Source organism: Chenopodium quinoa, unplaced genomic scaffold (assembly GCF_001683475.1).
Source record: "Chenopodium quinoa cultivar QQ74 unplaced genomic scaffold, ASM168347v1, whole genome shotgun sequence".
Taxonomy (NCBI): domain Eukaryota; kingdom Viridiplantae; phylum Streptophyta; class Magnoliopsida; order Caryophyllales; family Amaranthaceae; genus Chenopodium; species Chenopodium quinoa.
In genome coordinates, this window is record NW_018743373.1 from 1,629,722 (window position 1) to 1,701,810 (window position 72,089).

The 72,089-nt window shown below is 35.7% G+C and overlaps 2 protein-coding genes and 1 pseudogene across 2 annotated transcripts; all 3 read right to left on the bottom strand.

The window, feature by feature from the left end:
- Window positions 1–4,495: 4,495 nt before the first annotated feature.
- On the bottom strand, window positions 4,496–8,940 carry LOC110738178 (annotated as a pseudogene).
- A 12,540-nt stretch (window positions 8,941–21,480) lies between these two features.
- LOC110738141 (brefeldin A-inhibited guanine nucleotide-exchange protein 5-like) lies at window positions 21,481–48,382 on the bottom strand. Its single transcript, XM_021918508.1, has 33 exons — window positions 48,274–48,382; window positions 48,097–48,184; window positions 46,651–46,897; window positions 46,316–46,437; window positions 46,160–46,218; window positions 45,082–45,139; window positions 44,102–44,186; window positions 43,777–44,010; window positions 43,564–43,622; window positions 43,394–43,463; window positions 43,253–43,321; window positions 41,431–41,553; window positions 41,194–41,247; window positions 41,028–41,116; window positions 40,816–40,912; window positions 40,622–40,720; window positions 39,668–39,856; window positions 38,863–38,973; window positions 38,598–38,782; window positions 35,383–36,006; window positions 34,065–34,482; window positions 33,624–33,863; window positions 33,389–33,512; window positions 33,131–33,279; window positions 31,679–32,029; window positions 29,664–29,830; window positions 29,347–29,558; window positions 29,090–29,256; window positions 28,016–28,132; window positions 26,111–26,247; window positions 23,593–23,926; window positions 22,950–23,045; window positions 21,481–22,007 (listed from the first exon to the last, which is right to left on the bottom strand). The coding sequence occupies exons 1-33, from the start codon at window positions 48,380–48,382 to the stop codon at window positions 21,942–21,944; spliced, it is 5,349 nt and encodes a 1,782-aa protein (XP_021774200.1). The 3' UTR covers window positions 21,481–21,941.
- A 7,147-nt stretch (window positions 48,383–55,529) lies between these two features.
- LOC110738179 lies at window positions 55,530–56,765 on the bottom strand. The gene is made up of 2 exons (XM_021918553.1): window positions 56,297–56,765; window positions 55,530–55,888 (listed from the first exon to the last, which is right to left on the bottom strand). Exons 1-2 carry the CDS (start codon window positions 56,763–56,765, stop codon window positions 55,530–55,532), a joined length of 828 nt encoding a protein of 275 aa, XP_021774245.1.
- Window positions 56,766–72,089: the final 15,324 nt, after the last annotated feature.

Here is a 72,089-nt window from a genome sequence, read left to right on the forward strand (position 1 = left end):
ATGTTAATCTTTCAGTTCCTTTAGCTAACTTAATTTTAATTCCGCAAAAAGTTTGGCTAAATTCTCATACTACAATTCAACCCCCCCTTCTTGTAGTATTCTTTAAAACAACACACTCAACTTAATTAAGTTTTAATAATAAACACCAAACATAACTTACTACTTACCTGAATTATAGTAATCTGTTTAGTGACCCGTGATTAGATTTTATCCAGGTCGTTAAACTAACTAATATTGACCCGTATTTCAATTTTTACCCGAATTCAGATTAAAACCTAACCCGACTAACCTGATCTGAAACTTACCCGAAAAATATCATATTTAAATTCTGGCTCATATGGACCTAACAGTTTAGCATGACTCAAGTTTAATTTATAATTAGACCTAGCCCAACTCGACCCGATTTGACCTCACCTTTATCGACCGAGCCTAAGAATGGCCTCACCTTTATGCGGATAGAGTAACTCGAGTTTTGTTAAACTGTATCAAAAACCGAGGGAATGCACAAACACAAATACCACTAAATCACTGAGTAGTAATAGACCACTACCAGGTATGTTAATCTTTCAGTTCCTTTAGCTAACTTAATTTTAATTCCGCAAAAAGTTTGGCTAAATTCTCATACTACAATTCAACCCCCCCTTCTTGTAGTATTCTTTAAAACAACACACTCAACTTAATTAAGTTTTAATAATAAACACCAAACATAACTTACTACTTACCTGAATTATAGTAATCTGTTTAGTGACCCGTGATTAGATTTTATCCAGGTCGTTAAACTAACTAATATTGACCCGTATTTCAATTTTTACCCGAATTCAGATTAAAACCTAACCCGACTAACCTGATCTGAAACTTACCCGAAAAATATCATATTTAAATTCTGGCTCATATGGACCTAACAGTTTAGCATGACTCAAGTTTAATTTATAATTAGACCTAGCCCAACTCGACCCGATTTGACCTCACCTTTATCGACCGAGCCTAAGAATGGCCTCACCTTTATGCGGATAGAGTAACTCGAGTTTTGTTAAACTGTATCAAAAACCGAGGGAATGCACAAACACAAATACCACTAAATCACTGAGTAGTAATAGACCACTACCAGGTATGTTAATCTTTCAGTTCCTTTAGCTAACTTAATTTTAATTCCGCAAAAAGTTTGGCTAAATTCTCATACTACAATTCAACCCCCCCTTCTTGTAGTATTCTTTAAAACAACACACTCAACTTAATTAAGTTTTAATAATAAACACCAAACATAACTTACTACTTACCTGAATTATAGTAATCTGTTTAGTGACCCGTGATTAGATTTTATCCAGGTCGTTAAACTAACTAATATTGACCCGTATTTCAATTTTTACCCGAATTCAGATTAAAACCTAACCCGACTAACCTGATCTGAAACTTACCCGAAAAATATCATATTTAAATTCTGGCTCATATGGACCTAACAGTTTAGCATGACTCAAGTTTAATTTATAATTAGACCTAGCCCAACTCGACCCGATTTGACCTCACCTTTATCGACCGAGCCTAAGAATGGCCTCACCTTTATGCGGATAGAGTAACTCGAGTTTTGTTAAACTGTATCAAAAACCGAGGGAATGCACAAACACAAATACCACTAAATCACTGAGTAGTAATAGACCACTACCAGGTATGTTAATCTTTCAGTTCCTTTAGCTAACTTAATTTTAATTCCGCAAAAAGTTTGGCTAAATTCTCATACTACAATTCAACCCCCCCTTCTTGTAGTATTCTTTAAAACAACACACTCAACTTAATTAAGTTTTAATAATAAACACCAAACATAACTTACTACTTACCTGAATTATAGTAATCTGTTTAGTGACCCGTGATTAGATTTTATCCAGGTCGTTAAACTAACTAATATTGACCCGTATTTCAATTTTTACCCGAATTCAGATTAAAAACCTAACCCGACTAACCTGATCTGAAACTTACCCGAAAAATATCATATTTAAATTCTGGCTCATATGGACCTAACAGTTTAGCATGACTCAAGTTTAATTTATAATTAGACCTAGCCCAACTCGACCCGATTTGACCTCACCTTTATCGACCGAGCCTAAGAATGGCCTCACCTTTATGCGGATAGAGTAACTCGAGTTTTGTTAAACTGTATCAAAAACCGAGGGAATGCACAAACACAAATACCACTAAATCACTGAGTAGTAATAGACCACTACCAGGTATGTTAATCTTTCAGTTCCTTTAGCTAACTTAATTTTAATTCCGCAAAAAGTTTGGCTAAATTCTCATACTACAATTCAACCCCCCCTTCTTGTAGTATTCTTTAAAACAACACACTCAACTTAATTAAGTTTTAATAATAAACACCAAACATAACTTACTACTTACCTGAATTATAGTAATCTGTTTAGTGACCCGTGATTAGATTTTATCCAGGTCGTTAAACTAACTAATATTGACCCGTATTTCAATTTTTACCCGAATTCAGATTAAAACCTAACCCGACTAACCTGATCTGAAACTTACCCGAAAAATATCATATTTAAATTCTGGCTCATATGGACCTAACAGTTTAGCATGACTCAAGTTTAATTTATAATTTGACCTAGCCCAACTCGACCCGATTTGACCTCACCTTTATCGACCGAGCCTAAGAATGGCCTCACCTTTATGCGGATAGAGTAACTCGAGTTTTGTTAAACTGTATCAAAAACCGAGGGAATGCACAAACACAAATACCACTAAATCACTGAGTAGTAATAGACCACTACCAGGTATGTTAATCTTTCAGTTCCTTTAGCTAACTTAATTTTAATTCCGCAAAAAGTTTGGCTAAATTCTCATACTACAATTCAACCCCCCCTTCTTGTAGTATTCTTTAAAACAACACACTCAACTTAATTAAGTTTTAATAATAAACACCAAACATAACTTACTACTTACCTGAATTATAGTAATCTGTTTAGTGACCCGTGATTAGATTTTATCCAGGTCGTTAAACTAACTAATATTGACCCGTATTTCAATTTTTACCCGAATTCAGATTAAAACCTAACCCGACTAACCTGATCTGAAACTTACCCGAAAAATATCATATTTAAATTCTGGCTCATATGGACCTAACAGTTTAGCATGACTCAAGTTTAATTTATAATTAGACCTAGCCCAACTCGACCCGATTTGACCTCACCTTTATCGACCGAGCCTAAGAATGGCCTCACCTTTATGCGGATAGAGTAACTCGAGTTTTGTTAAACTGTATCAAAAACCGAGGGAATGCACAAACACAAATACCACTAAATCACTGAGTAGTAATAGACCACTACCAGGTATGTTAATCTTTCAGTTCCTTTAGCTAACTTAATTTTAATTCCGCAAAAAGTTTGGCTAAATTCTCATACTACAATTCAACCCCCCCTTCTTGTAGTATTCTTTAAAACAACACACTCAACTTAATTAAGTTTTAATAATAAACACCAAACATAACTTACTACTTACCTGAATTATAGTAATCTGTTTAGTGACCCGTGATTAGATTTTATCCAGGTCGTTAAACTAACTAATATTGACCCGTATTTCAATTTTTACCCGAATTCAGATTAAAACCTAACCCGACTAACCTGATCTGAAACTTACCCGAAAAATATCATATTTAAATTCTGGCTCATATGGACCTAACAGTTTAGCATGACTCAAGTTTAATTTATAATTAGACCTAGCCCAACTCGACCCGATTTGACCTCACCTTTATCGACCGAGCCTAAGAATGGCCTCACCTTTATGCGGATAGAGTAACTCGAGTTTTGTTAAACTGTATCAAAAACCGAGGGAATGCACAAACACAAATACCACTAAATCACTGAGTAGTAATAGACCACTACCAGGTATGGGCTCGTTGGGCCTATATCGGGGCAAAAATGTAATTTCACGTATTATTTACCCCATGCTGTAACAATGTAGTCTCTCTCCTCCCAATTACAGTATTCAACACTATTAGAACAGTATACAAATTCAAAATAACAGTATGCAAACCAATAATAACAACATAGAAATTAATAATAACTGAGCACCGACAAACAAGTACCGTCGTCAATTTCGACCAAACTCAGTCATTTTTCAGCGTAGAACTCACCATTTTTAATGGCAAGAGCCATAAGTTTATGTCTCTCGTATTTGGGTTATGTTTTTTGGGTGGTTTTCAGTGATTTTTTCCGGAGGTAATTGCGTGTTTTTGGATTTCGACCAAAGTAGTAGCTACAATTCACCTGATAAAGAAGACGTCAGCTTTTATGGGAGAACTAAACCTCTTGACAGACCGCCTCTTCTTATTACAATTGACAGGATGCGAAGCTAGATATACTCGGATTTTCTGCAATAGAGTTAAGCGGTTTTCCGGCCTTCACAAAACCTTTGGAGCGATTTTAATGTTTTTTAGCGGGTTCTGGCTTTTACCCCCCTACTATCACTTTTACTTATTTTAATTCTTTTATAATGTTTATGGCTTTGTTATTCTTGTATCCAATTTCTTTAACTTTGATCTTGTTGTATACTCATTGACAAGCTTCGAAAATGACGAGGAATGATTTAGTAGCAACCTTGAAGGTCTGTCACATTCCTCGACAACTCCATCGTTTAAGACGATCACTTGATCACTATTGATTACAGAAGTAATCCGATGTGCAACTACAATTAATGTTGAATCAGAGAAGTGTTCTTTCAAGGTTTGCTGGATGAGATTATCAGTTGCAGTATCCACTGAAGCAGTTGCTTCATCAAGCACCAACACTTTGCTTCGCTTAAGGAGTACACGCCCAAGACATATAAGTTGTCTTTGGCCAACACTCCAGTTTTCTCCATTCTCACTTACTGATATCAACATCAACTATAAAATCAATTAAGGAAAAAAAAAATGAAAGAAAAAGCGGTCAAGTTAAGCAATATGTACCAGTTGAATCAAGCTTCGATTCCCTGTTTCTAACTTCATCTCCGAGCTGACACTTATCAAGGGCCTAACACAAAGAAAAATCATGATAGATCAGTGTGCTCATTTTATATGAGCGTGCATATGTAACACAGAAATTAAGTATACCTCCCAGATGTGCTCATCTTTATACTCTTCTAGTGGGTCTAAGTTGCTTCGAAGAGTTCCTTGAAACATAGTAGGGTCTTGGGGGATTATGCTTAATCTAGACCGTAAATCATGCAATCCAATGGACGAAATGTCAATTTCATCAATAACTATCTTCCCAGCCTCAGGTTCTACAATGCGGAAGAGAGCCTGTATCAGGGTTGATTTGCCGCAACCTGTTCTGCCTACGATCCCAGTCGTCTTTCCTCCTTGGAAAGTGCATGTTAGTCCTCGCAGTACAAGTGGCAATTGTGGAGCATAACGAACCTGTTATATATACATATACCGTGCGTGTCAAACTGTCAATGTGAATATATCATCATTTGTCTTTGAGAATACATGAGGGTGAAAAGTACCTGAAGATCTTCAACATGAATCTCTCCACAAGACGGCCAAGATTGGTCAGGCCTATTATTTTGTAAAACGAGAGAGGCCTCACTTGTAATGCTTGTATACTGAAGGATTCTCTCAACTGAAATCATCGAACTCTCCATTGTAGAAAAATTTGAGATTACACGATTTTGTAGCTCATTCAGATTGAGTGCATATGCCACAGCTAAACCAGCAATGACTTGAATCAGAAGAGAAAGGAAAACAGATAGAATCAGTCAGACTTGCATATAGAATATAGAAACACGAATAATGCAAAGAATCAATAAGACTGCATACTTGGATCTATTGATCCCACAGGAATATAGATCAAGAAAATTAGAGTGCAAGCAAAGATAAGCGAAGACAACATGTCTAGGCGGAAGTTAAGCCATTGGGTTGAAGCAGCATTGTAGAAAGTTGGCCTCGCAGAATCATTAATTAGACTTGTGCTCGTTTCACAGAATCTAGACTCTCGACCAAAGCTCCTGATAACAGCAACTCCAGATATACTCTCAGAGAAATGCTGAATAACTGGAGCTTTATTTACTCCAACCAACCGGGATAGTTCTCTTGCTGAAGTTATATAAAATTTCTGAAGAAGAAAATTTAAAAGATAAAATAAGGTGATGAAAGAATGGAGTAGTGATTTAATTGTTTAAGCCATTGTATTCACCTGGTACCACAGAGAGACAGCAATAACTGGTATGAAAATCATGTAAACCTGCCATACAACCAGTGACATTACCCCAATAACCGCCAAAAGTGAGATCAATGAGAACGCAAAGCCACCAACTCTATTTGGGGTACCCGTATCCAAAGAGGCTTGATCTGTTGACACCTGAAACAAGTACTTGTATTACATGACTGAATAAACGATTTTATTTTTGTATAGGTAAATCATGTACTAGTGTATAATTGTCTGCCACAAAATATTACCCCATGGCATGCAAAGACACTTGAAGCCAGGTTTCAATGCAAATATCTCACATTAAACAAGTGGCCCAGGAATAATATTAGAAATCATACCCTGCTTAAAATTCTCCCACTGGGGGTTGCATCAAAAAAAGACATTGGAGCGCGAAATAGTGAGGAATGCATCTTGTAGAAGAGTGAAGATGCCGTCTTGTACCCAGCTAACACATGAAGCCATGATCTCACTAGGATACAAAAAACAACATCCAACCCCCAATGCAACGTACACAATCAGTCTAGTATAGCCATCAGCAACATGTTTGGCATCTTGAGTTGCCCAAGCCATCCAATAATTACTTGAGATTTGGAGAAGCTGGAAAAGAATTTGAGACACTAATATGATGGGAACTAAACCTCCACTGTATGCTGTTGTGATAAACTTCCAGTACAAGTGTGCTTTAACTCTTCCTTTCTCTCTCTCTTCTTCTTGCACGAGTTGTCCTTTTAGTTCTTCATCAGCATCACTATCATCAGTCTCCTCTTTCGGTGCTTTTTCATCAGTGTCATCCTCAATGACACTAGCTATGTTTGACCAAGTCCCTATTGAATCAAGTGTAGTAGATAAGGCTTGTTCATGAGCTGCCACAAGTTCCCTTAGATCTGTGCCTGAATTTAGAATATCCTTGTAAGTTCCAGCTTGCTGTATACTCCCTTCTTTCATGACCTTTTAGACAAGGCATTCATTAGAACATTGGTCAATTGTTAAATTACATACTTGCAATATAAATGTGACATACATTACTGTTTTCGATGTTCAAAACTCACCAGAATCATATCAGCAGCACGTAAGAACTCCACTTGGTGGGTGACATACTTTACTATTTTCGATTCTAAGAGCTCTAGAATGCAGTCCTGTACCAAAGGTGTAATGAAATAACTAACTAAATTAATAAAAGTATACACTACATTTCAGTAACTATCAGAAAACTCTTCAATATTGGTAGTGAGATGCAATCATTATTTAACATTCAAGATATAGACATTCAGACGGGCCAGGCACAGACACATAAATATATTAGTGGCCTCATATCAAAAGACTCATAGTATTACCTTAAAGAGATGAGTTCCAGTGTGAGCATCAACTGCACTGAACGGATCATCTAAAAGATAAATGTCAGCATCATGGTATATTGCTCGTGCAATTTGTATCCTTTGCTTCTGTCCACCACTCAAATTAATACCTCTCTCACCAATGACTGTTTGATCTCCAAAGGGCAAGACCTCGAGATCCTTTCTCAAGGAGCATGCCTTTAGGACCCTGTTGTATTTCTCTACATGCATTTCTTTGCCAAACAAGATATTATCGACTATACTTCCACTTGTATCCAAGCACTTTGAGGAACATAAGCAGTGGACCCCCCTAGGCTTAAGACACCAGAGACCTTTGGCACTTCCCCAAGTATGCATGATAGCAAGGTTGATTTACCAGAACCAACCGTACCACAAATTGCTATCCTCATTCCTTGCTCAACTTTGATGTTGATATCCTTCAATGTAGGATGTGGAGCTAAGTGATCCCAGGTAAAATTTCCTCCACTAATCTCGACAGCTACCTGATTATCAATCCTAGATGCAAGAAGCTTCACCACAGCATCAACACTTAACTCATTAAGGGAGAGGAATGAAGCAATTCTCAATAAAGAAACTCTTGTTTGAGTTATAGTAGAGATTAGGTTTGGTAGCTCTATGATGGCACTTTGAAGCATTTTGAATGTTGCAATAGCAGACAAGACCTTCCCAGATTCTAGAGGGACACCGATGAGCATGCAAGTGCTGAAAGTGATCACAGACACAAATGTTGGGGAAATCCAGAATACAGAAACCGTTAATGCCAAAGAACTAACAGCCTTTTTCAACCATTCATTCTCAACATTTCTCAAGTCATAAATTTTGGATAAGAAATTCATATCCCAAGCTTGAAGCTTCAGAATTCTCATGTTCTTTAGTATCTCAGCTGTAACCTTCATTCTTTGGTCCCTGGATTGCATTAAACTTTTGTAATACTTACTGAACAACTTAGAAACAGGATAGTATGCCAGCATCACAAGCACGGTTGCAACAAATGCCGCAATTGAGGCAAGCCCAAGAGTTGTATACAAGATTGATAAGGCCAATGCAAGTTGCAACATGATCAACAATGGATCGTGTATGTAGGCACCAAAGTGGCCAACTCTTTCTGCATCAACTGACATTATATTAATCATCTCACCAGTTGTGCGGCCTTCTTCATTTGATGTGCAGGAGAGTGTCAAGGCCTTGCTATAGATGCTCTGAATAAGGGCAGCTCTTGTCCTGAGTGTAACTATCGCAACCTTATCTGGACCATCAACTCTATTGTCTGGACCATCTGAAGCTAAAAGGGACTGCTGAAGGCCACCCTCATCGCCAATAGAATTCGAATTCCAGCAAAAGAAAAACAAAAACAAAACTCCTACACATTGTATAGGATATCCAACACTAACACAACAAAGTTAACATATCGGAGTTGTGTTACAAGGCAATAAATAGAAACAACAAGGTTAAACCCCCACCAAATTGTGACAAGTAAGGGAAACTCTAAGATAGTTTTGTTACATTGCAAGTAAATGACCACAAGAAACCAAGCAAGTGCCCTTACCGTGAAGTCGAAAAGGATCAACCTCACCCTAGCAACATGGTCGTGATCAGTATTGAAGTAATAATAATGCAAGCAGAACAACACAATGACTAGGTTGTACCCAAAAAGAGCTACAGAAGACCATAATAAGTAAACTCTCTTGTCCTTGTTCTTGTCTTCCGGGTGACGGTTGATAATGATATGACCACTTTTTACCACGTTGCACACCCATGATACTAGTAGACCAATCAATAAGAATGAATGCGCAAAAATCGAACATTGTCGCTAAAACATGGGACTTTGGAATTGGAACAAATTCATGTCAAACTCCATGTTTAGCTATTAGTCTTACAATTACAAAGGAGTTGAGATGAGAAAGAAATTGAAAATGAACATGGACTTTTCGAACAAAAAGGGAAAACTATATATTCTTAAGTGATTGTTGTTATTTTTCTTCATTATGCATTTAACTCTAATAACAGCGTTATTCATTTGAGTTATACGCATAATCAAGCAATAATAACAACAATCAACTATGATTTACCAAAAACGTTTATAGTAATAAATTAATTACCGTGATTTGATTTTATTGACTTCAAAATTTTAGAAATTTAATTTTGTTTTCTTAACTCTATCTTTTTTACTTTACTGTTAGCATAAGGCTTTTAACTTTTTGGGAAATTCTACCGTATAACCCGCTACTTTTGGAAATTCTACAATGTGTCCATACTTTTTGAGCCTTTAATATAGTAACCTGCAGGTTTATTTAGTAACTATATACTCCCTCCCTCCTCAAGTGATAGTCCCTTATGACCTATTTTTAGTCCTAAATTGATAGTGCCATTTGCTTTTTCAAAGTATTATTAATATCAATTTTTGATCAAAATTGAAAATTCCCTTCAATTGTAATATATTTGTGCAAATTTAACTTTTTCATATAAATTTTGTTTTTCAATGTACTTTTATTACTTTCTCCCTCCATTATTTTACATACCCAATGTAAATTTATCTTTTCAATGTAAGGGTCTGTTTACATTTACTTAATTTCAGTTCAGTTCAGTTCAGCTCCTAATTTCCTTCTCTTATAAAATGTTCAGTTCAGCTCCAATCAGTTCAACTTCTAATTTCCTTCTCTCATAGAATATTCATTTCAGCCCAGTTCAGTTAAGCTCCAATCAGTTCAGTTCAGTTCAGTTCAGTAAATGTAAACAAGTCCTAATTTTATTACATTTATTTAAGTTTCTTAATTCCCGTGATTTTTGCCCATAAGGGACTATCATTTGGGGACGGAGGGAGTAGTAACCTTGCCGTTCATCCCACTGTTAATAAATTCCGTTAGTGTGGCCCACTCTCCAATTTTTAATATTTTTATTGATTTTTACGCGTTGTAAATTGTTGCGTTAAAGTCTAAAGGGTCCAAATTTAGCTTAGATTTGCCAAAAAAAAACAAACATAAATACCTCGTTTTACATATTAAAATGTAAACACGCAAATCGAGATTTTTTTAATACGCAAAACGAGGTATTTACGTTTCATATTTGCCGAATCTAAGCTCAATTTGGACCCTTTAGAACCGAAATAACCCCAAAACCTTTAACGGAACGTTTACCAACTCGCAAATCGATTAAAAAAATATTAAGAATTTGGGACTCACTAACAGAATTTGTTAATGGTGGGATAAGGACAAAGTTATTGTATAGTTACTAAATGAACTTGCGGGTTACTATATAGAAATTTTAAAAAGTAAGGGTACGACGTAGAAATTCTAAAAATAGTGGGTTATATTGTAGAATATCCCTAACTTTTCTTTATTTACAACATAATATTAATATGGCTGTAAATTATGGGCCTTGGACGGGCGTCTCACTATCAATCAATCGATAACTATATACTAAGGGGTCGTTTGGTTCGCGCGGGGGAATCGGAATGGAATGAACAAAGGGAATGTAGGAGAATGGAATGAAACCCTTTCCAAGTACCGTGTTGTTTGGTTTTCAATAAACAAAGGGAATCACCACCACCACCACACATCCCCTTTCTTCACTTTTCCAGCCACCAGGAGCCACCCCACCGCCCAACCACAACGTCGACGGAAATCGGCAGCCCTGGGCGCACCTCCCCCACCCCTCGCAGCCCCTAACCTCCCCGGAAAAAACTTCCACCACCATGAAAAAACCCTAGAAAACACCATCCCTCCCCTTAAAAACGTCGGCCGACCTTCCCCCGCCCTCGAAACCCTAGCCGCTAGGGTTTCGAGGGTGGGGGGAAGGTCGGCCGGCGTTTTTAAGGGGAGGGATGGTGTTTTCTAGGGTTTTTGCGTGGTGGTGGAAGTTTTTCCGGGGAGGGGAGGTTTTTTCGAGGGGAGAGGTGGGGGAGGTGCGCGGGCTCCGGCGAGTTGTGGGGGAAGTGCGGCGAGTCCGGCGGTGGGGACTAGGTCCGTGGCGAGGTGGTTGGGCTAGTTCCGGCAAGTACAATGGTGGTGGGTATGGTGGCTAGGGAAAGGGAATGGGAAAGTCTAGGGGGGTGGGGAATCAATGTAGACTAAAAATGGGTGAACTCAAAAATAAAAATGGGTAAAGGGAATAAAAAAAGTGACAAACAAACAACAACAAAGGGAATGATATCAGTTCATTCCGATTCCCTTTGATTATTAACCCCAACCAAACGGGCCCTAAAAGACACATAAAAAATGATCATGTCATCTTCTGGTGTTTCCTTAGTATTTTTTTAAAAAATTAATAGAGAATATACACAAAATCCTATCAAAAAAAAAACGCAAGATATTAAAATTGTAAAATAATATATTTACCAACTTAGGGCCTGTTCACATTTACTTAATTTCAGTTCAGTTCAGCTCTTAATTTCCCTCTCTCATAAAATATTCATTTCAGCTCAATTCAGTTCAGTTCAGTTCCAATCAATTCAGTTCAGTTCAGTTCAGTTCCATTCAGTCCAGTTCAGCTCCAATCAGTCCAGTTCAGTTTAGCTCAGTTCAGTTCAGCTCAGTTCAGTTCAGTAAATGTGAACAGGCCCTTAGGAATCTAATCATAACTTTTTTTTAAGAGAATATTTAACCATAACTTTATATAAATTCCTATACAAGTAATTACTTTTTAATGTTTTCTTCCACCAAAAAAAAAAAAAAAAAAAAACTTTTTAATGTATAATAAATATTTATAGTAAAAAAAATCATGTATAATATATATATATATAATATATAATATATATATACATATATATATATATATAATATATATACATATATATATATACATATATATATATATATACATATATATATATATATATATATATATACACACACACACACATATATAAATATATATATATATATATATATATATATATATATATATATATATATATATATATATATATATATATATATATATATATATATATATATATAACCTAACAGAGTTGGTAAATGAAAAATCATCAAATGTGAACTAAAGAAAATAAAAATAATTATGCCATCAGGTTCAAAATAGAAGAAAGCTTGAATAAATAATATAAAATAATATTTTAAATTGCTTGATTTGGGATAAAATAAGAAATATATTTTGGACCAAATTATTTTTTATACGTAGTATTTAAATATAGTTTTAAATTAAGACTCCTTAACAAAGAGTGAAAAATCAGTATATGCTAGTGTAGGGAATATTTCAAGCATTATCCCAAACTTGAACCCCACTGTGATCATACACTAAAGTACGGTGGCGTCCAAAGGGAAGGAAGCTAGAGCAAAAGAGTCGCCAACAAGTTTTAGGAACTTGTAAACCGTTCACGAGGTGAAAGTTACACCCCTTAACGATCCAAGAGATCGTTAACTCCATAAGGTCTTGAACCAAATAAGGGCTCGGGGATGAAGGTACAAATCCAACCTAAAAGAGATTGAACCTGCCCTAATAATAGGCCTCTACTTTATTCTGATCGTATTCATGGTGCGCTTTTTAATTAACATGCAATCAATAGGATTAACCCTAAACCTGTTTATCTATGTTGGTTGAATTTAATGCACAAATAAACTATTATTGGCGATCACTTGAAATTATAATCAAATTAACCCTAAACAAGATTATTAATTATCTCATTAAGCGTGATTACAAATACCAATTCCCTTTAAACATGCATAAAAGGCGTGATCAATCAATAAAAATAAATATCATCAAGCAACATAATAATAATAAATAATCATGATCATCATAAAATTATAATCATCATCAAGATAATAATAATCATAAAAATAATCGTCATAATAATAATCGGCATATTAAAATAATTATCATCAAAATAATAATAATAATAATATTCATAATCATTATAAATTATTATAATCATAATCATGTTCATGTTAATATTAAAGCATAAAATCCTAGGCATGATACTAATAAGATTAATAACAAACCCTAGCATGTCACTAAGCAATAAAAATCAAATCTTTAACCCTAACATGATACCAACAATCATAAATATTAGGAAGAACATAGGAAGCATCGTAACAATCATATTTAGTATTAAAATTACCCTAGACATGATACTAGGAATATCATAATAACAATTTAAACATGATCATAACATCAATTAAAAATCATTAAAGTACTTACTTTGATGTCTCGTACCTCTTTCTAATAACAAAATACACACGTTAGTAACTTCAAGGAAAATAATAAACAACAATTAAATTAAATAATTGAAAGAGAGATTTGGGACCAAACCCTCAGAAATTAAACCTTTCACGTCTAGGGCAAAGGCAACTTCGAATATGGCTAGGTGTTTCTAGATCTTGCGAATGCGGAATTTTGTATGTAAAAGCAAGTTTTAGAAGAGAGAGAAAGAGAGATGAATGAATTTAAGAGAATGAGAATTGGTTGTAGGTGGATATAATTTAAAAGCTGGTTGTTGATGACAATTGGTGAATGAAAACGGAGTTTTTAATACGTTATGTATAGAGAAATTAGCCAAAAAGATAAAATATCAAAACAGAGCACTTGGCGCACCTAAAACAGAGCTGGCGCCAACCATGGCTAATTGGCGCCAGACGCCAACATTAGTGCCAGGCGCCAGGCCTAGATCCAGGTGCCAATGCCTAATGTCAGGCGCCAGGCCTGTTTTTGACGCGTTTTCAAAAATCAGATAAGTTTTGTCGTTCAGGAGGATAAAATCGTATATTTTCCTCAAAAATGCTCTTTGATTTTAATTAAAACTCTGAAAAGTCAACAAAAAGTCAATTTATCAATGCTAATTGAATTAGGAATGAAAAGAACTTTCTAGAAGAATGTAGAAGACTAAAACCATTCCCAATTGCATTAGGAATGATAAATCATATTAAGCCCTCCTCTAGATCATTGGGCCGTATATAAGGCTCAAACCGGGCTCAGCTTAGTAAATTGGCCATAACTTCCTCAATATTCATCGGAATTGGGCTTATAATATATCGTTGGAAAGTCTTGGCAAGCCCCATCCAACTACACTATTATTGGACCCATATCATGGACCAAACAAACTGGATTGACTTTTTTCTTAATAAAGTTTTCAAAAACAGAGAGGAGAGAAAATAAATAAAACTATCCGCAACACTAGACTTTCCACACTTTCGCTTCATTCGATTATGATTCGACGTGAAAGGTACTCATCACTGGATTTGGTTTTGGGGAGACACAAATGGGTGTCTACAGCTAGTTATCTTTTTATTTATACTCCTTACACTTTGGCAATAACTCAATTTCCTTATATTTTGAGTCACACTTTGACCAAAATTTCTTATGAATACATAGCTAGAAACATATCTGTTGTGTGGGATATTGATTGACCCTTATGACATATACTATCAGAATATTATACTATCCATTTCTGAAAGTTCGATTCACGTACTATTCATGTAGTTTTAATTAAATAATTTAGGGTCTGTTCACATTTACTTAATTTCAGTTCTGTTCAGTTTAACTCTAATCAGTTCAGTTCAGTTCAATTCAAATTTTAATTTTCTTCTCTCATAAATATTCATTTCAGCTCACTTCAGCTCAGCTCCAATCAGTTCAGTTCAGCTCCAATCAGTTTAGTTCAGTTCAGCTCAGTTCAGTAAATGTGAACAAGCCCTTATACCACATTTTATGATTTATATTATCAAAATAAATTAACAAATGAATTAGATTCCCTTTATGATAAAATTTTCAATTATCAACTTTTTAAAAAATTTACTTATAGACGGCCGAAGTTTTTAATGGTAAAAAATGTTCATTGGGGACCGTGCAAATACAAAATGAGTCAAACTTTCAGAAACAGAGGGAGTATTATTAGGATATATATTTAGGAAATATCATATATTTAGGAGAATAATTATTTGTTATGATATCTTTTCTATTTCCTTATCTTCTCTAGTTTCCATGTTTGTCTAGGACTAGGATTCTAGAGAGCTTTGTATTATATATTTCGACAGTAACCTTCAATGAAAGTCAAGCTATTTTCTGCCTAATTCTATCTAATTCTACAAGTATTTATCTAATACTTCGTATTGCTTTCAAATACAATTGAATTAAAATATAATTGATTAAATACAAATTTAGGATATTGTGTAGAATCAAATGCTGCAAATTTAGTGTGATGGAAGGACAAATTTTTTTTAGAATACACACACAATGCGATGATCAAGCAAGATAAGGTTAAATCTCTTTATACTGTCTACTATATAGGGAGTATGAAACTTCTATAGGAGCCTAGCAATACTTTTTTTTTTTTTTTTTTGAAGGAAATGAGCCTAGCAATACTATATATGTGTAACAACTAACAAATCATTTTATTATTTAGGCAAGTATGGATTACCTTATATAGTTATATCTTATAAAGTAGCTTGTATAAAAGAGCTTTTACGGAATGGTAATCAATCAAGGTATTTTTTAACTCCTTACCAAAAAAAAAAAAAAATAAATAAATAAATAAAATAAAATAAAAATGTGATATAGTAATCAATCAAGACATTATCTTTTTTGTTCCATCCTAAAAATAACTTTTCGTGATATGGTAATTAATCAAGGCATTATCTTTGTTTCTGTCTGGATCCGATAACCCGAGAACCCGAGCCTGAGATCCTGATACTCCTATCGGCAAGCTGAAAACCTACACAATGAGCATAAGTTAGCTAACCCCGGGGTGTTTCGGGGATAACCACTCCGATGATAAAGTTAGAATGTGTTTAAGAGAAGGTAAGTAAGAGAGAGAAAGTAGAGAGAGAGAGAGAGAGAGAGTAATTAATGCTTACCATTTAATGAAGCTTAACCTACTATTTATAATAAATTTCGTGACAGGTGGCTATAAGACATGCAAGACTTTTCTCGCCAAGTGTCAATGAAAAGACTGCCACGTGCCAAGTATTGAAGGGCCCACATGGCCGATATGTCTGCTTTTTGGAGCATATCAGCCCTTATCTGGCCGATATGTCTGCTTTTTAGAGCATATCAGCCATCGTCATATATCATCCCATACAACTAGCCCCCCAAGTGAGGACGTTAGATTATTGATCGACGTTCTCACTTTCGGATAATAAATATTTTTTATGTCATGCTATGTTTAGGCTTTCTTTTTATATCAGAAAAATGTGTTATTAATCTATTTGGTTCAATACTATGTTTCTTGCACTCTGTTAAACATATTTATTATAATATCTATTGTAATTTTCGTGGGTGTTTTAGACCTTGTGTACCGATAGGACACCAGGTCTACGAGCGAAAAATTTCATTTTCCCCCCAAGTGACCTTGTGTACCGATAGGACACAAGGTCAGCTGAATAAAAGAACTGGGAGCGAAAAACTTCGTTTTCCCCCCAAGTGACCTTGTGTACCGATAGGACACAAGGTTAGCTTAATAAAAGAACTAGGAGCGAAAAACTCCGTTTTCCCCCCAAGTGACCTTGTGTACCGATAGGACACAAGGTCGGCTTAATAAAAGAACTGGGAGCGAAAAACTCAGTTTTCCCCCCAAGTGACCTTGTGTACCGATAGGACACAAGGTCAGCTTAATAAAAGAACTTCTAAAACGCAGTCGTTTAGGAGATGAATCGTTTGCTAGGTGTTAAGCGGGAAACATGCTTTGGGGGAGGACACGTGTTGTTAATCTATCGGTTTGCATTTAAATTTTACACATTGTCCTAGCCATTGGATTTCTGACTCAACCGTCACATCAGTTTCTTCCCTTTTTACAAATTTTTTGTTTTACTTTTCACATCCCATTTTTTTAAAAAGCGAAAAGTCGGTTAAAAACTGAGATTTCAGAGAAAAGGGTTTCTATCTTCACTTCCGTCGCTGCCATAGCAAGCCACTGCCTATTTGTCAGCTCGTTATACAGAAGTACAATTGAAGTTCTGCTCTCTTGGCGAATAGCTTTAAGGTATTTACAGAATTTAATTATATTTTTTTGTTAAAAAAGGATTTGCATGCTTCATAATTCGATTTTTTATCCCCCCCTTTTTTTAAAAAATTTCAAGTTAAGATATTAGATGTCCAATAGTAGTATTGAGGAAGAACTTCCTTCCCTTAGCACTATTAGGCATCGTCTTATTAGACAATCGTTGGGGAAAGACCTCGACCGTTCTGGAGGGACTGCTTCTTCCCTTTCTGACAATACTGACAATCCGTTTCAGCCGTTATCCCCAGAAGAACAAAAGAAAGCTTTTTATCGTCACAAACTACTAGCCGCCGACTGTGAGAAGGCTACTCGCCCTGTTAATCCCTGTATTCCGGAAGGCACTAAAATTCTTGATATAGAACCAGTTAATGTCCGTTATCATCTGAGGAGCTTTGACAACACACGGTTCGACCAATACGGCTCTAACGTCGGGAATATTGGTGTAAATACCACATCCATGCCGAGAATGAAGCAAACAAGTTATCAGCCCGAGGTTGCGGCCAAGGAAGCTGCAGAATCAAGTAAAAAACCTGGGCAAGGCCAAGTGGTAAGTCCTAGCTCTTCCGATTCCGACAAAGAAGCGCGTCCTCCACCTCATCCTGAAGATCAATCATCTCCCGTTCATGAATCCGCAGTAAATTCAGTTCTTGGGGATGAGGATGATGACAACTCCCATGATGAGAGTAGGGACAACGTTGTTGACTTAACAGCGAAGGTAATTCAAGAGGAGAGATTGGATGAAGAGTACAACTCTGAGACCGATGACAATGATTTTCGGCAGCCTCTTGTTTTTTCAAGGAGCAGTAAAGTAGGAAAAGCTATAATAAGTGATAAATTCAGAAAAACTGCAATAGAAAAAGATTACTGCCGTCGCGCTAAGCGATTTTATAACCTTCCTAATGGTTATGACCTTTTTCTTCCGGCCGCGTGATCTTCTGTACTAGATTGTCCTGCTGGTCATGTTGCTGTTTACGCTAAGCATTTTGATTTTGGTTTACGGTTTCCCCTTCATCCGTTTGTGGCAAAAATTTTAAAAGCTTGGAATGTCTGTTTAGTCCAGATAACCCCTCCCACAATTCGTGTCGTAATCGCTCTTGTGTGGGTTATGTTGTATAGGAATTTTCCCCTAACTCTTAATACTTTTCGGAAGCTGATGACCTTAAAAAGAGATGGTCAATTTGAGGGTTGGTGGTCTTTGTATACTGCTTCTAGGAAATACACCGTTCACCCTAACTTATCTAGTTGTAAAGGGTGGCAAGACAAGTTTTTCTTTTTATCTGTTCCCGATGATTATCCTATTCGGAGAACTTTTTACCGGCCACATCCTCGATTTGACACTATCCTGAGAGAGAACTTGGCCGTCATGAACTTAGAGCTGTCAATTATTTTGACATTATTGAATCCCAGGATGATGAAGGTAGATCTCGCCTTGCTCCAAAGGTGTGGGTTCCTAATGTGGGGTACATTCTCGGCAATGCCCCATTGTCACATGTCGGTCTGTGCTGGACTGACTGTTATGGTATTAACCCACTATTTGTAATTATTTTTAAGATTTTATTTTTCATTGTCTAATATCTATATCATACCAACTTATCATAACTTTAACCCCTATTTTTATATATATATTTTTTAACAGGTGTCGACAAGTTAGATAATAAGCAGCTTGGATTGTTAGCTGACAGGAAGAGAGTCATTCAGAGGTGTCCTAGAGCTCCCAGCTCCAGTTGCGACACACTTGCCTCGTATTGCAGCCGTGCCTCCCCAGTCAATCCCAAAAGAAAAGCTGAAAAGATGTCTGATGACCAATCAAAGAAGAGAAAGTTATCCACTTTGAGAAATCGCCGAGGCGGCAATGTCGGAGCTGTCAACACCAGAGTACCCGACATCCAAGTTGAGAAAAAATAGAGGGCAGACGACAACCAGACCAAACGCCCCCCTCCTTCTAGCGCCAAATTCTTTCTGTTTGGATGCGATAACCCGAGAACCCGAGCCTGAGATCCTGATACTCCTATCGGCAAGCTGAGAACACAATGAGCTGAAGTTAGCTAACCCCGGGGTGTTCTGGGGATAACCACTCCGATGATAAAGTTAGAATGTGTTTAAGAAAAGGTAAGTAAGAGAGAGAAAGTAGAGAGAGAGAGAGAGAGAGTAATTAATGCTTACCATTTAATGAAGCTTAACCTACTATTTATAATAAATTTCGTGACAGGTGGCTATAAGACATGGAAGGCTTTTCTCGCCAAGTGTCAATGAAAAGACTGCCACGTGCCAAGTATTGAAGGGCCCACATGGTCGATATGTCTGCTTTTTGGAGCATATCAGCCCTTATCTGGCCGATATGTCTGCTTTTTAGAGCATATCAACCCTCGCCATATATCATCCCATACAATCTTTTTGATTACTTCCTAAAAAGAATTTTCGTGCTATCGTAAATTGTAATCAATCAAGGCATTATCTTTTTAATTCCTTCTTAAAAAGAACTTCTGTGATATGGTAATCAATCAAGGCATTTTCTTTTTTATTCCTTCTTAAAAAGAACTTTCGTGGAAAGATATTCAATAAAACGTTATGTGAGGTTTTTTTTTTTTTAATTTTTTTGTTTTTATTTTTGATAAAAGTTCCAAATTAATATCTTCATCAAGACTCTTAAATTTAGTGTATATTGGGATAACTATATATTGGTTGAGGAAGTTGTCATTGATGTACAATAGCGGAAATCAATAATACTGTATTGGAAAATAAACGCACAAACTAATGAAGAATAGTTTATTAATGCCAAGTTATGCAATTATGGAGGAATCTATTAAATGGGTTGTAACAATATTGGAATTACGCGTTTCGTAATGAATACTGCATAACTTAATAAGACATCCTTATTATTATGGGTTATGTAAAACTGGGCATCATTAAATGGGCTACAAGGCAAGTTTATAATGGGTATCACTGTCTATTATTAATAGCATGTAAGCAGTGATTTTTTTACCTGCTACACTAGAAATAAATAAAAAAAATAGATCAATCGTAACATGACACCACATCATGTTATGAAAATGGCACCGTAAAAACATCCCCGCTACGCCTGTATAAATTACTTGCAAGTGGAATATTTTACAAGGTGGTAAACTAGATAGAGCTTTCATAATGGCTGCTGCTTTCCTCATATCATTTCTAGTACTTCTCTGCAAAGTTAGGGGACTATAAGCAAACCCAGCGTATTGGCAAGAGGTCTTGCCAAAGACAATTATTCCTATGCCAATTCTTTCAACATAAGTAGCAATTCAAAAGCTGCTTATGCGGTCAACCTCACACTTCACATGTGTGAGCAGAAGAAGCCCATGAATGGTAAGTGGCAATATTGTGCCACCTCTCTAAAAGATCTTCTCAACTTTGTCAATGACACATTGGGTGTCAAAGGGTTGCAAGTTGTTTCACCACCTTCAGCATCTAATCAAGGTCTTACTCGTTATCGTGTGTCACCGTGTTGGATTTCCTTATGCTGTTTTTTATTGTCACCAACCTGCGGCGACAACCGCCTTTTCTGTTCTCTTGGCTAAAGATAGGTTGGACACCACAGCAATATGTCATGAAGAAACCACATCATGGAGTCCAGATTATGTAGTATTGAAAGCACTTGGAGTTCAACCTGGAACTCCAATCTGCCATTTCCTACATTCTCAGGACCTGCTGTGGTATCTTATGTAGATGAGAGCTCCCAAAATAAATAACATCCTTGTATCCCTTAGAAAAATAAATAAATAACATCCTTGTACGTGTATTTATTACGAAGTATATATATAAAAAGATTATTGTGTTTTTCAGTTGCAAACTATGTTAGGTTGATTATTAAATTAATTTGGTTTTTGGACTTTAGGTACTGTTTTTAAATACTAGAATTATATATGCATTAATTTCTACATACTGTATTTGAATACAGTATCTGGATACCAAAAGCAACTTCCACAGACAGAGAAAGAGAATGCTACAGGGAAAGTGAAAGAATTACCTAACCTTCAATTTTGTTTGGACAGGGTAAAGTAGATATCGAAATGGACTATTAACTTTCACATTTGAGGTTGTCCCATACAATGGTAAAGCGCAGTTAAACCCTATTAATACACTACTATGTAATACAAATTTTGACACAAATTATCTACTGTAATTAATACCCCAGCATTTTACAATTACATCTATACATAACAGCCAACCTTAACTTATCCTAGTCTATGGAGCATTAAGGGAAAATGTCCACAAGTGGACAGAGTAACTCGAGTTTTGTTAAACTGTATCAAAAGCCGAGGGAATGCACAAATAACAATAGGCAAAAATGTCATCATCCAAAAATGTATGGATGGCTGTGTATGGAGCATATGAAAAATTTTGATACACAAGTGCTGCAATGGTGACAGAAGTTCGCATCCAATCTGAGCAGCTTTAAGGATCGGCAAGCATAAATCATTGTGGTAATAGAGTGCTAAGTTGCTTCTTGAAAAGTTCACCGAGTGCCCCTCGAACATCCATCTGAAACAAGCTCAATGGTCAGAATTTTCACCATGTAAAAAAAGACTTCAAAGTTAAGCAACATTAGCTGGACTGCAATGACCTCTATGATGCGTAACTTTTACATGCTATCTCATAATTCTGAGCGCCACTTGATCAATGTAAACCAAATGAAGCACACCTTTTACCTTTTACACAAAACTATTGCTCAGTTTTTCGCACTACAGAGCTTCTCTCAATCTTCTAGTATGTGAAAGTGATAAGTGTCTTGGATTTTGATTGTGAATTATTGGAGTTTTATGGGAGTTACAACTCTTACAAGTTAGTGCATCAGAACTACCAAATTAAGCATTCGCCAAAACAGAAAAAAAGTCATATTATGGCCACAAAAATTGGTGCAAAGGAAGTGAAACCGGTTAGGGGATTTATATGATAGACATTTTGGTACCATAAAGAGGAGCTAGGATTGTCAGGGACTCTGGGAGCAATCTTAAAGAAAGGTGGCAGTGGAGGCAGATATGGACTCCACATACTACAGTTCCAAATGCACTCACTGGCCAAACCTCGACTTAGGGTACCTTGTGAGGTACTACATTTTTCCCCACCTACCAAAACAAGGAGCCTACTTTAAAAATAAACAGCCAACATCCTAACTAGAAATAAGTTGTTCAGGTCACAAAGCCCTACATGCAAACCATAAGATTCTTATGTATCTAATATTCTAATTACTATCCCAGAGAGCAGCACCCTGATAGTGGTTTAAAACCAGGTTGTATATATTTTTTATACTGTGATGCACCCCTTCGTAAAAAAGCAGTAAACTGGATCCATTTTTTTTTATCATTAGATTGTTTCCAGTAAACATCAGTAGCAAAGTACTTGGTGCTTGCAGCTTAATTAATACTGTAAAAAATACACAAGGATTGATTTACAAAGAATCCAATACCAAGTAAGATGATCTACCTGATCACAACACACAAGCTTGGTAAGCAATGGGTAGAACTCTCTGAGGTGTTTTCTGAATACATGACTATTCATAGAGGACATGCCTTTGATGACCTGCAAGTCGAAGACAGAGAACTCTTAGTTTGAGCATAATAAAATTAACAAGGTAATTACTTTGGATTAGATTTAAATTTTTTGGAGATCATTGTAATTTATTTATTTATATATTTATTTTTTTTACTTTAGAACTAACAATAGCTACTAAAAAACAGTGCATAATTTCATTCTTTACATGGATTAAAAATTACAGAAATTCCAAAATTGACAGGATCTTCACGCTCAGATCAAGTATACCTAAAAATGAAGTTGGTAATTGGGAAAAGACTCAGGAATGCTGAGGTTCTTCTCTTTAATAGCAGTTACTGTAATTCTTAACAAAAGCTCAAAATAGTAATAAAAAAAACTGTTTATCCAAATGTTAATTGCTTGTAAGGCATTGAGTACAATCAAATATTTTGCACTTCACACATGAACAACAAGCAATTAAACAGGAATTTGAATCTAACGGTCATTTGGTTAAGATTTTTGATTCAGTGGCAACTGCTTATGATTCAAGAAAGCTGGAAGCACAACCATATAAAATTATAAGTGATGCACTTACCCTCACAATTACAGGAGAACGCAACTCCAATACCCGATGAATTTCCACATCAGTAGTCTCTCCAACAGCAGACTGAAAATCAGACGCCTCTTTCAGCATATGTCCACAAAATGATACCAGTTTCTCTTCTGCTACCCGGCCAAGATTCTCATCTGCAGAAGAATAGGCCCTTGTATTTAGGTCACTCTCAGTTGGGGACACATTTGAAACCTGAACGTCATTTGTTCCGAGATTGTTCTCTGCGGTAGTATCAAGTTCTGAGGTGGTTTTATGTAATATGTCCATGTAAATACAGGTGCTTGCCAATTCCTGGCGTAGAAGGTTCAATGGAGGCCTGCAAGATTCAACGTGTGTTACTAAATGTCCTTATCATTCAAGAAAAGATAATTTGAATGCAGCAATTACGAGAAAGAATCAGCTATCAACTACCAAGCGTTTTTCTCAGGTCATGGGAAGGCAATGGCAAAAGTAAGCAACAATTCAATAAGAATCGGAGATGAAAGCCACTGGATCCTTATGTTTCTCCAAAGTTATGTGATAGAGAAGTAGAGGCGACACACACATTGCTTAACTAATTATACTGCACTGTAAAATTTGAATTGGCAAACATAAAGTAAGAGTTATGTCACGAGTAAATTGCATCACACTATTGCATAAGTTAGGAACTATAGATTTCCATAACCTGGAGCGGTATTTTCCATTACAATATTGTTTATAGACTTTGAACAGTTTACACGGAAAAATTCTTAGCAGAGCAATTTGGAAAAAAAAGAAGTATAGTCTTGCATGTAAGTTGAACACACCAATTAATCATTTCCAAATCATACTGCTTTTTTACAAAGAAAATTATTTTATAAAATCACGTAGAGGGAAATACAAGCACTGCATCATACTGATAGTAATCTTTTAGCAAATGGAGATAGTACAAAAGTAAGATTGCCAATGTGCACTGTAGAGCAGCACATGAAAGAGGGGAGCCACTAGACTTAATGAAATTGAATCTAGTTAAAAAAAATTGTTTTCCATACTAAGGATTTTCGACTGCAGGATTAAAAAATAAAAGTGATGTTCAGATCATCATTTTCTTTAGTGTACACAGATTCAAAGGAGTCTGCAGAGTATCAAGGAATTGAAGGCAAAAACTGGTTACACAAGAGGCGATAAACCTTCAAGTCAAGCCCAAGAACAGGTAGGCGGCTCATATTGAGCTTGATAAGATTTAGCCTAGCTCAGCATGAGCCCAAAACCCGGCAAGCATAAATTTTTTGAGCTCGGAAAAGATGAATTTTAAAAGCAGCTTTGATGTAAATTCATGAAGCCCAGCCCACTTTTAAAAAATACGTCAGCTCAAGGTAAAAGTTTGCATTATATGCAGGTTGTGTAAAAGACTCAAGTTCCACACAACCCCAGGCCCAACTTATGGCTAGGAAACATTGTGAAACCTCTTATTTAATCAGATTCTAAATTTGTAACTCATCTTTTATAGCACCTTGTTATATATCGATTTGGGACTAAGCTACCTTGTAAGAATCTAGGTTGAAAAAATTTGATGGTTGAAGATAAGAAGCAAATGAACTTGCTTGTATTATATATCATCAAGCAAAATAATCCCTTTTATTGATAGTAGTGGGAGCATCATTGTAAGAATCATTATTAGGATCTCATATCTTACAAATCTATGATCCCAAAATACATGATCGATCCCTATTCTAAGCAGAATACTTGTAGGATTTTGATGATCCTACCAATAAAATACTGTGAAAGATAAGGTTCTTAAACAATTTTGCTATTGTACAATCCAAGGATCCAATCTAACAATGACAAATTGAAATGATAAAATCAATTGTATTAGTGTTCACTAATTAGTTTCATATACGACTATATAAGTATTAAAAAAAAAAAAAAAAGAAAAAAAAATCAATCATCAATACTATCATATTTACAAAATGAGGGTAAGATGAGTAGACCTACAAAAATCAAGCAAAGCAGAACACAAAAGAAAGGACAAAGATGGAAATAGAGTTAAACATAAAAGAGGGGAGGGAGAAATTAAAGTAGCTTGATACATGCAGTGTTAAAGAATCACTTCTTCAAATATATGAATGATCATGATTATTAACCAACGACATTATATTATAGCAATGATGTAGAATCCCGAATTTGATAATTTAGTTAGAGAACATGGCTATATTATGAAATAATTATCTACGTCAAAATGAATTAAATTAATTCAGGAAGAAATTATTATTTACCAGCTCTGTCAGCCCACTAATATTCAAAAGCTAAGACTACCCCTATCTTCAATTATATTTTTTCAAATTAATTGTCCTATCTTCAGTTATACAATAGCGTACTACTAATATATTATTACCTTAGTCCCACACTAGTTTATACGCTTTCCTTAATTAAAGGTACTATTGTATATAATTCTTTAATACAGTCTTTTTTATAGTCTCTTCATTATGAGAAAATAAAGCAACTAAAATTCATCTTAGAGCTTGAATCAAGAAGAAGCTACCTTTCCACAGGAATTTGGCGCATGCGCAATCGAAGGTTAGGATATGAATTATATGAAGCAGCAAAATCCAATATTGATAGCAAAATTTCCATGATGGTGACCTTCTGCTGGGCTTTTAACTTGGGCCAAAATTTTTTCTGCACAAAAAATCAAAAATAAAGCTGAGTTTGTAGACTAATATAGCACTAACTGTATGGAAAATGAACAATGCATATTGGACAAGATGTTTCAAACAACTAATTGCAGCATAAAAGCCAGGGGTAAAGATATTTCAGATAAAAATCTAAATCCAATAAAATCTTATCCAATCCAAATCAATGTAATTCAGATTGAATTTATTCAATTCGGATTGATTTAGACTCAATTCTTGTTTAATTTCTATTATTATAATTTGAAAATAGGATTTTCTGATTAGATCAAATCTAATGTGTACGAATCCAATCTATAACCAAATTAACCAAACTTTTATAAGAACTATCTTTACAGTTTTTTCAAAAATACTGAAATTGGCCCCCCCACAGCCTGTATGAAGAAAATTACTATTAACCCTAAAGACACCCCTTCTCTCCCAAGAGTCATTTTACTTATTCCTCAGTCTTCTTAGAAAACAGTGTCTCAACAACTTTCATAAACCATCCCCCATACGCAGATATATTCAACCTCTCTCATTCTTATTATTTCTCATCTCCCTATCTCACACCCTCCCTCACTCATGTATCCTCCTTCATCTCATTAAGTAAATCATTAGATTTGGAGAAAAAAAATTGCATATGCAATACATTGTTCATTCATTTTAATCTGTATAAATTTATTTTAAAATCTATGACAGAAAAAAGTCACATATGTAAAAAATTCATTTTCATTTTATGGTGTAATCACTAATCAGCTGGCCTTAGTAATTATTTACTATCAATGACTGATATTGTAATCGTGGTTGAACTGCTCTTTTCTAGTTTCATTAAACAAAACTCTATTTTTTGTTTATTTAAGTATTGATCAGCTTTAAAATGTCAAGTTGGACCTGGATAAGCACATAGAATTACCAATTGGATTCGACTGTTTTGTAGCCCTAATTTGGTTTGGTTTATTTTGTAGTCCTGATTCAGTTTAAATATCAATTAAAAAAAAAAACCCAATTATTTTGGTTTCGGCCCTAATTTAAACTGTACAACAAATTTTTCACCCTAAATAATAATAGTCAACATATAATGAATTTACAATTCTCAAAAATGCTTTAAAAACAATTAGCTTTCAACAGGGTTAATGTAAATGCAGAAAAACATTGTTTCTCCAATTAACAGTGTATGTACAGCTTCCTAAGAGCTTAACTATCACTCAGAAAATGATTGCGCTAGATATAAATCTTTGAAAAAAGATAGCATGATTTTAGCATAGCCTTAATCTCATAATTCAACACATCATTACACAGCTCCCGCATTAGAGGAAGAGCAACGCGGTAGGTAAGGCAGAACTCCTTGGATAATCATAATCTGCCCAATATAGCAAGGTTTGAACGGCTCAAGGAACACTAAGGCGATAGGGTCCTAGAACCTACAAGAATACTGCAAGCATGAGGCGTTCACTACATCAAAGTGTTCAATTTTTTGAATTAAAATTATGTCTCTAAAAAATGGTTAAATATTAATGCAGCAATTGTGCCTTTTTGAGTGCCTCATCAAATATGCCTAGCCCAGGGGCTGCAGCAGCTTAAGCTTAAGAGCCTAGGTGTGCCTTTCAAACATAAGTTATAGTGCTTTTGAAATCATCTAATCGTGAATTATTCTTTCCAACAGCCAGCAAGACCTCTTCTTTTATCTACAAGGAATAATTATAAAAGATTGCACATGTATAATAAATGAGCAGTAACAGTTAGCTTTAAGTATATCAAAGGAACAAGCTTCATACCTGAATACTATCTATTGCACCGAGAAGCAACAACTGGGTGATGCATTTACCCCTAATCGTTGTTAACAATAGACTTTCCGCTTCTTCCTTTGTATCAAACTCTACTGTTTCAGGCAACTGATGTTGAACAGGTTCAAACCAAAAACAAAAATATGAGTTTACATTGAAATAGTAAGAAACTTGATAGTAAGATAATCATGCGAATACAGTCAACCAACAGGTAACAATATATGTGCAATGTAATTGGGAGTGATCTAGCTGAAAAACAACAGCATAAAACCAAAGCATCTAATGAGGGAGCCATTTTAAATTCGAAAGATTTATAAAGCTCAAACTTGTTGAAGGAACCTTTATAAATAGACTCATAGGTTTTATAAAAAATTATAAATCTACTGGAACCCACATTCCATATAAAATTCCTATGTTTTTAAGCCTCATAACTGTATCAAAGTGCTTGAATTACAGATCTAACGTTTTCATTCGGGTTTGTCACCATGACTGGCTCTTCTTAGCAAAGGAATAATGATTTTTTTTTTCCCTATTTTTGAAATTGGCCTGGATTAAAATTTTACTAAATCAAGAATTCTAGGACACTGGGAAAAAATACATAAAGTGAGCTAGTGGAGTCAAGGAATTAAATCAAGATCGTTTTTGAATGCAGGGGTCATGTGGAAAAGGATTTTCAACAACATGTTCCACAAAAGTTGTTCAGTAACGTGTTTAAATCACACCACAACCTCCTCATAGACATTTATGTTTTAGCATGATTCAACTGATCACTAACGACATTATGCATATTGATATTTGATACTTTCATCAGATATATAGATACCTTTAAACTTATATTTTTGCCACTATAAATATTTTTTAAAAAAAAGGTACTACATCCTGTATTCGAGCATACTCTGAAATAAATGTTCCAAACAGTGAAGAAATAGAATTATTCCCAATTTGTCAAAACATGTTGTTACTGCAATTGCAATTTTATTGTTACGATGTGGACCCCTGAAATTACAATCTAAGGATTTTTACAAACATCCAAATTCTCCTCAGATATTTGAGTTACATGATTACCTCTGTTTGAGATTGCACAGCAACATCAACTTCGTCGTATTTTGCCTTGGAAGTGAAGCTTCTGAGAAAACGATTTTCCATCACATTGCCCATTATTCTTTGACTAAAGCTCTGATTCCTCTGCTGATCCCCAGAATCAGTGGACTTCTGAGACGGTGATGGTAATCCTGCACAATATAAATTTTTAGCTTTAATTCACAGTCCATTGTGATTAACAAGTTGCCATGAATGCTATCAACATGGAATTGGAAATTGACCTTCAGATACTTCCGAATGCAAGATAGCACCATTAGTGTCCCCTTTATCACCATCCATCTGTCTGCTATCCACAGACTCGTGGCCAATGGAATTAACTGACACCCCATCACCTACATCAGTCTTCGAATCCCCCAGATGTTTAGGTGTATTTGATTGTTTGAAACCTAAATCATTCAGCAGTTCAAGTGGTTGTGTAGTGTATGAAGCATCTCTGCAGGTCAAAGAAAGCAATGACATAACTTGAATTGAATCACAAAAAAATAATAATAAATAAATAAATAAAGAAACACACACACGGGGAAAAGCAGGTACAAACCTTATGCTTTTTAATAAAGTGTCCCAATCAGTATCACTGAACTGATGTCCGCCAACTTCAATGAGATGTACAAGTGCACCAAGTGCTATAGATACTACTGATTGGTCGGTCTTCTTGGCGCAATCCAGCAGTAAGCTAAGCAATGGTGGCAGCATAAAAGATACTTCCTAAATAATAGAAAAATTAATATACTTCATTATGAAATAGGCTTTCGATTACCAATTAATTTAATCAGCATATAGTAAGCATACAAGATTAGAGAAAGTGCAAAATGGTGAGTAACATTCTAGAAGAAGAAATAGAAAGAAAAGTGTAAACATAAACTAAAAGCAACATTCCAGCGACCAGCCTCTGTGAAAGTCCAGCCAGCACACACACACACACACACTGAGGTATTACTTTAGATTCTTAACAATAGTTTTAGCTTATTCAGTTATTCTCAGTATTTCATCTAAAGCTTTATCTAGAACTGCTTTTATTTTTTGTCCATAGCAGCAAACAATCAGGACATCATTCGCTATTAAACATAATTTAAGGTATGAAAGGATTAATTTTGGGAAATTCTACATGGTGGCCCTGTGATATTGTAATTTGTATTTGGTAAAGCAAATTCTTTTTTGGGTACTTTCTCAAGTGACCTTGTGATACTGAATAAATAACTAAGTTGCACAAATTATCTTCTTTATGGTTAACCCATACTTTGATGGCTAAATTTCTAAGAATAAACACTTAAATGACTAACCTACCCTTCTAGTTAAAATCTCCAACCACCATCCCAGCCAAAAACAACACCACCACCTAGCCCCACCAGCCCACCCAACAGCACCATCTAACCTCACCAGTCAACCTAAACCACCCTGCTAGTGGATTTCTTCCTACAGTCAATCTTCTATCATCTCCTCAATTCAACCCGATTTAACTCTTCTATATCCTCCCCTTTCTCTTTCCTCATCTTCCAGTTCCAATTTGAGTCATCCCCAAATTTTCTTCTCTTCAATTAATGTTCACTTTATGCTTCAAGTTATATTGCTCACTTGGTCCACTATTATTTGATTCGACAATATTTCAAGAAGTTCTCAATTCAATCCTCATCGTGAATGGTGTAATTTGGCTGAATTTATACAGAAAAAGCAAAACCCAAAAACTACATGTATTCATGAACCAAGAACAAGTCCAAGTTTTCCATAAGATCTAAGCAGGAGCATCATTCTTTTAGTTTATTCATAAATAAATACTTAGCTAGCTGTTTGATGAACTGATTCGGGGACTGGGGAATGAATAATGCGGCAAGTATTTGATACACCTAAATGGTATGCAACTGCAGCCCCTACAACCTCAAGATGAGATTGTGAATGATATGAAGCAGCTTTATGAGCTTTGTGGTGGAGAAGGCTGTATAAGAGGAGGGGTTGGGTTTTGTAAATTGGGATGCATGACAGTGTTGATCATATGAGGAACAGGGGAATTTAGTACTTTGTAAATTAAGAGAAATGGAGGACAAAAAATAAAAGTTAGGAAGGTAGAGGAAGAATAAACATAGTGGGGATTGACTATGGAGGATGATAGATGAAGATGAGAGTAAATGGGGAGGGTAGGTTAGTAAATTCATTAATATGTTAGATATTCCTAAAAAAAAAATAAAAAAAAAAAAATAGAAAGAAAAAAAAGGCAGGATAGTGGATAAAAAAGGTCTTTAATAAGACTAAGGTTAGAAAGAAAATATCTCATCTTTAACAAATGAATCTTAATTCAAGCAGGGTATTGTCCAAGGGAATCATGATGATCAAATTCAAATACAAAACTTGCGAGAGTTCAATCACACATAACGGAACAGCCTTAATATTGATTCATGACTTTTACATGTTTAGACTCTAAGAGAGTGAAAAAAATCTATTAAAATAACACACTTGGCATCAATGATGGAACACATTAATTCAGGTTATTCCATTTCCATGCCATACATGCTTTTACAAAAATCATGAGACAAATAAAAGAATAGCTAAGACGATTCATACCTTGTAAAAAGTGTTGAAAAGGTTACACAGCAGCTGGAGTGAGTGAATGCAGGTTTCATGGAGCCACTCATCATCAGAAGCAGTCTCCTTTCCAGCATGCCTTACATGATCAAAGATAGGAAAAAGGACTCGGCGAAAAATACTCTCCCAGAAAGATGGAGAGAACTTGCTACCCCTCTCATTCAATAGATCAAAAAGAACTTCTAATGCGCAATTTCTGACTTCAGCTCTTGGATCTGAAGTAAGATCTGATAAGCCAGCCAGCATTGGGAACCAGTAATGTTCAGTCACATCAAAACTTTCATCCGCATTAACATCAATAGGCTTTAGAGCACCGCCAGGCACAAGACCCTTACATATGACAAACCAACCAGTCCAATTAGCTTAAAGTAAGGTAAGACATAATCACATAAATGAATAATGCATGATACACCACTTCAGAATACAGTTACGCTAATGCAGACTGTCACATCTTATTATTGAAATCCTTTGGAAACGAGAAATGATATGTCCCCACAAGATCAAACTAGTCCAAACTTAAAATTACTTGAAATGGATGAACAGGAATGGAGACAACCAAATTTACAAAATCCAGCCAATACTTTAATGGAGCTCCAAAATTGACATTTTACATAAAAAAAAATAAAAAATAAAAATAAAAAAAAAAAAAAAATCATTGAGAACAAATGAACCAAAGAGTAATAGGATTTACAAAAACTATGGATCAATAGCATAAAGTGATACTGGACATTTAGAGCTGTTGACAGCAATCGACAGAGAAGGAAAACAATAATGTTAGACAGCCGAAAAATCCACATCACTAGTCAAAACAGATTGTGCGCAATGCTCAAGCAACTCTCATAAAAAAATGTTGCATAGAAACGGAATCAGAAATCCAGAAACGGTGACACGGAGAAACATCTAACAAACGTGGAAAGCCATTTTGTTATTTAGTAAGTTTATTTACAAATATAACGAACTTCTTTTTCTTTCATTGAAATAACGATAAATTAATTCTTAGGTGGAGTATACTTTGTAGGAAATTAATTCTTATAATTCTTTATAAAACTATGATGCCAAAACAGAGGGTTGGATAGAAAGAATATGGTTAAAAGAAGATATGTTCTGACGTCCTATATGCTTAAGATTTTACATGTGTACTATTTAAGTGTAAATGCATGTAATCCCCTACACATTGAAATTGACAGGATAGGTAGCCCGTACACGATATATAATAGTTTCTCGTAGTTGAAAGCAAAAACATGAAAATTCTTTCTCATCTATATCAGGAAATGAAACACTAGCAAATGATGACAGCAGAATGCAGACTGCAGACCTGCAGTTACCAAGAAAGATGGCCAGTAGCAGATAAGCTAAATCTCAGATGACCATACACAGAAAAGAAACTAAAAAAATGCATGATTGCTGGTTGTTGAGTAATATAAGTCAAACCTCTGCAAGTCGGTCTTCACAAATACGCAATAGTGCAATAGCCTTCAGACTTATGCGATGGGAGGTTTTATTGTTGGCAAACCCAATAAGACAGTTGACACAGTCCATAAAGCAATCCCCAACAACTTGATCAAAATGTTCTAAGATCACTGAAAGTCATATGAGTGTCAGATAACATCCAATTACATCTGATAAGTCAATTGAAGACACAAACAAACAAACAAACAAACAAACAAAAAAGTTAACAGCAATGCTCACCCTGCTCCACATTTTCAAATGCACTTTCAACAATGGGTTCTGATTCATCATCTGCAGCAGCAGTAAAAATCATAAAGACACTTCGCCAACCTGACTTTATGCTTCCCACCTTTGATTTTATCATCTGTGAAATACAGTCATAATGTAAATTATAAAACATTAGAAGAATACTCAAATTTAAACCTGCCAAAACAGTAAATGCAGGAGAGAGCAATCGAAAAGTTCACTTGGCAACCTGAACAATACAATCAACAATGAGCCTTCTCGTGGATTCACTTCTACTATTCCGCATAAGGACAACAAATGGCTTCAATATGTCATTTTGGAATGTAAAGTTGGCGAGCTCCTCACGTTCTAAGTACTTCATACCAAGTTGTCTTAGAGAATCAATAGCATACATTGCCACCTTCTCGTCATGATGACTTCCAGCAGAAATAAAGTGATTGGCAAGGACAGACCATATTCTAGCCCACACCTGAAATAATAATGTAAACATCAATCCCACACCCAATCAGATACATCTTCATGAAATAAGCTTTTTGAACATCCTCTTAATCTAATAAAGTTCTGATGTTTAATCTCAAAATCAAAAGAGCACTTTGGAATGCCCACCAATGATATCACTACAAAAATAAGAACACTCAAGCATGCATACTATAGGGGGCAGAGAGAATACCATACGTATGCGGGCCATGTTGTAATAGCTTATTTCAACGAGTTTCTGTAAGCTAAAAACGCGAGCTGGTGTTTGTTTTAGTTCTTCTGCAGATACGCCACAAAGGGCTGTAAAAAATTCAACTATCGCACTACTTGGCAACCTAACACTGTTCAAAAATACTTGCTCCGTAGGTTTTCCTGCCAATTCCCTAAGAGATTGAAGAAGCCCATCCCTAGATATTTGATTTGATCCAAGCATCACAGTTGCAGCTATAGCAGGATTTGAGGTGATATACTCTAGTCTAGAAATGCATTCCAGAACAGCATTCCATGTGTCCTCAAGAGAATCAGTATCAGACTCACATAATGCTAGCAAAGTCCGCAAAGCTTCAACATTTTTGCTCCGCATTTCCTTAGGTGCATGCAAGAATGTGAACCTGTATGAAAAGATCAACCATACAAAACTGAGAAGCTATGAAGAAATTCCAAACAAAATCAAAATACACTTTTGAGCTGGTAGTAAAAAGAGATAATTTAAACAAAATGACATCTAAAAGGTCCATCATCTATCAACAGAGTAAAAGTTTCCTCCATATACAATATGTTTTCCAACAATCAGAAGCAACGGTGTTGACGATATAAAGTTTCTCAGATGAACAGCATTTAAAATATCAATATCCACCTTCCAGCTATCTAGTTTTATATGTTTTGAAAGGAAAGATAAGTTATGGTCATGTAAGAGACTCTCACAAGATGATATCAAAAATCACGAGAAAACATCTGAAAAAAAATAATTCCTGGAAAACCCATAATCTGTATTCATAAAGGATTCTGAAAACTCCCAGAAAACCCATAATTCTGATTCATACAGGATTCTGAAAACTGTTCTCAGAGAATTGATTCAAGATCACGAAGAAACAACTGAAAGGTAAAAAAGAAAAAAAAAAAAAAAAAAAAAAAAAAAAAAAAAAAAAATGCCCATTTGAAAGGACGAATATCTACCCTGTCTGATTATGGAGGGTGTCATGTCTATCGGGGGAAGCTGTAGTGGTAATACTCGCAGCATCATCTACAGCAGGCTCCCCGCCATTAAAGAGAAACATTCTAAATATTCTCAGACTGATTTCAAGATTTAAGAATAAATCCAAAGGCAACATTAAGGGAACCCTGTCTAAACGTGAACAACTGCGGTAGTTCATGTTCTTTAAGTTGAAAATTCACACAAACACGAGGAAAGAAACAAAGAAAGAGATGTCTAATAGCCAAATGACAGTGATGCAATCAGGAAAAAGTTTAACATCTTATAGTAAGTATTATAGCTTGGCACAAGAAGTTACCTGACTAATGATGTTAAGAAGGCATAACGCATTGTATTCATTCCTAAGACATGAGTAATGTGAATTCCGGACTTAAATCCCTCCATGCATGCCAGAACCTTTGACTTATTATCTCCTTCCTCCATTATAACCGAAAATGCAGCAAGTAAAGGCCATCCTACAGCTTCAACCATGGGCCTTATGTGTTCAATTCTTTGTGAAGTATGGAAAACCCCCCTTTCTGCAGCCTTACTTCTGAATATGGCTTGCGTTTTCTTAACTATAGCAGCAGTCTCAGATTTTGATTCTGTTGAAGAACTCCTAGGAAGAGCCAAATTAAGGATGCTGACCAGGCGCCCTCTATCTTCAGCTTCAGGTTTCTGTCTGCTATTCTTACCAATGCTAGACAGATCATCTTTCATTTTAATTTCTTCTTTTACAATAGAATCATATATCTCTTCTAAGAGCTCCTGAGGTGCAGTCTCTTCTGCATCAGTCATAGTATTCATCCGTACAAAATCAGCCTTTGACATTTTGGTTGGCACCACAGGATTATGAGCATCTGTGTTCAGCATAATGACTGCATAGGCAAGAACATAAGCTGTATCCGCATTCTTAAATAAAGATGGATTGTCTGCACAATATCTGTAAGGCACAGAGTTCAAAGATTGATTAAATAGCCAGCACAAGCAATACAGAAAGGCATTACAAAAGATTGAATAAAGGCTGATAGCAAGAGGGAAATATCACAGTAGACACAAATAGAAAAAAGACATCACTTGGCCACAACATTTGTACAAAGTGGCCATTTACATCCAAATCATAACCTTTTTGAATGGATAAAATAATATATATATAAAGAGTTTATGTTGTCATCTATTTACAGTTATCAAATGAGTCTATACAGCAATGGGAAAAGCCCCAAATAAAACCAACAGACAAGCTAGACACTCCCATGCAAACATTTTAATACATCCCTCCATCAAAATAAAAACTTTCACCTTTCCAAAGGAAGTGATAGACTTAAGAAGGAAGATCAAAGGGTTCACTGTTAAAATGTGTTACACATTCAAGAAAATGGACATTAAGGAAGCAATATGGACTCTTAGAATGGCAGATTTTGAATAAGGTTCTTCTACAAGAGGGACAAAGTGTAAATTTCTATATATGTTACTACATTCCTGATTGCTTGTCCACTTAACAAAATTTCCAATCAAATCCTATTGTGACTCTTGGAATGGCATTGGTTTGATATTAAAGAAGGTTCTTCTACAAGAGGGACAAAGTATAAATCTCTATATACTACCTCCGTTTTATATTATTTGCAAAGATTAGACACTTTGCACTCACACTTTATGTCAAATTGTTGCAAATAACATGAAACGGAGGTAGTATGTTACTACATTCCTAATTGCTTGTCCACTGAACAATACCTTCTTGCGAATAATCAAATTCGATGATTACATGAAATAATCAAATTTGGTTCATGTACCTTCTTGCAAATAACCTCGTTTCTGATTCTATCTCTTAGAGTTAGGGCTGTACAGAGTGCGGTTTAGACCGCAAACCAAACCGCAATTTTGCGGTTTGAAAATTGCGGTGCGGTTTTTTAAAATGATCAAACCGCAGTTTGCGGTTAGGTGCGGTTTTCAAAATTATTGAGACCAAACCGTACCGCAAACCGCACTTTAATGCGGTTTGTGATTTTTATACTATATTTTCATTAAAATTATATAAAAGAACTAAAATATATGAGCTAATTTTTTACTATTAGTTAATTAAAGGTTAATAAAAAGAGTTTAATATTTAAATTATCAACTAATAATTATAATATAAAATAAAAATTTTGTTTTAAAAAGAATAATTACAATTTTAATAAAATACGGTTAAACTGCAAACCGCACCGCACCAAACCGCATCTTGCAGTGCGGTTTGAAAAAATTACAAACCGAACTTTTGCGGTTTGGTGCAGTTTATGATCCAAACCGCACCGCAAACACCCCTACTTAGAGTGTTCCCGCACATCCACCTTAACATTCGCATTTCCATAACCTCCATCTTTTTGATGTGCTCTTTCTTAGAAGCCCAACATTCTGTACCATACAACAACACTGGTCTTATAGTCCCCCCCCCCCCCCTTCATTTTAATTACTCTTTTTCACTCTCTCTCTCTCTCACTCTCTCTCTCTCTCTCTCTATCCCCCCCCCCCCAATTTCATTTTAATAACTATTTCACCCCCCTCCCTCCAATTTCATTTTAATAACTCTTTTTCACTCACTCTCCCCCCCCCCCTCTCTCTCTCTCTATCTCTATCTCTATCTCTATCTCTCTCCAAAATAACCCACTAATATTTTTTCAGATTTTTTTTTTAACTTATTGAAACTTTTTCTACTAAAACTTTGTGAAAGTCAAAGCAGAGCATTTATTATATAACAAAGTGAGTAATTAAATATTTAAAACAGAAATACTTCATATCAGTTGTCTCTTAGACTGCCAACACAGTATTACTTGTTAAAAAACTTATGCAAATATAAAACAACTTTGATTACCAATGCAATGACTAACTACTACATAATCTTCATGCCCTTGTAAACACTTATAGGAATGGATAATTAGAAGGCTAAGAGGCCATTACAGGTCAGCACCCAAACAATAAGGCCATAAATTAGTGTATGTAAGGCTTTAACCCTAAGGCAGAAGATTAAGTCCCCAGAACAAAGTAAAGGTACATCATGAACATGAAACTGCATTTTGGGAGATCACAAAATCTGTACTATACATCAAAAACCATTCCTAACAAACTCATATTCCACGTGGCACTCTCCTCATTACATAAGTCTTTCATTTCATGTAACTTAAAACATAGATTTCACAAGATTTAAACCTGTAACCTCAAGTCTTCAACTTTAAACACTAAACTGTTAACCATTAAGCTATAATGTTAACTTTTCAAATAAAATAGATACATGAAAAAATAACTGTAAAAAAATTGATTATGATATTCGTGAAGTAACCTAGACATTGCTTAGGCCTAAAAATTAGTTGAAACATGATTATATGGGAATTATTCAGAAAGAAAAGCTAAAAGTCAACTAGTAGGTCGTTTGGATGGGATTCATTTTATTCAGCTAGGAAAAAAAAAAAAACCAGTCTATCATAGCTAGCATTCACCAGAAACACCATGTGAACACAAATTTGGGATAATCAAAACAGAAATACAGCAACAAATACCCACCGTTCAGCAAATTTTTCCATAATACGGTCAATCTTTTGAGCTTCTCCAGGAAGTCTAAATCCATTAAGAAATTCTCTTATCGCAGTACCAAAAGGCATTCCCGAAAAATTCATGGAATCAACGTAAGCATGCATAACAGACAGAGGGAATTCCTCATGTTGGCCTAAGTAATCACCAATCATAGCCTACAAAATGGAGAGCATCATTAACATTCTTAATTCCACACTTACACACACAATATGTTCAAAAGTGCTAACTATTTTACCTTGTTTAAGTTGGATGTATTTTTCAAAAATTCTGCAACAGAAACAGGTGTATTCTCCACCAGCTTGTTAGATATTAGATACTCCACACCCTTGCTGGGCTGCCTATTGAACTGAAGCAGCAGAAATAAAAAGCCAGACATTAATGATGAATATTATAATATAGACCTTGTTTTAGGTTCCAAAATGTTGTGCCTGTTTCTAATATTTCTATTTACCATACTACGCCAACTTATTTTTAACTTTCCCATACAAAATACCATACATCCAAAGTATAATTAAATGCCACTATTTACAGTGTGTTTGGATAGATAATTGGGAAGAGAAAGAGAGAGGGAGGAGAAAGAGTGGAGAGGGGAGGGAAGAATGATGAGTTTTTCTTCCAAATCTCCCCAATGTTGGAGGGATCAATTTCTTTCAGTTTAATCCCTCCAATTCCCTTCCTTATATACATCCGTTCATTCCCCTTCCCTTCCTTTCTCTCCATTTCCTTCAATCCAAACAAAGTGTTACTTTTTTTACCTTTCCTGCATAAATATCTCGTATAAGAATATTACATACTCCCTCTAATACCCTTAATTCCCGTGAAAAATGGGAAATGGGATGGAGGGAGTACATCACTAATAAATCCCATTAACCAGTTTTCATTTTCACATATTCTGCTCACTGACAAATATTCTTGCCCTCGTAAGTTATTGCAAAGATCTATATTAATGCATAACATACGTGAAAAATAAGCCAAAGTTTGTTTAAGATTCTGATTCTAGACAGCAACTTACAGACCGATAACCAGTTCTCAGATCTTACCAGGGATATTGCTGCTTCCACGGTGGATTTATGAGCCTTTGCCTTCTCAATATCACTAGAAAAGTCCTCTTTATTTTCTATTCTGACCGAATCTTTGCCAGAAATCTCATCATCAGGGGAATTTCGCTTTTCTGATTCTTTAAGTAACTTCTCCCAATCAACCAACGATTTAATTACATTTACAAGGCACTGCAATGAAAGTAAACCTGAAGGTATGAGACTCCGAAAAACAAAGGAATGTCAAAACACTTGTTGGCACAGCAGATAATCAAGTTCTTCTATGTAACAAAGCATGTGCAAGATATGGATTCCAAATATTCTTAACAGTATAAATGGTAATTAACTGTCCGAAAGACTGCCTCGATTGATAGTTGTAGAGCAACGAAATTTCAAAAGAGTTGCAAACGGCTGACTTTTCAAAATCACAAATCCCACCAAGTTATTCTTATTTCTTGTTTGTAGAGAAACAATTCTAAGCTATGCCTGGTCAGACAGGGATAGCATAAAATGAATGGCTGATCAGACAGGGATAGCATAAAATGAATGGCTGATCAGACAGGGATAGCATAAAAAGAATGGCTGGTCAGACACGGATATCATAAAGTTTACCCAAATCGTTTAACAAATCACCCTGCTCCCTGGTCATCATGTTTAACTTAAGTATCATTTGCAACATTAATAGCATAAGGAAAGCATTTTATTTTCATCAGCAATTGGTATAGCTCCAAATTTTTTATACAACGGAAAAGTAAATACTCAATAGCAGAGAAAAGATACATAAATAAAACCAAGAAGATAGACAGCATGGCATAACTTGACAAAAAAAAAAAAGGTTGAGCATATAAGAAAATGTCAAATGAATCTAAAAAAGCAAATATGATGCCTTGTAAGAAAATACAAGGCATTACAAAGGTTAGATGGAAAACCAACTTAACCAAGTACAAACTAATTCACCTGCAGTGAAGAGCCCTTGACTGATGCATTTTGAGAAGCAGCAACAGAATTTGGATCTGATGCTTGAGTCCCTTGAGATATTTTTGACAAAGTTGTGACCTAAATTTAGTAATTAAAAATAATCAGGAGGAAGGAATGATGTCAAATGAGCAATAAAAAAAATTACCAACTAAAAAGTAGACCAAAGCTAATACCATGCGTTCAAAAAGGTTTGGTGCATCAAGGTCACAATCATAATTAACATATATGTCCACAAGCATCTGTGGATCCTTGCACACCTTTTCAAGCATCCTACAAAACTCTTCCTTGTGAGACACCCATGGAAATGAGAGCCAGCGCCAATAAGAAAACAATATCATGGATGACAGATGAAATATCAAACAAATTTCACATATAAAGCCCTTACCTAAGTACACTTAACCTCTGGTTAGGTGGACATTCTGCATTATCCAAGTACCTTAGCACTAACAAGGGAAAGAAGATCCCTATCTCACCCTGGAAGAGAAAAGCAAAGAATTCAGGTTGAAAATCATGGAAACGAACACTTTAAGCTGAAGTAACAATAATAGTACCTTAAGACTCTCTCTAAACCGTAACAATAATACCGCAAATATTCCGGCTGCATGCTATCAAACAAACAAAAGAATCGTTAATTTTGATTTAACAGTGATACAACCATTAGCCTCACTTTACTTGCTCATTTGACCAATTTTGTGAGAGCTTTATGGTCAAAATGGAGCAAGTAAACTGAGACTAAGAGATAACTCATAATATCAACATAGGATTAGAAAAAAGGCATGTAGATAAACCTGGAAGATAACAGGGGATGATGAGACACATGCCCGCAACAAAGTGTAGGAAAGATATGCTTTCACTGAATCAATGAAATGGAAGTTTTTGGTAAATGCATGGCTGACACCTTCCAGTAATCCCTGCAACCAAAATTAATACTTAAAACTGAATAATGTGTATGAATCCACAAATACATATATAGGTTTTAACAGAACAAGATTGAAGAATATAATCCAAAAAGATAAAACTACTAGGGTAGGGTATCCCCAAAACACTTCAATAGTCAACCAGACACTTCAATTATCTTGAACCACATTCTTGTAAAATACGAAATTTATTAATACAAAAAAAAAAAAAAAAAAATTATAATAAAATTAAAAGGGGGAAGAAGAGAAATTCATGAGTTATAAGCTTATAAAAGTACTTAAGTTCAGAATTTTAACAAGAATTAGCATACTAATTAATCTGAATTGTGCAGATATGTTTGTACATGAAACGTACAGGCAAAAGTAGTATTAAACCAGGAATGTGTATCGAGAATGTTGTGTCCTCCCACCCATGTCAAAATTTAGGACGGCGCTTCCATGTCTAAAATTTGATCCCTGACGTATACTGATACTTTTTCATGTACCAAAACCAACATAGGCACCCATGTCTGAACATCGAACAATCATCAAAACCCTTGGATACATCTGACTACAATGAAAATCTTATTGATAAGTTTGGTATGTTGGCTTTATCTTTTAAAAATGGTCTCTCCACCTATCCATAGGAGCAAACCTGTGCACACCAAATCACCAATACCTCTCTAGACCACACCAAAGCATTTGGTTTGTTGTGGTGGTAGCTTATTGTATTTATAGCAATCGTTAGCTATCTTTGTTGAAGAGGTTTGGTCATATCTTCTGAAGGGTCTACATCAGGATGATTTTAGTGTACTTAGCCTCCTTAAATTCAAGCAATAAGACCAGGTGATATCCCTTGTGAAGATTAAACATAGTTGCAGACAATTAGTAAGTTGTAGCTCTTGGAGTCTGATCAGTAGGGGTTGGGCAAAGTTGCAAAGAAAAGCTTTGGAGACAATTAGACAATGGGAACATTAATTTCTAGAAAACACCTTTTCTGCAGCTGTTTTGCCTATTCAATAATAAAAGTGATAAGTGATTGATGAAAACTAATTTACTCTCCTAGATACATCCTCTTCGCACTTGATATTGGGGTACCTGTCTTGATAATTAATAAGAGAAAGGGAATTTCAATTCTCACTACATTAACGACCTAGTCAAAATATTCAAGGCCTAGTTCCCAACACAAGCACAAGGTTCTTACCATGTAAAATCTGCAAAATGTCAACTCTAACTATAATTGCAAATATAATGATGTTTATCATATAAAACAACATAACATCATGGTCTTTTGTATTGATGGAAAATAAAATATACACTAAAGAACAAATTCAACTTTTCATATAGAAATTTTTTCCACAATCGCTAGTGTCCCCTGAGTGAAGTATAATACAAAATGTGCACTTTTGAACTAGTATAGAGAAACTAGGTTAACAAATGGTGTTCCCATATCCTTTCCACAATCAGGTAACACTGCATCGGATTGAACAAGCATCCAAGGAAATCAATGCTTCATATACAGCACCACTTATGCCTCCAATGCCCCTTAGGACAATGGATTCAAATCCAATAACAACCACTCATGCAGTAATACAAATTATTATATGCAACTAACTTTTACATTACACAGCCAGCCAAAAAACAATCCAAAAACCAGACCATTACTTTTAATTGGTGCGAATCACAAAACATAGAACTGGAGATTGATAATAACCTGCAGAAGCTCTAGGGATAAAATGCGTGTCTTTGTAGCAATTTCATCATTGTCTTCCTTCATACCCATCTGAAGACAGTTATAAAATTAGTGACTAACCTGGGAATATGCAGAATTCAAAACAGTTTGTAAAATACTAACCTTGCAAAGGGTGCGGAATAGCAAAAGGGCATCACGATGCCCAATACTCATGCTCTCGAGATCCATACCACTTTTGCATTAAAAGAATGGCATCAGGTTACAATCACAAAATAATTCTTAGCAATTAAACAAATACAACTTCAACAGAAAAATAGCTCAGAGCTGCATACTGTTTTGTCTTATTCCCATCTTCAAGATACACTGCCTTGTCAAGCATAGCCTCTAAACCCTATAAAACCAATACAACTTCAGTTAATATCCAGAAAGTGTGGACAACAGACCCTCTGTATATGGTACAATATGTCCTCTAAAGGAGAGGACAGCAAGATAATAATTTAAGATAAGCTACAAATGAAATATGTCATAATTTTTCCAGTAACCACCTTTATATCAGCACCACCAGCAAGATTTTGGAGTTCCTCTACAGACGCAATAGATTCGTCTTTAACTGGGTTTTGAGAAAGTGCATCTCCTAGTGTCATCTCTTTCTCACTTTGGTCATCCACAGAGCAGGCTTCTCCACTTTTTTGTGAACTACTAGTAGATTTATCTTCTGAATGTGTATCAGAAGAGGTTGGGCTACGATCTTGAATCTCCTTAGAGACATTATTGATACTCTGAAATTTTTTTAAAGTAACATAATTATTGTGCTCCCGCATTCACTTTAAGAATAAACAAACAAAAGTAGATCAATATCATATTTCATACCGAATCAGACTCCATTCTACGAAATATGATGTTGATCATTTGGGTCAACATTGCCTTTGACGTCGCTTGATTAACAGGGCTTTTGCTGCCATCACAGTAGTTTCATGTCATCTCCAAATTAAAATAAAAGCTTAAGTGTGAACAAAATAATATGTAGGCTAGCAGCTGAGTGGTCAGAAGCTAATTTAACAGTAGTTTGAAACTCCACCGGGAGATAAGACCGGCAAGTATTTTCACTAGCTAAATTTATGGCATTGCACATAAGATAACACTTCAATGCCCATATTCACAATATTTTTATCTTTCCTACAGCTTTTATATGAAGGCAAAGTTCCAAAGTGGATGAAAGGTTTTGTTTGATATGCTAGTTTGGGGAAACAAAAAAGGCTTTTTCTAGTGAGGAGACAGGGAATCAAAATATGCATTGTCATCAGGTGATGTTTTTGTGAAAGAGATTGTTGAGTGATTTGAGTTTGTTAGGCATTAATTAGGCTGCTCCACTTACTGACATGATGTTATATGTCTTTAGAAATTAAGTATACGAAATATAGATGGTGGATAGGACATTAAAGTTTGTGGCAGGCTCCTTCCTTTGCTACTCTGAGGACTGAGGATGCTTTGGTTTGGGAGAAACAACAGGATTTTTCATGGTCAGCAGTTTTCTATAGTTTCAAGTTCGTGGGGGTTTGAATGAAGTAATTAGCTTCGCTTAGGGCTCATGTTCATGGGTGTTCCCTTGTGTGCCTCTATTTAATGCAATGAAAACAATCTGCCACCCAGAGAGAGTGCCAATGGGCATAGCATCCAAGGATTGAAGGCTGGTACAGATGGTTCATTTATTACTCCTCAATGTCTCTCTTGCTAAACCATAAAAACAAAAAAATAAATAAAAATGCTACATGTGTGTGATTTCCTCTTTTTCTTCATCACTACCTAAATACATTAAAATTTAAACCAATATTTCAAAGTGATAAAATTACCTGTTCAGAGCAATATTGTAACAAACTCTAATAACTCCCAGCAATGATTCCCCATGCACTGCATATGATGCAAATATTAGCAGACTAGGATGGATCATCAAGAAAGAGATAGGATAGTTTTACCAAGCATCATAGGTTGTAGAGGAATGACACCAAATGACCAAGACATAATACTAAACATTAAACACATAAAACTAAACCCCTTAAAGTTCCATAGGTAATCACGCTAGTTCATAGTACTTATACATCAAGAAAAATCAATGTGAACAAAGAACAAATGCCAATGCCAAACCGAATAAAATTGATACATTTGACACCTATTCCTCACCTTTTATTGTACTCCCTCCATTTTTCTTAGTTCTACTCATTTCCTGTAGTTACGCAAACCAAGGACAAGTGAAAGTGGGGACCACGCATGAGGGTACTTTTGCTATAAAGAAGAGGGAGATGGAGAGTAAGAAAATTGGGCTCCACAAAGTAGGGTTTAATATAATAAAAAATGAATAAAAGGTTGTTATAAAAGGAATAAAGTAAAAGTGGGTTGAAAATGGATGAAAACAGAAAGTGAGTAGAACTTAGGAAATGGAAGAAGTACAATACTTTTACCATTAGAGAGAGAGAGAATAAAGGTCATTGCATTTTGACTCTCCTCCCCTATAGCTCCCAATACTGAAAAAGAAAAATCAAAAATGCAAGTGAAAGATTTTCTAACTTGCACTAAGCCACTGTCTAAACAATGATATTCAACTCTTACCCTTAAGCCTTGGGAAATTAAAGTATTTTGAAGAGTGCTCACTATACAGAATCAAATATTGGATTACTGATTATAACTTAATCAAGCTCTCTAGAGTGATATTCGAGACTGAGTTGATTTTTCAATATAGGTTTTCACAAACTGCATCATTGAAAGACATACATTTGAACTGGAAATTTCTAAAGCATTAATTCTTTGTTTCTCATGTAGGGATTTCTACTCTTACCCCTGTACATTTTTGTCTCTAACTAATGTAATTTAATTGTTTTAGCCAGTAGAAAAACAAAGAACTTGCTATACAAGATTCAAGCTAAACACTCATACCTCTAAACTTCGCAGATGCTACAGCTGTCAAGAGCACTTTCAATACTTGCAAAACAGTACTGTAAATACAGAGAAACCAAGTTAAGAAATTGTATTCACTTTAGAAAAACAAGTATACCTAAATGGCTAAATGTAAATGTTGCAAATTTTACATGCCTGTCCAAGGATGAATTATCAACGCAACTGCAAACTATGTTTAGGATGTCCGCAAACAGAGGCGCATTTTTTCCACCATCTATACCAGGATCACCCTCCAAATGGTCATAGGCAATAAGTTTCTGCTCCAAAATGAATTACGTAAGCAATGATATTGGCAAAATAAAAATCATTAGTAAATGACTTTTAACAAAGACTTAGAGGAGTTATCAAACTTTATATGAAAAAAACTTAAACGTACAACAAAAGTTTTAGCAAAGGGCTAATCCAGAAGCCAAAACCATGGGAACAATTAAGTTGGTTCAGTAAGTGAAATTCGAAAATAGGATACATACATGAAGACAATCTAATGCCAATTCTACAATTTTTATATTTTTTGTCTCAAACGCAAGTCGAAGTGGGTTTAGAACAAGCTCAGCTTCAGCTCCTTCTAAAGTCTGCCCTGCATTGGACAAGGCTGTTGCAATTGAAATATTCATCCGTGCTGATGTCTCAGCTTGTTGTTCCCCCTCTGAAGTTTGTCCATGAGATTCATCAGGCTTCACATTTTCATTGTCAACACCTTCGTCAGAACCATGTTCACTGCACGGAGATGAATAGACATATATATATAAAAAAAGATAAAAACATTAGCAGTGCAATAGGAATCGAATATTAAAGATAGCACATTAGCACTTAACCTGACTGAATACAGCAGCGAGTATATTCCTAAAAGGTCAATACTAGAAAAGGCAAATAGTTACATCCTGTCAGGCTCAAATTAGTTCGAAGTGTCTTCTCCACCCAAAGGCCCCAGCCTTATATTAGGGAGAAATTAAAATTGGAAAGAATATAGTATCCACCATTACGAAATAATGAACCAAAAAAGAAAGTAGTTTCACGGCCCATGATGAAGAAACAATATTATACTCAACAGTCTAGAGTTTTAGACAGCCTTTCATATTAATTAGCATAAGATGGTTCACACTATAGATTTCAGTCATTTATTTATTCATGACAATCTTGATCAAATAAGAATAATCAGTTAGTAAGGTACCATAAGTCCAAATCTTTGCAGTGACCCTAAAATGATGGGTGCCAAGAGACATTGTGACATTTTCTCTATTTATGGCATCAACTAATACCTACAACAAATTTTGTGTGTTTGAAAAGCATGGATAGGTTTCATGGTAAAAACGCTAAAGATGTGGTAGGTTGACACCAATAATCAGATAAAGTGCAAGAAACCAATAGAAAGTACCATTATTAGTCAACTTTAACTTCTCAATTCAAAAAAAAAAAAAATACTCTAATGGATTTACTTCTATGTAAAGGGAGCGTCATTTTTTCATTAACTAGAAAATCCCTAGTCATTTCCGCACCCACAAAATTTCATGTCATTTGCTTGTTCAACAAGAATCACCTGACCAGTAGTTCACTACAACATAGCTTCCTCAAAATATTTTGCATAACAATTTTTTTTTACTCACTCTACTAAGTACATTGTTCAAAGAGACCACAGTTTTCACCACATTGTTCTCAGTCAAGGTTATGGCTCAATGCTAGAAGTAAAACTATTAAGTTCCACTAGTGAGCTACATTACTTCTTTAATCTATTATCACAATTATAGCATGAACAGCATCCCCAATGCCAGCAATATCCAAATCAACAAGTCGAAAATCCAACCAATTTACAAAAAAACGAAGTTTGATTTGCCAACAATCATGCTTTCCAATTCAACAATATAATTGAATTTTTAAAAGATCAAACAATAACACAAGAATCCCAATATAGATCTAACCTCTTCGGAGCTTCGGCCGCTGCTGGCGCTGGCACTGATTGAGCCTTCTCCTCCACATGGGTTTGCTGATTCCCTTCTTTAATCCCATCTACAAACACATCAAAACCCAACATTCATATCATCAACAAAATCAAAAATCAACAAAACCCATCAAAATTTAGCTAATAAAACACCAACCCAGATAAGATTGAATTGCAGATTGAAGTGAAGTAAGCTTTTTGGCTGCACATTCCTTGAGCATAGACTCAAATGCCCGAGTCACAAACCCACCCGCAGCACCCGCCATTAATGGCAGCTGCGCAATTCAAAGATGGGTTGATTGATCTTCTTCCTTCTTAATCTCTTCCCAAAAATTGGGATGAAATGAAATTAGGGGAAAACCCCAGTTGAGATCAAAGGGTCAAAGAATCGAAAATGGAAGATCCGAGAATAATGGGGTTTGGAGAATTCGAATGCAGCGGTTTTTTGGGTGATTTCTGGTGAATTCCACCGTGGTATGGTGGTGAGATTGAAGAAAGTCGTGAGTATGAAGATTCAAAGAGTGAGGAGAGAGAGAAATGGAGGTAATTGAGCTTAATTTTAGATTTAGTTGCAGATCAACTTTTTCAAAGAAAAAATTATAATATTTTCAGAGCAACTTAGCATTCACATAATCGCACTTGCTTTTTTTTTTTTTTTTCAATTTCAGGCAAGTGCAAGTATAAATGTACTCCGATTAGAAATTCAGGTTTGACCATCTACTCTCTAGGGTCTCTACTTTTTTTTATTTTTTGAGCGAAATGTTTCGGAAACTTTGCAAATTGCAGCCCATTTAAAGTTCGTATTTTGAAAATTGCAGTCATTTAAAAAAATTGCAAATTGCAGTCAAAAAGTTCGTATAAATTGTAAATTGTAGCCTGATTTAACTTTTTCATCGGTTTACATATTGAAAAAAATTCGGGTTAAGGTTTTAAGGGATATTTATCCCTTAAGGATCCGAATCTTAAGGATCCGAATTGAGCTCAAAATTATAAAAAAAATAACGATGAAAAAGTCTATAATAAGTAAAAGTCTATAATAGGTTTTAAGGGATATTTATCCCTTAAGGATCCCTTAAGGATCCGAATCTTAAGGATCCGAATTGAGCTCAAAATCTAAATTATCTCATTTTGCGTAACAAAATTGTATCTATTTGTGGGAAATTGTAAAAATGAGACACTCAAGTTATTTTTTTGCTAATTCCGAGTTCAATTCGGAACCTAATGGGCTAAAATGGCCACCGATGTGGAAGGGAGGAAGAAGATAAAGAGGAAATGAAAAAAAAAAAATTTCTTTTTAAATTTTGTTTTTTTAAATCAAAAGTAATTTTTGGACAAATGAAAATGAACACATGGCAGGTGACTTATTATTGTGGGTTAATGGACCTGCTTAACCTAATAAAATAAAACATCCCCCAAATCTTAGATTATTGTAGGATAATCGAAAAGTCGGAGTAATAAAATAAGACCACACAAAGGTTGGATTATTAGAATTAAATTTTCCTTGTATGTTTACACTTATTAATATGTACAACATGCAAGCTTATTACTCTTATAAATAATGTGTTGTCGATTATATCATTCAAAATGTGTATTTACATGTTTACTTTCATTAGTATGTACTATAAGGGTTTTTTTTCCAAAAAAAAAACAAAAAAAAAAAAAAAAAAAACTATTTACATAGTATATAGACATTTATATTCCTAAAATACGTGTTTACATATTTTCCCTCATTAATGCAGTCAACAACTAAAAAGGCTCTTCAAAAATGGCTAGCTATGACGTGCACATCGCGTGCATTAGCCACCCTAATTAATAGAAAACTTTGACCATTAATTTTTGTAGTCCTTGATCACCTCACCTTACAAAAAAAGTAAAAAAAAATCTCAATTTAGTATAAATAAATTTTATTCAGCAAAATAAAATAACACAAAGTGAAATATTAGTAGTGTTTACAACAACAACAACAACAACAACAACAAAGGGGGTGAAATGTTATTAGTTATTGCAGTCCCTTGAAAAACAAATAGTGGGATAGGTAGTTATTGATTTTATTTTATTTTTTTAAAATAAAATTTAAATCTATCTCCTATAACTAGTACTAAGGCTTTGTTTGGTTCAAAATTAGTAAAGGAAGAGAAGGAAAAAGAAGGTGGTTTTATCTTCCAACATTTGGTCAATGAAAGGAAAGAAAGGGAAGAGAAAGAAAATTTATAATGTATAATTTTTATTTTTCACTTTCTAATCGAATTCCTTCAAATTTGGGAGGAAAGGAAAGCTAAAAATTTGTAAAGGAATTTTCCTTTCACTTCCCTTCCTTTCCTTTGAATTCTCATGTCATTTATTCAACCAAATATGGGAATATGATTAAAACTCTTTCCTTTCTTTTCTTTTCCATCCAAACCCCTTCAACCAAAATGGCCTTAAAGTAATAACCGCCTGACATCATATCACCATTGTACATGTGTCACCTTCTTATAAAAAATTTTCCCTCCTAAACTATTTGTGATATCATTCTCTCTCTCTCTCTCTTCCTTTTCAAATTAAAGCTAATACTTGAAAATTATAGATTAACTATACATTTTTCTAAAAGCTTTCATGACTAAAATGGCTAATTACACAATTTATAAGTGATAGTACAGTTTAGATTATTTTTCCCTCTTTATTAATTCTTCAAATTTTCTATAATAAGTAAAAAACGAATGCTAACATTATTTTACAAAATTATAACTACAAAGTTAATTAGAATATTTTTTAGTTTAATCAATCAAGCTAAAGGGATCGATCACGATTTATTATGTTTTGCTTAAAATATTTATTTTGGACACATACAGTAAGTTTGTAATTACTTAAACCTTGCATCGCATGAGATTAACCTAGTAAATATATAAAGTAGTGGGATGGGTACTTGGGTAGATATTGGTTTGTATAAAAAAAATCAAATACATGAGATTTGAGTTTTTGGGATTTGGAGGGATGTGGTGATGAATTGACTCTGTAATTATATACTACTTATAAGTTTTTTTACAAATTTCATAGTATACGTTGCACTTGAAAGTTTCAAGAGGTACACAATTAAGGAAAAATTAACAAAAATAATTCAAGCTATTGATTATCTTCTCATTTTAATCCAAACTATTCTTTAACTTAGAATAAACCAAAGTATAGGGGTAGTTGCTCATATTAGTTTAAGTAAGTTAGCAACCTACGGAGTACTAAACAAGTTAAATTAAATATGTGGGCCCCACTTTTATTTTTTTTAATCCCAATTTCTCTTCCTAACTCATCTCACCACTGGAATTATAGTACAGAGTACCATTTTCATGCCTTTTCTGAAGCTTGGGGTTTCCTCCATGAACGTGCCTTCATCAAAGAACAATTTCGCATGTATGACAGTTCGTCTTTAAATTTTGTAAATTTCCATTTTTTCCACTACTTGATTACACTTATGTATTTTGTTGCTTCTAGTATTCTATTAAAATTCAATTGCAATTCATGTTATTGGAGGGTAGAGGCGAGACGAGGCGAACATTCTCCCCCCCCCCCCCCCCGCATGTGCAGAAGCTGTAGCTTTAAGTTCCACCAATTCTTGCTCAAATTTTTTGTTCTTTCACTTCAGCTTCTTATAATGATTTCTCCCTTACCATAAGTTCAATTACAAGCTCATCAACGATTTTTTTTGTTTTTCCCTCAATTTATCTCGCATAACCTCTTCCTCCCATTTGAAATAATTGCAATTTTCAGACTAATAAAATAACATACAATACAATTCAATAAAACACAAACACACACATCCTTAGATTTAAATTTATGTAACAAAATAATTAAAACTGAAAAAAAAAACATTTGTTGGGAACTTCCCACGTCTATAAATATGCTTCCCAGATTCCCAATATGTACTCCTCCATTTTTGAATACCTATGCTTTGCTAGAACCTCGTTTTGACAATACACATTAAGCCATAATTTTGATGAATGAGTTGAGAAATTTGAGATAGATGAGTGGCTGAATGAGTTTGTACTAGCAGACATGCATGGTTTAATTTTGGAAGGAGGAACCAAATATATGAAATCGAAGATGGTGATTTTGAAGAAGTAAATGGTTACAAAAATGAACGGTAGAGGAGGAGTAAATGCAATTTTTTTTAAAAAAAAAGGGTCCTACACAAGTTATTTAACCTGTCTAGCGGGTTATTAAGCTGCTCAGACTAATATGAGAAACTACCCCCTCTACTTTGGTTTATTCTAAGTTAAAGATTAGTATAGATTAAAATGAGAAGATAGTGAATAGTTCGGATTATTCCTGTCAATTTTACCTTTTTTTAAAACCTTAAAATATGGTCATACACTCTCACGGGTCACACCATAACTAAACATAGACGGTTGACAGGCTTGACACAAAACTTGGGGCGTGCTCGGCAAAATATGGCTGTGAAGGTAGTTGTTAGCTGTCAACAAGCTATTAGCTGTAAAGATAAATAATTTAGGTATAAGTGTTCGGTAAAATAGCGTTGATTAGCTGTTACATACAAAATTTAATATTTTTTTTTAAATTATAGATTAAGTTTTCAACAACTATCTCAAAAGCTACTTCTAACTTTAAAAGCTAATATTGGAAAATTTGCAAATTGCAGCCATTTAAAGTTAGTATTTTGAAAATTGCAGCCATTAAAAAAATTGCAAATTGTAGCCTAAAAGTTCTTATAAATTGTCGTATGATTCAACTTTTCATCGATTTATGTGTCAAAAAATATTCAGTTAAGGTTTCCGCACTTACGTTATTTTTTGCTAATTCCGAGCTCAATTCGGATTCATAAAGGCTAAAATGGCCTCTAAAACCTTAACGATTTTTGTTTTTTGACATGTAACCCGATGAAAAAGTTGAATCACGCTGCAGTTTACAATTTATGAGAACTTTTTGGTTGCAATTTGCAATTTTTTTTTTCAAATGACTGGAATTGGCAAATCCGTTAATATTACTAACTTTTCATAAATATTACCTCCACCACTAAAAGCTACCCTAACCATTACATTGCCAAACACTCACAGTTTTTGGTTAGTGGTAAACATGGGCAACGGGTCGTGCCGTGCCGCTGCGGGCCGTGCCGGGCCGTGGGCAAAATCGTGCCACCCTTTTTAATTTTATTTTTTTTAAATAAATGAAAAAAATGAATTAAACGATATATATATATTTTTTAGTACAACTTAATATATGTGTTTAATTTATGTTTATGTTAATGTTAATATAATTTGTTTACATTTTTTGAACAACTTTATTTTAATTTAGGTTATATAAATTATTTATCTAATTAATAATTATGTTTAAGTTTATATAAACAAATAAAAACAATTTTATTAATTTAGCAAAAAACAACAATGCATATAATAAAAAAAAAATACGAGTGCGATAATCCGAAAACAAAAAAATTGAAGAATAACTTATTTTATTATATGACGGTAGCCGGTACGATAATTTAATAATACAAAATAATTAAATTATTTTATTATATGGCGGGCTCGTGCCGTGCCGTGCCCGGCCGTGCCTCGTGCTGTGCCGGCGGGTCGTGCCAGAGTGTCGACCCACGTGCCGGCCACCGTGCTACGTGTCGTGCCCGTGCCGATTTCCAAAAAGTGTTCACGGCACGGCCCACTGGTGGGCCGCCGTGCCGAGCCGGCGACCGTGCCGAGCCCGTGCCGCCCGCGTGCCGGCACGGCCCGTGCCCATGTTTACTTTATGGTAATCAATCAATCAAACAATAACTCAACACTAAAACAGACACTGGGAGTGACATGTGTCACATCCTAATGCTGTTTTTCCCCTCTAAAATCCCCTTCCCTTTTTAATTTTTTTTTTTAATATTTGATTCTATAATAATATCATTCCAAATCTTTTATATTATCTTTATGACAAATATATATTCTTTTTCATTTGGTGTTCATAATTTTTCTGTATACATTTACCTAAATAATTATTTCAACTCTTTTTTAATTATCTTTTAAATGGAGTATTATTAGATTTTGCCATAAAAGTAAAAATAAATTTGTTCATATAATAGATGTTATAGAAATTACTTCAAAACATCACTTATTATTTTTTTTTTCAAATACCTCAGCTAGCTAATACTTTATTTCAATTTAATATAAATATATATTTAAGTTAATTACAATTTTGTTTTTGAAATTTTACTACTATATGTACATTTTATCACAAATTAAGGATTTATATAGTATAGTATAGGCGTCAGTGGCGATTCCAAGAATTGCTCGTTATGGGTTCGGACTCTCCAAATAAATACAAGGATATCAAATATTATAATTCAAAAAAATAAAAATAAAATTGCTTTTGCTAATTCAGGTGTGCACAATACATGTCAATTACACCAACAACAAAAACAAAACAAATTTAAATAAATTACAATTAAACTCGATGAAATATTCTCAACCATAATCCTTTATCGTTTGAAATTGTTCCGTATTCATAGTGAAAAATGACATTGCATTGACAATGTCTTGCTCCCTTTGCAATTTGCAAAGTTTGGCATAACCCATCAGTGGCACCGAATAATCTCTAGCATCAAGTATAATTGGGAATTAGGGGAAAAGTATAAACAAATCAAGTACAATTGGGAATTGGGGAAAAGGTTAAAACCCAAAAAAAGGAGGAAAAAAAGGGAGATGGGTCTCGAACACTTGGCCTTTGTCATAAAAGGTAAGGCTTTCACCACTACAACGCACATTTGTATACTCAATATATGCGCAAAGCTTAATATTTATTACAATTTTCTTTTGTAAAAAAACCAATTCGTTTTCTTTCGAGTCTAGTATGGGTTCAGCTGAACCCACTGAACCCATACTTGAATCGCCACTGATAGGCGTATAACTATAAAATAAAAGTTGTGTTTAACAAATGATTTTTTAGATATAAAAGGGGATATAGGTTTTGTAATTTTATGTTTGTAATTTTATGTTTGCACTTTTTCTAAGAGCATGAATATTGGAGAGGATGGTTTTATCCTCTCATTCATTCTCTCTCCTTACCCTATTTTGACACCTCACACTCTCTTTCATCCACCTCATTTTCCACTATCTCTTTTCTCTCTTTCATCCTCTTCCATTTATTTTTCCCACATCAAAGGGTATCCTCTTGATATATTTTATACAATAAATATGGCCCCACCATATTATTATTCATTATTTGTTATTGATAAGATCTAATAATAATAATAACAACAACATTAATAATAATAATAATAATAATTAGTATTCCATAATTAGCATACATAATAAAAATTACCATACTTTACCAATATTTTGATACAATAACACACGGAATTAGGAATAAAAACACTAATTGATACACTAAAGTACAACAAATACAAGAAATTAAAGACAAATAAGTAAATATCCTCCTTTTTCCTTAACGATTACTAGTATGCCCAAATTTTGCCCACAAATGTTCTACCAAATCTTGTTTAAGTGACATATGATTTTGTTTATCGTGGAGATTTTTTGGTGTTGCCATTAATGTGGTAAGATTGGGATTTTGGTAGCGCGGGGTTACGGTGAAAGTCGTTGCTCTTCGGTTTGAAGTTCCTGCTAAATACTCTAGTTGTTCAGTAGCAAACTCATTAGGATCCCAATAGTTAAGATAACTTTCGCGCTCATCTTCCACGATCATATTGTGCATGATAATACACGCCATAACAATTTTCCACAACATTTCGACACTCCATGCCAAAGCAGGACGTCTTATAATGGCAAATCGAGCTTGCAACACTACAAATGCACGTTCTACATCTTTTCTAATACTCTCTTGTTTGGTAGTAAACAATCGTTATTTAGGGGTTTGCGGTGCAGTTATTGCATCTATAAATGTTGCCCAATTTGGATAGATCCCATTTGTGAGATAATACCCCTGATTGTAAGTATTTCCATTGACGGTGAACTGAATTTGTGGAGCACGACCATTTAAAATGTCGTCAAAGACGGATGAACGTTGAAGGACATTTATATCGTTGCAGGATCCAGGTGTTCCAAAAAAGGCATGCCATATCCACAAACCACAAGATGCAATAGCTTCTAAGATAACCGTCGTCGTTTTTTATCGCCCTTGATACATCCCTTTCCACCCCGCCGGACAATTTTTCCACTCCCAATGCATGCAGTCGATACTTCCCAACATACCAGGAAAACCTCTTTCATCTCCTTCTATTAGAAGGCGATTCATATCTTCAGGGGTTGGTTTCCTCAAGTATTCAGCTGAGAATTCACGAATCACTCCGTCAACGAAGTGTGTGATACAATGTCTAGCTGTAGTTTCCCTAAGCTTGAGGTACTCGTCAACTTGATCAGCTGCGCAACCATATGCTAACATCCTTATAGCCGCTGTGCACTTTTGTATTGGAGAAGCACCCAAACGCATACTAGCATCTGGATGTTGCTGGAAAAATCGATCAGTTTCACTTAGTTGGTTCACTATCTTCATAAATAGAGGTTTCCGCATGCGAAACCTACGTCGAAACTTATCATCACCATACAATGGTTGTTCGCTGAAATAGTCAACAACCAACTGATCATGTGTTGCTTCACGATTACGTGGTATAACTTCCCTTCGTTTTCTCTGACGTGGAACATCTTCTTGTTGTTGTTGCATGGTGGTGTTTGTAGGGAAATATAGGTACTACGCAGTGGAAATAATCATGAATCATATTCATATAGCACCTAACCAAGGATCTCATGCATAACACATAAAGAGTAAGAATAATACCTTTGAAGCATGATTCCACTAGTAATCGAGCAAAAACAAGGGAGACAAAGAACCTCAAACGTGATTCCTCTACTTGGTCCACAGGCCACTACTAGAAAATAGTCAAATTCCGACGGAATGGTTCCGACGGACATGAAAATCCGTCGGAAAGTGCAAAATTTCCGACGGATTTTATTTCCATCGAACATCCGTCAGAAATTTCCGACGGAATTTAAACCCTTTCCGACGTATTTATGAATTAAAAAAAAAAACCACACAAAACCCTAATTAAATCAGATTCCCTCTCCCTTTCATTTCTCATTTCTCTCTCCTCTCTCACCGCCTCCTCTCCTCTCTCCTCTTCCCTCTTCTCTTCTCAGTTTTCTTCTCATCTCACGCCCTTCTCTTCTCTTCTCATCTCACGCCTTCTCTTTCTCTCTCCTCTCCTTTCTCTCCTCACGCTCTCTTCTCACACCCCCTAGTCTTCTTCTCCTCTCTGATTTTTTCTATGGTGGGTAAAAGATGAAAATGGTGAGTTCTTATATAACTTTAATGGTTTTAAGGTCAAATTCGACCATGAAAATGCTAGATCTAGAATTTTCATGGTCGAATTTGACCTTTGTAAACCAAGTCCGAGGTTAAATTTGAAGCTAATTCGATTTTTAAGGTACGTTTTAATGTTTTGAATTTTTTATTAAATTTTTGTGTTGTGGTGTTTGGTTTAGTCGTTCATGATGATGGTTTTAGGTGGGTCGGATTGGGTGTGGGTTCGGTTAGGGTGTGGGTTAGGATTTTGGTTGATCTGGGTTTGGGTTTAGCGGGTTTGGGTTAGGTGAGTTTAGGGTTTGGGAAGATCTGGGTTAGGGTGCGGTTGCGGTGGCGGTGGTTGGTGAATCTGGGTTAGGGTGCGGTGGTTGGTGGTTGGTGAATCTGGGTTAGGGTAAGGTGGTGGTGGTTGGTGAATCTGGGTTAGGGTTTGATGATGATAAGTGGGTGATTTGGGTGGGTCTGGGTTAGAGTTTGGTGGTGGTGGTGGATGGATCTTGGTTAGTTTAGGGAGTGGCGGTTTGGGCTTAGGGTTGGTGGTGTTCTGAGGTGGTGATGCGCCGCGCCCCTGGTGGCGTGGCTTGTTTTTTTTTTTAATTTCTTTTAATTAGTTTTCGACGGAAATTCCGTCGGAATTTTCCGACGGATTTGTGTTCGTCGGAACTTTCCGACGGACTTTTCTAGTGCCCAAAAATACCTTTCGACGAAAGGATTCCGTCGGAATTTTCGTCGGAAAAGTGTTTCCGACGGAAAAGGCTGATTTTCCTACGAAGGGTTCTCCGACGACAGTTTCCGACGGAAACAGGTTTTCCGACGGAAAACAACGTGTTTTCGAGGGATTTTTTCCGTCGAAAAACAGCAGTTTTCTAGTAGTGGGCACGGATTAAGACCTCCACTAATGCTAGTTAGTCGCGATCGAACTCTTCAATCGACTTTCTACGGAGAAGTATGAGCAACGAACTAGTCACGAACCACCGAGAACACCACCAGGGGTGGCCGACCGCAAGTCCAAAAGGGGGAGACGGGTGCCATGAGAGAGAGAGAGAGAGATGAGGGTTTTGGGATTTTGTTGCCTTGATTCACAATTCACTGTAAGTTAATTGTGACTCCTGTATATTTGCAACCCTAGGCATGGATCTTATTTATTGATCACATCCATAAATAAGAGTCCATGATCCAAGCCCAATTCCTAATCACAATCAAACTACACTAGCCCAATCCTATTCATAATTAGTTAAATGCTCATAAGGCCCATTAATGGGCCTCTTACTTGCTTAACCCAATACCTTTGTGTGTGACCTCATAGGATCCATTCTAGCGGGATTTGGACTATTTTACTATCCCAAAGATCATCTCTCATAGTCTAGCAACAAATGATGACGCCCCAAGAGAATGAACTTATTATCTCCATAATAGTGATTCTTGATATATCTAGTAATTGCACTTAACGAAGACACAACTCCTTCAATCTCCCACTTGTCTGAGACAAGTGCGCAATATTCAAATTCCTTAAGTCAATGTGTGTCGATTTGACAATATGATTGCATCTCATGTCGTGATCATATTAGTCTACAAATCTTTTCTTAAAAACTGAGTGAGATTCAAAGAACAAATGATTACTATGTAATTCATTTGAGCGCGACCATGCATTTTTTCTGAATTCTCCCTCCTCAAGGGGCCAAGACACATTACTAATAAATAGGTAGACTCAATCCAATATTGTGGCAACCAAAGCTCCCACTTAATTTCTGAAATAACCGGGAAACATCCTTTATAATCTCCAGTTACGGGCAGACGTTTGAGTGTACCACAGCCATAACATCCACTGAATGAAATCAATGTTCCACTCATGTAAAAGGAATCCACTAATATATCCGGAAGCTCTATACTTGAACTTCAAAGTAGGTCTATAGTTCGATCATGCATCATTCATGCATATCCATGTGATTGACCGAGCCTCACTATGCTCCTATAGCCTATGAAACTGCGCTATCCAATCAATCTTACATGCTAGTCCATTATTAGAAATCATTTATGTCCAATTTAATGATTCTGAACTAGGAACTTAAATAATATATGGATTTTGTTCACCTGTGGGGTTTCATTCACCAGGTCATCAACCTGATGAGCCCATCAATCCATAATTATTGTGGACATTTTATTTAATATTGAAAACCATCATTAAATAAGAGAAATAATAAAATTTCTGATTAAACATAATTCTGCAAATGAGTGTATTACATATGTAACTTATTTTTCTCCAAAAATAAATACAACTTCTAATTACATCATTTTTCTTCAATCCAGCTTCATTAGCATGTTTCTCATGCTTAGGTAGTGGAAGGGGTTTAGTAAGTGGATCAGCGATATTCTCATTCGTATGAACTTTGCACATCTTCACATTTCCTCTGTTAACGATTTCTCGAATGAGGTGATACTTCCTCTCAACATGTTTGGATTTGAAGTGTGACCTAGGCTCCTTTGATTGAGCAACGGTGCCATTGTTGTCACAATACAATTCGATTCCCTTTTGAGCACTTGGTACGATATCCAACTCAGTTAGGAATTTATTTATCCAAACTGCTTCTTTAGCTGCTTCAACTGCAGCCAAATATTCTGATTCTATTGTAGAGTCTGCGACAGTGCTTTGCTTCGAACTCTTCTAGCTCACTGCTCCTCCATTCAGACAGAAAATGTACCCAGACTGTGATCTAAAGTCATCCATGTCTGTTTGGAAACTTGCATCCGTATAACCTTTTACAACCAACTCATCTTTGGCACCATAAACTAGAAACATTCCTTTCGTTCTTCTCAAGTACTTAAGGATGTTCTTGGCAGCTGTCCACTGTGCATCACCTGGATTTGCCTGAAACCTGCTACACATGCTTAGAGCAAATGCAACATCCGGCCTCGTACAAATCATGGCATACATTATCGATCCTATTGCAAAAGCATAAAGAGTGATAGCCATACGTCTCATCTCATCCGGCATAACCGGACATTGAGATTTACTGAGCGTAATGCCATGAGACATGGGGAGAAATCCTCTCTTAGAGTTTGTCATCTCAAACCTGTCAAGAACCTTATCAATATAAGTCTCTTGACTTAGTCCAATCATCCTTCGAGACCTGTCTCGATGGATCTTGATTCCCAAAATGTACTCGGCGTTGCCCAAGTCCTTCATGGAAAAACAACTCTTCAACCATTCCTTGACTGACTCAAGCATTGGTATGTCATTTCCCATAAGCAGTATGTCATCTACATACAAGACTAGGAAAACTATGCTGTTCCCACTAGACTTCTTGTATACACAAGGTTCCTCTTCACTTTTGATAAAATCAAACTGTTTGATTGCCTCATCAAAACGAAGATTCCAACTCCTGGATGCTTGCTTCAATCCATAAATGGATTTCTGAAGTTTGCATACCTTACTAGGATTTTCTGGATCTTCAAAACCCTCAGGTTGTGTCATGTACACTTCCTCCGCCAAGAACCCATTCAAGAAGGCGGTTTTGACATCCATCTGACAAATTTCGTAATCGAAAAATGCAGCAATCGCTAGAAGAATCCGAATGGACTTAAGCATGGCTACTGGGGAAAAGGTTTCATCATAGTCAATACCATGAATTTGTCTGTATCCTTTCGCAACCAGTCTTGCTTTATGGATATAGGCATTTCCATCCTTGTCTGTTTTGATTTTGTAAACCCATTTGCAACCAATAGGTTTTACCCCATCAGGCAAGTCAACTAGGGTCCACACTTCATTTTCAGACATTGATTCCATTTCGGACTTCATGGCCTCAAGCCATTTATCTGAGTTGGGGCTCGCCAAAGCTTGCTTGTAGGTTGTAGGTTCTTCATTCTCCAATAAGAAGATTTCAGAATCCTCAGTTATCAGAACCTCAACAAACTGTTTGTTTCTGATTCTGGCAGACCTACGTGGGGTAGGAGCAACAATAGAAATATTCTCTCCAACTCCTTGAAGATTGTAGAAGTAATACTTTACTCCCACTTGGCTTTCTAGACAGAAATTCCTTTTCTAGAAAGACACCATCGCGAGCAACAAACACTTTGTTATCTTCGCGATTGTAGAAGTAATACTGTAGAAACCCATTTGTGTCTCCCCAAAACCAAACCCAGTGATGAGTACCTTTCACGTCGAATCATAATCGAATAAAGTGAAAGTGTGGAAAGTCTAGTGTTGCGGAAAGTTTTAATTTCTTTTCTCTTCTCTTTGTTTTTGAAAACTTATTTTATAAAACAGCCAATCCAGTTTTGTTTGTCCATAATATGGGTCTAATAGTAGTGTAGTTGGATGGGGCTTGACAAGAGCTTTCCAACGATATATTATAAGCCCAATTCCGATGAATATTGAGGAAGTTATGGCCAATTTACTAAACTGGGCCCGGTTTGAGCCTTATGTGCGGCCCAATGATCTAGGGGAGGGCCTAATATGATTTATCATTCCTAATGCAATTAGGAATGGTTTTAGTCTTCTAGATTCTTCTAGAAGGTTCTTTTCATTCCTAATTTAATTAGCATTGATAAGCTGACTTTTGTTGACTTTTCAGAGTTTTAATTAAAATCAAAGAGCATTTTTGAGGAAAAGATACGATTTTATCCTCCTGTACGGCAAAATTTATCAGATTTTAGAAAACGCGTCAAAAACAAGATTGGCGCCTAACGCCAGGCATTGGCGCCTGGCGCTGACGTAGTTGGCGCCTGGCGCCAATGGCCAATGTCTGGCGCCAACCTCGTTTTGCGTGCGCCAGACTCCGTTTTGTTAATTTTATCTTTTTTGGCTGATTTCTCTATAAATAACGTATTAAAAACTCCGTTTTCATTCACCTACAATCAGTTTTCATTGGCAATCATTAATTCTCTAATTCTCTCCTAATCCTTCATTCATCAATTCTTTTCCTCTCTCTTTTTCTAAATACTCTTTTTATATACAAAATTCCGCATTCGCAAGATCTAGAAACACCTAGCCATATTCAAAGTTTCTTTCGCCCTAGAAGTGAAAGGTTTAATTTCTGAGGGTTTGGTCCCAAATCTCTATTTCAATTATTTAATTTAATTGTTTTGATTATTATTTCCCTTGAAGTTACTAACGTGTGTATTTTGTTATTAGAAAAAGGTACGAGGCATCAAAGTAAGTACTTTAATGGTTTTAATTGATATTATGATGTAGAAATCATGTTTATATTGTTATTATGATATTCCTAGTATCATGTTTAGGGAAAAGGTTATAATATCAAATATGCTTATTATGATTCCTGCGATGCTTCCTATGTTCTTCCTGATATTTATGATTGTTAGTATCATGTTAGGGTTAAAGATTTGATTTTTATTGCTTAGTGACATGCTAGGGTTTGTTATTAATCTTGTTAGTATCATGCCTAGGATCTTGCTATTATTATTATGCTTTAATATTAACATGAACATGATTATGATTTTAATTGTTATGATTTATGATGATTATTTTATTATTATTATGATTATTAATCATGATTATTATGATCTTTATTATTATGTTGCTTGATTATATTATATTTATTGTTATTGCTTGATCACGTCTTTATGCATGTTTAAAGGGAATTAGTACTTGTAATCACGCTTAATAAGATAATTAATAATCTTGTTAGGGTTAATATGATTATAATTTCAAGTGATCGCCAATAATAGTTTTATTTGTGCATTTAATATTCAACCAACATAGATAAACAGGTTTAGGGTTAATCCTATTGATTGCACGTTAGTCAGAAAGCGCACATGAATACGATCAGAATAAAGTAGAGGCCTATTATTAGGGCAGGTTCAATCTCTTTTAGGTTGGATTTGTACCTTCATCCCCAAACCCTTATTTGGTTCAAGACCTTATGGAGTTGACGATCTCTTGGATCGTTAAGGGGTGTAACCTTCATCCTATGAACGGTTTACAAGTTCCTAAAACTTGTTGGCGACTCTTTTGCTCTATCTTCTTCCCTTTTGGACGCCACCGTACTTTAGTGTATGATCACAGTGGGGTTCAAGCTAGGAGTTAACGCTTGAAATTTATTCCCTACAAATCCCTTTTGTTTCTTTTGGATATCCCACAAAGAAACACTTGTCTGATTTAGGTGGTAGTTTATCACCTTGTAAACGTTTTACATAGGCTTCACATCCCCAAATCTTGAGATAAGACAACTTTGGAACCTTTCCAGTCCATATCTCATATGGTGTCTTCTCAACTGCTTTGGACGGGCTTCTGTTTAGTACTCTGGCAGCTGCTTCTAATGCATATCTCCAAAATGATATGTGAAGATCAGTAAAGCTCATCATGGACCTCACCATATCAAGTGAAGTCCTGTTCCTCCTTTCTGACACACCATTCAACTGTGGCGTTCCTGGAGGAGTTAACTGTGAAGTTATTCCACAATGAATCAGATGTTTATCAAATTCTTGGGTTAAATATTCACCACAACGATCAGATCATAATGCTTTAATTGTTTTCCCAAGTTGATTTTGTACCTCATTCTGGAATTCTTTGAACTTTTCAAAGGATTCCGATTTGTTCTTCATTAAGTAGACATAACCATATCTACTTAAATCATCAGTAAAAGTAATTAAGTAGTGAAACCCACCCCTTGCTTTTGAACTCATTGGTCCACACACATCCGTATGTATGAGTCCCAAAAGGTCACTAGCTCTTTCACCTATACCCGTGATGGGTGACTTAGTCAATTTCCCAAGCAAGCATGACTCACAATTTTCAAATGATTCATAATCAAATGAAGAAAGAAGTCCATCCTTGTGTAATTTCTGGATGCGCTTTTGGTTGATGTGACCAAGCCTACAATGCCATAGGTAAGTTGGGTTTGAACCATTTGTTTTCTGCCTTTTATGATCAATATTGTAGACATGGGTTGTATATTCTAATACATACAAACCATTAATTAATTTGGCGTTAGCATATAACATATTTTCTTTCGAAATAAAACAACATTTGTCTCTTATTTCAAATGAAAATCCTTCAGAATCTAAAACAGGAACTGAAATAATGTTTTTAGTAATTGTTGGTACATAATAACAGTTATTAAACACCAAAACAAGTCCCGAGGGAAGTTTTAAATGATAACTTCCAATAGCAAGTGCAGCAACTTTTGCTCCATTTCCTACTCGAAGCGTCACTTCCCCTTTTGCTAACTTCTTACCATCTTTCAAGCCCTGCACGTTATTAACGATATGAGCACCACAGCCGGTATCAAATACCCAAGTGGAAGATGAAGTAAGATTAATTTCTACAACGAAAACATCAAGTAACTCTTTACCTTCTGTTTTCACTGGTGTATAGTGGGGACACCTTGGTGTATGGCATGGCCAACTACCGCAAAAGAAGCATTCGCTTCCTCTCCTTTTCAGGAACTCCTTAGCATGGTTAAGAAAAAGATTGATCAATGTCACCGACGATCCCTCGTCATTATGAGTGAACTTGACAATGTCAAAACCATCATGGAGTGAATGAGAACAAGATAATATCATGAGCAGAGTCATCATCGATCGGTTTCCCAAGGACATCCATTTGATTGAACATTTCAATCAGTTCCCTGACATGGGCCCTTACTGACTGACCAGGCATGAGTCTTTTAGCCATTATCTTACAATGAACATTGTAAGCCTCATACCTGACACTGTCAGTCCAGGAATAGTAAATCTGAGGGATCGAGTTAACGACCTCTCTTACATTATGATCATTGTTGCCTCCACTTCCTAATGCCCCAATGCCACCTCGAGAGATAGCACGAAGACATTTGTACAAGATGGTTAGCTCATAGTGCCTTAATCTTCTTTTCCAACAAATTGGAATAGATTCTAAAATGAGTCCTCTGATTTTCTCTGCAGCTGAAACAATTTCAGCATTCCTTTCAGCTTCATACTTTTTTGTATACTTGCTCTCAACAGGAATATATAAACGAGATTCAAGCCCATGGCTTGTGAGAACTTTTCTCAACTCATTTTCCCATTCCCTGAAGTTTCTGAGATTTAGCCTTAAGTTAAGTTTCATTGGTAAAATTGTGTTGTCGTATAAGTTATTCATCTACAAACAAAAACAAACAAAGCAAAGTTCAATAATTATGTTTAATAAACTTTTAAAGTACCATAAGCGATTATAAAACTGGTAACTTTAAAACATTCATTCAATTTCATTGATCCCTATTGAATATAATGATTCTAAGATCCTTTATTTGTGCAATAATTGACCGGACTTTGGCCCTACCATCAACTATTACATTTTCAAGGTGAGTAAACTCTATACTGATTACAACTCTTTGTAATTCTTGGTTGAATAATTATCCATCACATGTTTAATTATTACCCTTAGCTTCAAGGTTCTAAACTCTTTAGGTAACCTTGTTGAGTATAACCAATCAAAAGTGTAAAATTTGTTTTACCCCCACTCCCCTAAGATATAATATGACACCCTGCTTTGGCATGACCCATCATAAATATCGAAGGTTTCATCGGGTTTTTGATTTGAAAAGCTACCTCAATATTACTGGGACCTAGATTCATTATGTTGTGATTATTTAGTGAACTCTAGCGCATCATCAAACAACATAAATAAAATCTAACATGCATAATCTACTAATGCGTAAATAAAAAAACATGACATAGTATGGCCCCTTAATCCTAAGAAAACTAATAAAGCAAAAACTCCCACTTGAACCTTCATGGATCTCATCCATCTTGCTCCTTTGGGCCTCCACTCCATGGATTCTTGGATTAACTGCAACCTGTAATACTATTTTATTCTATCTACTACTTAAATAAAATAAAATAAATTGCAAAAATACTTAACGGTACGCAGACCACATTTATATTACAAAAATACGAAACGATGCGCAGATCGTATTTAGAATCTATGGGCCATACTAGTCTATATAGCAATATATAACATCACATATTATAAAATGCCATATAATAAATCACTCATCATGCTTTCTGATATGTCTATTTTATATAGTGTTTTACCCCCGTCCCTTGGTCATAATTAGTAGTGTTTTTGGCTCTTTCGGGCCACTTTTATTACTAATATGTGTTTTCTAGTGTTTTCGTAGTTTTGGTTGAGTTTTGCAGGGAATTGCACCTTTGGAGCATTTTTCCCGGGATTTTTATGAAGCAACTACAAGCATTGGAAGAACACGACCACTTATGGAGCCCAAGGCCGGTTTGAGCCATCGAGCCGGTGATTAAGGGCTCGGTTATTTGGATCACGAGGAAATTGGACCATGTATTCGAGGCCCGAGAGGAAATATGGATTGGGCCGAGAAATCTAGCCCAATCGAAGTCCAAAACCTTGAAGATAAAGACCGGGCCCGATCGGGCAAGCAATCGCCCAATCGGGCGGATGCGCATGGGAGTGCTATCAAGGAAAGGCACGCCCGATCGGGTGAGCTGCTAGCTCGATCGGGCGCGGCACTTTAGGCTGGGCAATGAGAAAAAGGCGGGCCCGACCGGGTGCCCCCTTCGCCCGATCGGGCGCGTGTTTTTCTAGAACCTGATTAAGTTTAGTTAATTCTTGTTTTAGGAGAAGTATATATTCGTTTTGTACGGAGGAATTACGGATCATCTTTCTCTTAGACTTTCTCTCTCTAATTAGTATTTTTCTCTCTCTTAAATTCTCTCTAACTCTTGTTCTTAATTCCTTCATTAATTCCAGATTTAGTTTGGTACAATTTCTTCCTTTTTTAATTTCAGTTATTTTTAATTGCTTTCTTGATCATGTTCTTATTTACTTATTTGCTTGGTTTAATTATGATGATTAGTGAGTAGTTTAATTCTAGGGTTTATGGGGATCCATAATTAATATGAAGGGATAGTTTGTAATTATTGATTGTTGATATTGCATGATAATTTCCTATTGAATTGTTTTAATTCTTTGCAATTAGATTATGAATCGAGCAGATGTAATTTGATTGTGAATGTTTAGCAATATTGAATTGATGAATCGAGCAGATGTTAATTTAATATTAAAGGCTATTTTTAATAGGAACTTAGGTCTAATAAATTGCGAGAGCCTGTTAGATCCATGTTGGTTAATAAATTGCGAGAGCCTGTTAATCATGTTATTGATGCATTGTTAATTATTAATTGCTTCGTTCTATCCCAAAATATTAATTATTGGTGAACCTGTGACCCTAGGTTTCCTTATTATTGATTCTTTTCTCCCTAAACTCATCCTTCGTAGTATAGAATTCATATTTAAAATATTGGTGACTTAGATAATTTAGATTATAACAATTAATTAGAATTAAAAAGACTTGTTTCCCTGTGGAGTTTGACCCTAGCTACTTCCCTATTTACTGCAGTTAGTGATTTAGGTAATTATTTTTGATTAGGGGATACGACTTTACCCTGTCAAAATTTGGCGCCGTTGCCGGGGAAACTGGTGAAATATCACTCTCCTCGCCTCTCTAAAAAAAATAAAAAATAAAAAAATAAGGAAAATTAAGGAAAAGGAAAACTAGCCTATAAAGCATGAAATACGGGTTGCCTCCTGCAAAGCGCTGGTTTATCTAGGTCCCGCACGACCTTCTCACCACCTTGAAACTCATGTTGGAAGTGGAGTTAGGAGAGTCTCCTCCACATCTCTGATGGTAGCACCTTCATGATACACTTTCAACCTTTGGCCATTCACCTTGAATTCTTCACCTATGTCATTCACCAACTCTACCGAACCAAATTTGTTTACCTTTGTGACAGTGAAGGGACCGGACCATCTAGTCTTCAACTTTCCTGGGAAAATCTTCAATCTAGAATTAAAGAGAAGAACCTTATCGCCCGGTGCAAACTCTCTTGGTAGGATCCTCTTGTCGTGCCACTTCTTGGTCTTCTCCTTGTAGATCCGCGCACTATCATATGCCGACAATCTAAACTCATCCAGCTCATTGAGTTGAAGGAGTCTCTTCTTACCCGCGGCCTTAGAATCCATATTAAGCTCTTTGATTGCCCAAAAAGCTTTGTACTCCAATTCTACGGGAAGATGACATGCCTTACCATAAACCAATCTATAAGGTGAAGTACCGATCGGTGTTTTAAATGTTGTCCGGTATGCCCAAAGTGTGTCATCAAGCTTCATGCTCCAATCTTTTCTTGACTTGGCTACTACTTTTTCTAGGATCGCCTTGATTTCCCTATTAGAGACCTCAACTTGACCACTAGTTTGAGGGTGGTAACTAAGCCCTGTTCTGTGATATACGCCATACTTCTTGAGGAGGTTATCCAATTGTCTTTCATGGAAGTGGGTACCCCCATCACTAATAATAGCTCGTGGAACACCAAACCTGGGAAATATGATCTTCTTGAAGAACTTAATGACTACCTTGGAATCATTCGTTGGTGAAGCTATGGCTTCAACCCACTTGGACACATAATCGACGGCTACAAGTATGTAACAATTCCCATTGGAAGATGGGAACGACCCCATATAATCGATACCCCAAAGATCGAATATCTCAACTTCTAGGATCCCAGTTTGGGGCATCTCATGCCTCCGCGAAATGTTGCCAGTCCTCTGGCAAGAGTCACAAGCCTGCACAAAAGTGTTAGCATCTTTAAACATATTAGGCCAAAAGAAGCCTAACTCATTAATCTTGGCCACCGTTTTAGTGGGGCCATGATGTCCACCATAGGATGAAGTATGACAACTGGTAAGGAAGCCGTGAACCTCCCATTCAGGAACACACCTGCGAAATCATCCATCTGCATACTCACGAAACAAAAAAGGGTCATCCCAAAAATAATGTTTAACATCATAAAGGAATTTCTTTTTCTATTGGTAGGACAAGTCAGGAGGTAGAGTACCACCCACTAGATAATTAGCAAAATCGGCGTACCAAGGGTGATGCTCTACAACTGCATACAGGTTATCATCAAGGAAAGAATCATCTATAGGTAAAGAATCCTTACCCTCATCATACCTGATACGTGACAAGTGGTCTGCCACTACGTTCTCTGCTCCCTTTTTATCTTTTATTTCAATGTTGAAATCTTGGAGCAAGAGAACCCAACGGAGTAGCCTTGGCTTTGATTCCGCCTTGGCTATCAAGTATTTCAATGCTGCCTGATCAGTAAAAACAATAACTTTAGAACCAACTAGATATGATCTAAATTTTTCTAAAGCATAAATAACAGCAAGAAACTCCTTTTCTGTGGTGGCATAGTTGACTTGGGCTTCATCTAAGGTTTTGCTAGCATAATAAATAGCATGAAAAACCTTATCCTTCCTCTGTCCGAGCACGACTCTTAGTGCAAAGTCACTTGCGTCACACATGATCTCGAAAGGGAGGTTCCAATCGGGAGCACATATGATGGGTGCCGATATCAAAGCTTGCTTAATCCTGTGAAACGCCTCAAGACACTCGTCAGTAAAAATAAATGGGGCATCCTTGAGCAAAAGCTGTGTCAGTGGTTTAGCAATTTTTGAAAAATCTTTGATAAAGCGGCGATAAAACCCCGCATGACCCAAGAAGCTTCTAACTCCCTTGACATTGACTGGGGGAGGTAATTGCTCAATCACTGATATTTTAGCTTTGTCTACTTGTATGCCCTTATCAGATATAATATGACCAAGGACTACTCCCTCTGTCACCATAAAGTGACATTTCTCCTAATTAAGTACTAAGTTGCACTCCTCACATCTTTTCAAAATTTTAGCGAGATTAATTAAGCATGAATCAAATGTAGAACCATATACGCTAAAATCATCCATAAAGACCTCCATAATAGACTCTATGAAATCAGAAAAAATGCTCATCATGCAACGTTGAAAGGTAGCAGGTGCATTGCATAAACCAAAGGGCATTCTACGATATGCAAAAGTGCCATAAGGGCATGTAAAGGTGGTCTTTTCCTGATCTTCAGGGTGAATCGGAATTTGGAAAAAACCCGAATACCCGTCCAAATAGCAAAAGAATTTGTGATTAGCTAACCTCTCAAGCATTTGATCAATAAAGGGGAGAGGGAAATGATCCTTTTTAGTGGCGATATTAAGTCTACGATAGTCTATGCACATACGCCATCCTGTTACAGTTCTAGTGGGAATTAATTCATTTTTATCATTAGTTATCACAATCATCCCACCTTTCTTCGGTACTACCTGCACAGGACTTACCCACTTTGAGTCAGAAATAGGATAGATGATACCTGCATCGAGTAATTTCATCACCTCTTTCTTGACTACTTCCTGCATGTTTGGATTTAATATTCGTTGGGGTTGAATGCAGGGCTTATAATTTTCCTCTAGATGAATCATGTGCATGCAAAAATCAGGGCTAATACCCTTGAGATCATCAATATTGTACCCTATAGCCTTCTTATGGGTTTTGAGGACCCCTAGAAGTTGGGAAGATTGTAGGTCAGTGAGTGCAGTACTGATGATCACGGGGTGTAGTTTCTGCTCATCTAGAAAAACATATTTTAAATGAGAAGGGAGAGGTTTTAGCTCAGGTTTCTTGACCTCTGCAGGTTTTGATTCCTGAACTAAATTTACTACCTTCATTGTCTCCTTGGGTCTTAACTCTTCTAAGGAAAGAGCTTTTTCAGTACTTAGTACCTCATTACCCCAAATGCTTGCATTATCGCTAGATAAATTCCCGCAGAGAACTTCCTCCAAGGGATCCTTCGCAAAAACCTGTGGCAAGCTATCAACACAAATATTGTCCATTATATCAATTGTATCAATATAACAACAATTTTCCTCCAACATAGGCCCTTTCAAAACCTTCCCTAAATTAAAGGTAACATTATCGTCACCTACAGAAAGGGTCAGTTTACCATTTTTCACATCAATAATAGCTCCTGCATTGTGGAGGAAAGGCCTACCTAATATAATGGGTATTTGTGTGTCCTCTGCCATATCTAAAACAACAAAATCGACAGGAATAAAAAATTTACCAACTCTGACAGGTACGTCCTCTAAAATACCTAAAGGGTATTTTACCGAACGATCTGCCATTTGCAAAGTTATATTAGTAATTTTTAATTCCCCCATATTTAATTTAGAACATATAGATGATGGCATGACACTGACACTAGCACCCAGATCACATAAAGCTTTATCAATAAAAACATTCCCAATGTGACAAGGGATAGAAAAACTACCGGGATCCTTTAATTTAGGAGGTGATTTATTTTGCAAATAAGCGCTACACTCCTCTGTGAAAGCTACATTTTCTACTTCATTAAAGGCCCTTTTCCTAGTCAGAATGTCTTTCATGAATTTAGCATAAGCAGGTACTTGAGTGATTAAATCAGTGAAGGGGACTGTTATCTGCAGGTTTTTCACAACCTCTAAAAACTTACCGAATTGTTTATCAAGCTTACTCTTCAGTTGTCTATTAGGGAATGGAAGCTTGATAACTGGGCTCTGCACAACTCCTCCCTTATCCTGCAATTTACCCTGCACAGAAACATTAGTAGGGTTAGTATCTTTTTGTACCCCTGCAGGGCTAGCAGGATTACCGTTTGGTATAGAGGAATCTAGATTAGAAACTGGTCCATCTTCCTGTGGCATAGGAGGTCCATCTTAATGTGAACCACTCCTTAGAGTGATTGCATTAGCATGATCTGTAGGATGGATAGGTTGTGACGGTAGAGCTCCCTGCTGACGGGATTGTAGGGTAGATGAAAGTTGTGCAATTTGAT

Excerpts from the sequence above, each read along its gene's own strand:
- LOC110738179 (XM_021918553.1), bottom strand. The coding sequence starts at position 56,765 with ATGCAACAACAACAAGAAGATGTTCCACGTCAGAGAAAACGAAGGGAA. Across the intron at positions 55,889-56,296 it reads AGATGAAAGAGGTTTTCCTG|TGTTGCAAGCTCGATTTGCC; the intron begins GTATGTTGGGAA and ends GTGCATTTGTAG.
- LOC110738141 (XM_021918508.1), bottom strand. The coding sequence starts at position 48,382 with ATGGCGGGTGCTGCGGGTGGGTTTGTGACTCGGGCATTTGAGTCTATG. Across the intron at positions 45,140-46,159 it reads AGCATCTGCGAAGTTTAGAG|TGCATGGGGAATCATTGCTG; the intron begins GTATGAGTGTTT and ends CATCATATGCAG. Across the intron at positions 33,864-34,064 it reads ACATGGCCCGCATACGTATG|GTGTGGGCTAGAATATGGTC; the intron begins GTATTCTCTCTG and ends TTATTATTTCAG.